This window comes from Pinus tabuliformis, chromosome 2_2 (assembly GCF_031772625.1).
Source record: "Pinus tabuliformis cultivar Carrire ecotype Pingquan chromosome 2_2, CPIR1, whole genome shotgun sequence".
NCBI lineage: Eukaryota > Viridiplantae > Streptophyta > Pinopsida > Pinales > Pinaceae > Pinus > Pinus tabuliformis.
In genome coordinates, this window is record NC_142300.1 from 886,577,070 (window position 1) to 886,649,158 (window position 72,089).

At 37.1% G+C, this 72,089-nt stretch overlaps 1 protein-coding gene across 2 annotated transcripts; it reads left to right on the top strand.

The window, feature by feature from the left end:
• Positions 1 to 19,471: 19,471 nt before the first annotated feature.
• LOC149195867 (uncharacterized) lies at positions 19,472 to 28,337 on the top strand. 2 transcript variants are annotated; one of them, XM_089405436.1, is made up of 3 exons: positions 19,472 to 23,402; positions 25,163 to 27,969; positions 28,117 to 28,337. In XM_089405436.1, the coding sequence occupies exons 1-2, from the start codon at positions 19,665 to 19,667 to the stop codon at positions 27,956 to 27,958; spliced, it is 6,534 nt and encodes a 2,177-aa protein (XP_089261562.1). In that variant the 5' UTR covers positions 19,472 to 19,664; the 3' UTR covers positions 27,959 to 27,969; positions 28,117 to 28,337. The 2 variants fall into 2 exon arrangements, with proteins under 2 accessions (XP_089261562.1, XP_089261561.1); XM_089405435.1 differs by having other exon boundaries at positions 25,163 to 28,337.
• The last annotated feature ends 43,752 nt before the right edge of the window (positions 28,338 to 72,089 follow it).

Consider the following 72,089-nt stretch of genomic DNA (forward strand, 5'->3'; position numbering starts at 1 on the left):
TGTCGCAGCTGTCACTTGGTCAGCTGGCACAAGTCCGCTAGGGCTCAAGCCAACTTCTATATGTTCTCAGAAGAAGCTTTTTTAAATGATGAACGAAGGCTATCTCAAAGGAAATTAACCTACTTTGCAAGAATGAACTGAAAGTCAACCAAACATGGAAACCCTAGTAAACCCTAATCTGACTAGCTTAATCTTTATGATGCAATGGTGGGAATGCAACTTCTAGAAATGATGCCATTACTTCTAGTGAGATGAGATGCATGAATTTAAACTACTTTCATTGAAGAGAACACATTTTTGTATTTTTGCTCAAGTGGGTGGAGTTATTATGATTGTGCTTCTTACTGGGTATTGACTGTGCAGGGGTAGTTCGAAGGGAAGGAAGGCTTTGGAACGGTTAGGAGGGCTCTGAGAGGTTCCAGGGGATCCTTCACATCATTCCATAGAAGTCCACAACGTTCAGGTGCTCGGCAACCGTGTTTGCAGGCTTCTACAGGATGTCTGCAGGGGATCCTACAGGAAACTCAGGATTTCTACAGGATGTCTGCTAACTTCTACAGGATGTCCTACAGTTGGAGTTTTGGGTGATGGAGGAGTGAAGGAACTGTATGGATGGATGGGTAAGATGGAAGAGGAGCTTGAGATGACTTATGGACAGAGAGATGAGATGGGGAGAGCGTGGATAGAGCTGGTTGGTCGATAGAAGGGTAGAGTAGTGGAAGGTCAAAAAGATTGAGCAACGTGGACAGTAGAAGGTTTGGAAGGCAAATGAGCTAAACAGAGGATGAGTAGGTGGCTTAGGCATGGTTCAGAAGGATAAGAACACGATGAAGTGGTGCTGCGCAGTGTAAATGAAACAAATCACCCTTATCTTGCATGTAAACGAAAGTTCACCAACCTATTCTAACTGTTTTATTAGGAATCAAAGAACAACAACGTAAGTTGAAAGGAATTCGTGCATGATGCTGAACCAAAGAGTCATTACTCAAGATATAATCGCATGAACAATTCTCCAATCGAAAACATTACATCAATACTTGCATGCATATGTTAAAACAATGTTTTTGGCAGTTGGCACGGTCTACACTTCCGGTCCCCAAACAGAGGTGAAAGTGAGCATGCATTCAGCCTTTTTTGAACTCAAAGCAACTTCAATCTCCCTATGCTAATTCTGAACTACTGAAACAACTGCATTCATGAAACTAACCTACATAACCAAACCGAAACAGTCAACTCAGCAAACTGTATTTTTCAAGTGCAAGTAAAGGAAAGAAATGCAATGATAAAAAAAGACAAGTAACAATACAAAGGAAAGGAGGTCTATTGCTCTCAGGTTGGGCCCTAACCTGAGAGCTATAGCTCCCCTAAGAACTCATAATCGAATCCAAATCTGACTGCCTTTATTGAAATATCATGATCATGAGTCTAACAACATGCCAAAATTGGCTTACAAAGAGAAAAAACAGAGCTACAGCTCGTAATCCAAAATCTATAACAAAAGTTCAAGAGTCTCATCGAAGGCAACAACCTTAATATTTATACATGATGAGGGCCAAGCTGGCCTCCTCAATTAGTTGAGCTTGGCTGTCCAACTGAAATTGAACTGTTGTTCCTGTAGAATCCGTTGGCTGCCTTCTAGCTCGGTGGTGCTAGCTGTTGGAGCTCAGAGTTGGGGTGGAGATCACGAGGGAAGTCATTCAAGGCTGTGGACAACCTCCCTATAAACCCGCAATGCCACCTTGGCTGTCTCCTTGTCTCCATTTGCGTGGTCTTTGCTCCATTTAATGCCAAAAAAACCTGAAATCATCATGTATTAGCCACATAGGCATAATGACTGCCCTTCTTCCTACAAATAACACGAATATACTAAGAAATGATGCATAAGTGATAAAAAATGAAGGGTTGAGCAAGGTAAGTAGGCCAAATGAGCCCAAATTGTTACCAAAATTTGGGGCTCATCAGAATGAATGCTCAGATTGACTCTCTATTGGATGGGATCCAGACTCTATTAGAGGATCATCATTTGATTGATATACCCATGTCCCGTCTAAAACCCACTTGGAGAAATTGAAGGACTGGTGATGCTACACTAACTAGAAGATTGGATCGTTTTCTGGTTAAGGAGACCTTGTTGGAACAATTGCCCCTATATCACCAATGGGTGGGATTAGGGGGATTGTCAGATCATATGCCCATCTACCTTGAGATTGCAGGTGAAGAACGTAAGCCCAAGGCACCATTTAAGTTTAATTCTACTTGGCTTAAAGATGATAGTTATATACAGATGGTCACTAAGCATTGGAAGACCTGTATTGCACAACATGGACAATCAACCTCTGCTGATTTTGCATATAAAATGCTAACCCTGAAACAAAAATCAATTGATTGGGCAAAGGACAAGAGGATAAAAGATGAGCAGATCCTGAGGGACACGAAACTGGAAATTGAACTCTTGGGTGGTGAAGAAAGTTGAGGTTTTGTTTCTACTGATGCTAAAGAAAGATTTGTCAGACTTGAGATTGAGCGGAATAGGATCTTGAAAGATCGGGAGGAAACATGGAAACTCTGTAGCAGGGCTACTTGGTTAAAGGAGGGAGATGAGAACACCAAGTATTATCATCGTGTTGCTAATGGGAGACGAGCTATCAACACCATCTGGCAACTTGCATATGATGATGGCACTCATGTTAAGACCTTCCATCAATTGGCCAACCTTGGTATTACTCATTTTGGAAGACTATTCAGAGCTCCTCCGGAGGCTAACCTTGCTGAGATCATCAGGGTCGTAGGACACTTCCCCAGATTTGTGGACCAAGAAACAGGAGATGGTTTACTCATTCCAGTAACCATGGGGGAATTAGAGGCCACTATAAAGTGGTTCAAGAGGGACAAGAGCCCTGGACTAGATGGATGGTCGATTGAATTCTGCATAGCCTTTTTTGACATTATTGGGCACGAGCTCCTCCATATCGTTGAAGAGTGCCATACTAGTGGGCGGATGTATGACGCTTTCAACTCTACATTTATTGCTCTTATACCCAAGATTGATGACCCTCAAACCTTCGATGATTACAAATCCATATCCCTCTGCAATTGTATATACAAGATTATAGCCAAGATTATTTCAAATTGCCTTAAGCCCATATTATCTGAACATATTTCATTGGAGAAATTTGCATTCCTTGATCATTGTCAAATTCATGAAGCAGTGGGCACAACACAAGAAGCCCTCCATTCCATCAAATCCAAGAACCTCAAAGGCATGATTCTCAAGATTGACTTGGCAAAAGCCTTTGACCAAACTAGCTGGCTCTATATTCGAATGTTATTTACCCATCTTGGATTTCCTCTATCATTCATACAATGGATTATGTGTTGCATATCCAATGTATCCTATAGTGTGTTGATCAATGGATCAACATCATCCTTTTTCCATGTAGAAAGAGGTCTGAGACAAGGATGCCCCCTCTCTCCCCTTCTATTTCTATTAATCATGGAAGGTCTGAGCAGACTCATCTCGGCAGATAGATTGCAGGGAATACAGATGGGTATCAAGATCATAAACAATTGCACTCTCACCCACTTTCTATTCGTGGATGACATTCTCATATTTCTGAATGGAACATTGGGGGATTCCACTACTTTTGCAGCCGCCTTTTGATTATTCTGTTACGCTACTGGTATGCAATGCAACAACCATAAATCCACTCTATCATCCTTTGGTTGTAATCCATATGAGATTCATATGGCACTACAGTACTTCCCATTTATCACTTTACATATTGAGGAGGGCCTCAAATATCTGGGCTACAGGTTAAAACCATCCAACTACCAGATTGCAGACTGGGTATGGTTGGTAGCCAAAATTGAAAGAAGATTAAATATATGGCATCACAGGTGGTTGTCCAAGGCGGGGAGACTGATACTCATCAAATCAGTCCTAGAGACCACCCCGATTTACTGGATGTCATTGGCCTGGATCCCGAAGGGTATTATTAGAAGAATACAACAACTATGTTGTAGATTTCTTTGGAGGGGCAAACAAGAAGGTCACATATTTGTCTGGGCTAGTTGGGATAAAATCACAATTCATAAGAAATGGGGGGGATGGGGATTGAAAAATCTAGATTCCTTTGCATGTGCTCTGGAAACAAAGATGGGATGGAATGTTCTATCATCAAAGAATCTTTGGGCAGATGTTATTTATCAGAAATACATCTCTCCCCTACAACTACTTGACTGGATCAGGCTTCCTACATGGGACATGACCAACATATCAACAGTCTGGAGGGCGGTCCTCAATACATTGGACTACGTCAGGGATGGATTGACCTGGAAGATTGGCAATGGAAGTTCAGTCAGGATAGGAATTGACCCTTGCATAGTATGTGGGAATGCTCACCTACTACCACAAGGGTTGATACAACATCTTTCAGATACAGGCTACACCAATTTGGCACAAATCGCAGACCGGAACACACTGATATGTTCCGGTAGACATGAAAAAGTTCTAATACATTGGGCATTCCCCCACATTGGCTGGACAATTGGCAGAACTATATTATAGCATTGAAGGAATCACATGTTCGGGTAACTGAGATGGATTATGAACTAAATTGGTCATACTCACCAAATGGGAAATACTCTCCCAAATACGGATACCTCCATATTACTGCAGATCACAGACCCTTCGCTTTGGAATGGTGGTGGTTTGTACTATGGAAGCTGAAGGTCGCACCCTGAGCAAATCTGTTTATGTGGTGCATCCTCCGAAATAAGGTTCCTACTATAGAGAATTTACAAAAATAGAGCTTTCATGGCCCATCATGGTGCGTTTTATGCAAAGAGGAATTGGAAACATGTGAGAATCTATTCTTAAATTGCACTACCACTATTTCCATCTAGGTCGAGTTCACTGCACAACTTTAGATATAGAACAATTGGCAGGGTCCAATATTCAGGTAGCATAGCACCAATGGTGGACAAATGCTCACACTCACAGGTGTCGGAACATGCTTGTTATGGTTAGTTGGTGTATCTGGCTATAGCGGAACAAGATAATATTCATAGACACTGCACCATGTTGGGCTCATGCCATTTCTCACCTCATCACAACATACCATTGTTTATTGGAGGAAACCCGAGAACCACTTGCTCACAACATCTTTGTAGAAAACATAGATTATGACATCCCTTAGGCTTATTTTGATGGTTCGGCACAACAACATGGTTGTGGAGGAGGCATACTCCTTCATATCACACACTCCCACATTTTCAAGATTCAAATGGGATTGGGGGGAGGGACAAATAACTTTGCAGAATTAATATCCCTCTGCCACTTATTATACTTTGCTCTTGTCAAAGGATGTAGCAAATTGCAGATATTTGGTGACTTGCATATCATTATTAAATGGCTTAATCAACAAACTGTTTGTCACGCACACACACTCTGTCACATACTGGATGATGCATTGAGATTGAGAACACATTTTGACACTATTTCTTGGCATCATATATATAGGGAGCGCAACTATGTTTCCGACATGCTATCCAAGGAGGCCTCACACCAACCAAAGGGGGTATGGTGTTGGCATTATGATGCATGTGTTGTACTTGATGGCAACCAACTTGTAGAAGATCAACTCACTTATATATATCTAGATGAATCTATGGAAGAGATATCAGATGTGACATAATACATAGGATGCAGGATGGCTCAAAGGAATCAGATGACAAATCTCAGTATGACAAGTTAGCTTTGCCATCAAGTCCAAAGGGGGAGATTGTTGGCATTATGAGACATATGTTGTGTAGGAATTTACAGGGTAAGTTCCTCAGAAAGAATACCAAGAGGACACCGCTCACAACCAGATCTCAAATCAATACACCAGTATTTTTGACGTGGTTAAAACCCTCAGAGTGCAAGGAGGGAAACAGTCCACGGCCTGTCCCAACGTGGGTACAGACAATTTATTAATCAAAGAATGAAAATTTACATAAACTTCTCTCATGCACGGATTACCCGAACAATGACCCTCCATGCGCTTTAAATAGAACTCATGGACCAATCGGGTGTCAAGCCACGGATCAAGTGTCGGTAATACCGAGGTGAGAGTGAACCGTCGGATCACTACATATCGTGACCGTCGGATTGTAAGTTACAAAATGTACAACGGTAAAGAAACACACTTTACCTAACTCTAACCTAACTCTATACTAGACCAAGTTGAACTTAACTATATCCTATGTGTCGGAATATCCTAACATCCCCCCTTAAGAACAACTTGGGATAGGATTGAAGGATTTACAAATATGACACAATAGGAGAAGGAAGGAGGCACTAGAGCCTATCCCCCCTTAGTGACAACTTCCTGGACTCCAAGCATATATCGAAGTTTAGTGAACTTCGCCTCTGTGAGAGCCTTTGTGAAGATGTCTGCAACCTGATCATCTGTTGGACAATATTGCACTTCAAGAACATGGTCATGAATGAGCTTTCTGATGAAGTGCATGTGTAGTTCAATGTGTTTGCTGCGCTGATGCTGGACTGGATCTTTGCATAGCTGAATGGCACTTTGATTATCACACCAAAGTGTGGTTAGATGCTGCTGCTCAAAGCCAAACTCTGATAGGATCTGACGAAGCCACAAGGCTTCCTTACTAGCTTCCACGGCACCACGATACTCTGCTTCTGCTGATGAAAGAGAAATGGCAGCCTGTTTCTTACAAGCCCATGTAATAGGTCCTGAACCAAGAGTGAAGACATAACCGGCAGTAGACTTCCGATCATCAAGGTCACCAGCCCAATCAGAATCAGTGAAACCAACTAACAGAGGAGCTGCTTTGGCACTGTAATGAATCCCAAACTGTACTGTACCTCGAACATAACGAAGTATTCTTTTAGCTGCTTTCCAATGACTTTCACGGGGGTTTTGCATAAAACGAGCAACAAGGCCAACAGCAAAGGAAAGATCAAGGTGTAAGAGTTTTTCTTGTTCTCTTATTAAGGAATCACAAAAGGAGTCAAAGGAAGGGGGCTTGTAGTCTTTGCCTTGACAAATGAAAGCTTCCCTGGTAGAATGGAAAGTGGAAACAAATACAGAGTAGGCTGGTCCCAACTTAGTAAGGATGGAATAAATAAGGTTACCATCTTCTTTCTTAACTTTAACACCTTCCAAGAGATATCTAAGGGTCTTGAATTTGGACAAGAAATCTTCAATGCAAGAAAAATTATTTGGATCCAAAGTAAGCAACTCATTCTCAAGTTGATGGGCTCTAATTTCATTTTTAATCCCAAAAACTTTAGCAAGTTTTTCTAATGCTTCATGAGGAGTTTCAATTTCTGCAATGTGGAATCTAAGATCAGGAGAAACAGACATTCCTATCAAACCACGTGCTTGATCTTGTCGATTTTCCCATTTTTCGGCCTTGTCTTCATCTTTGGGTTTCTTCTCTTGGTCTGTGGCTATTCTGAAGAGACCTTTACTTCTAAGTAAATCTCCCATGTAGGCTACCCATTGAAAGTAGTTAGTGCTGTCAAGAATGACTTGGCATGGACTTTCCATTTTTTGAAAAACAACTGAAGCTGAAGATGCTGAAAGTAAGTGGTCCAATGGATAGATCTCGAAAAAATAGGCGGTTTTAAAAAAAACGGCTCTGAAAAAGGCTTCCGGATGAAGAAGTTATGGCTTTTTAAAAAAAAATTGTTGACGTTGCCGGCAAAGTGCGCGAATGTGCGGGAATGAAAAAATCCGCCCCCACAAAATGGAGACTTGAACCCAAGACCTCTACTCTCTTAAAAGGTCTTTGAACCAATTGATCTATACAAAATATTTGAGAGAGAGAGAGAGAGAGAGAGAGAGAGAGGGGGGGGCCTCGATTTGCGTGCTTGCCTTGGGAAGACTCTTTTCCCCTACAAAACACAAAACACAAAACCCAACACGAATATCCAAAGAAAAACGAACCTTACGGCTCGAAGTTAGCTTTAGCCAAAGAACTAGAAATTTAAAAAAAAATCTCAAAGTTAGCTTTTAGCCGAAAAACTAAATATTTTTCTCAATGTTTCTGATTTTCCGAGATCACACTAAGGTGCAGGGAAAAGAGCATACGCATGAGAAAAATCCTTTCTTTCTGTTTCTGATTTGCCCAGATCGCACAGAGTCGCAGGGCAAAGAGCATACGCAGAAATGAAAGGTATAGATCCGAGAAAAAAAAAGGCTAAATAAACCGAAACCGAAATAAGCAGAGAGAAAATGACAGTAAACTGCAAAAAAAAACACTGTATACCTCCCGATCTGAAAAATGACGCAGCTAGGGCTACCGGAAACCTTTTCGCATGAAACGAAAGGGGTTCCTCACTGAAACAGATGCTCCGAACGCAACAGAGCAGTCCTCTCGGCCCGAAAGCAGTCAGAAACAGCAGATCTAGGAAACGACAGCCGCATGCAGTTCTACCGGCTTCAGATTTGGATCACCAACGGACGCGGCCCTCAAATAGCTCTGATACCATGTAGGAATTTACAGGGTAAGTTCCTCAGAAAGAATACCAAGAGGACACCGCTCACAACCAGATCTCAAATCAATACACCAGTATTTTTGACGTGGTTAAAACCCTCAGAGTGCAAGGAGGGAAACAGTCCACGGCCTGTCCCAACGTGGGTACAGACAATTTATTAATCAAAGAATGAAAATTTACATAAACTTCTCTCATGCACGGATTACCCGAACAATGACCCTCCATGCGCTTTAAATAGAACTCATGGACCAATCGGGTGTCAAGCCACGGATCAAGTGTCGGTAATACCGAGGTGAGAGTGAACCGTCGGATCACTACATATCGTGACCGTCGGATTGTAAGTTACAAAATGTACAACGGTAAAGAAACACACTTTACCTAACTCTAACCTAACTCTATACTAGACCAAGTTGAACTTAACTATATCCTATGTGTCGGAATATCCTAACATGTTGTACTTGATGGCAACCCACTCATCTCAGATGATAAACTATAGTGCAACAAAGTTCACGCACTTTCATGAAGATAAAAGTTTCTTTCATGTAGAGAAAAGTTCACGCACTTTCATGCAGAGAAAAGTTTCTTTCATGTAGAGAAAAATTCATGCACTTTCATGCAGAGAAAAGTTCCCTTCATGCAAGAGAAAAGTTTACGCACTTTCATGATTGGTTCATGGTATTAGTCCAACAGTTTTTGATCCTATGGTTTTGCTCCGTGGTATTGCATCCAAAAGTGTTGATCTCACACACTTTCATGGTTGGTTCATGGTATTAGTCCGATATTTTTTGATCCTATGGTTTTGGTCCGTGGTATTGCATCCAAAAGTGTTGATCCCAAGTATTGGGTCCGTGGTATTGTGTTATTATGGTTTTGGACTGTGGTATTGTGAAAGGCCTAAGACTATAAAAGAGGAAGGAGATCATTCGGCAAAGCATCATCTGAATTATTGAATATCTGATAAAGTGCTAGATCTGGAATACTGTGATTGGGTTATGGTGCAGATCTGGATCTGAGCTAAAGAGAGATCTCACCGGTTGATGGAGAACAAGATCTAAGGATAGATCGGGATCAAATGGCTTGAAATGAACTATCTCTATATAGTTGATTATGCTTATTCTAGATCTGTATACTAACGCTTGTAATGATCTGAACTGGGTATAACTTAAGTTTGAAATTGTTGCAAGTCGTGATTGAATATTTATAGATCTGTACGCAGGTTGGCTTTGGTGAAAGCGCGTATCTACGCAGGTTTGGTTCATTGTAGTAGCGTATACCATTTGAGCTATGATGTTTAAAGTTACAGGTGGTTCAGGTTGTTGATGTGTTCTGATGACTATTTAATGGTGTCAGTATTCTACATATTCAGTTTGATTGATTGTGTTGATGGATGAGATCTAATAATGGATCAGGATCATAATGACTCATATTTATGTGATCTAATGGACTAGAACGGGTTGCTAACACACATATTATCCTTGTATATGTATTGATTTGTTGATTGGGTGATTAAGAAGATTGATTGATTATGTACTTCAATGATATTAATGGGTCCAGTATGAAAATTGGATGAAATGTGGCCTTTCAAATTATGTGTTGTGCTTCAGGTGTATCCAGTCTGAAAATGTATGAAACGTGGTACCTGGAGGAGAGAAGATTGTAGGCCGGTGCCTACGTACTAGTATATTAGCTAGTACAAGAGCTAAGGGGGTGGTAGCTCCCTTCCAGTAGCAGTTGAAAACTTTGGAGCATTGTATCAGGTAGCAGCCTGCGTACCAGTAAATGGATCGGCTAGTACAAGAACTATGGGGGTTGTAGCTCCCTTCCAGGAGAGTCTGGAGAACGAGAGAAGGTTGCAGCCTTCTGCAGGTAGAAGCCTGTGTACTGGTATAAGTCTGCACTAGTACAAAACTATTGTAAAAGGTATTTATTATTAAAGAAGATTGAGACGACTTATAGCAGGTGGTTTTCACCCACATTGGGTTTCCACCTTACATCATGGTGTTCATGTGTGCTTCTTGTGTGTGATGATCTGTTCTATTTTACTGCTTTGGTTTACTGCTCATATGGTCAATAATGTTCTGATGCACTCATTAGAGATCAACTAACTGAATCATATGTTTACTGGATATATACTTGTTGCATCACATATGAATCTTAATATGGAAAGTGAAAAGTTATATTGATCTGATAATACTGATTCACCCCCCCAGTATTATTTCCAACAATTGGGATCAGAGCAGGTCCTTTTGTAGAAGCTTGATCGCTTGAAGGAGATCCGTGGAACAATGGGAAAGAAGCTTAAGAAGAAAGTGCCTAAGCAGAAGAATACATCTCAGAAGAACTATGACAGTGGGTGAATCGATTGGGGATTATGTGGAAGAAGCACTTCAGATTCAGAATCATTTCAGAATGAAGATGAACTATCAGGTATGAATTTGTTATACTCTGATGTTCCAGCTATCTATCCACTTGGAAAAGATGAAAGTGATAGCGAAACAACTGAATTTGATTTTATGTGTGAGCAAGAAAGATATCAAATAGAGGCAAAGTTTAAAAGGCTTACAGAAAAAATTAGAGATCAACAAGATCTATTGAACAAAAGGGAATGTGTCTTCAAAGAAGAAGCTGCCAAACTAAAAGCTCAACTAGAGGAAGGAAACAAGGTAAGGAAGTTATTCAAGGACAAATATCAAAAGTTGCAGGATGAAGTAACATCACTAAGAGATGAAGTCAATGAAAGAAGCACAACCATCAAGAAACTCAGAGATAGATCCAGTTACTATGAAAGTCTTGAAGCCACGATCCGCTTGCTAAAAGAAGATCTTGAAGAATCAAAGAAGCAGAATAAAGAACTACTCCAAGCTCATGAAAATGAAGTTCTTGAACTAAGACGTCAGTTGGAAGAAGAAAGAAATGCTGAAGAAAATGTGAAGAAGCAATATCTTGAAAAGGAAGAGCAACATCAAGTTGAGGTAAATATTCTAAAAGATAAATTAGAAGAAAAGGATAAACTGTTACGATTTCAAGATAGTACTAAAGTCTTGGATGATATTCTTAATAGTCAAAGGTCTCCTGCTATCAAAACTGGTCTTGGTTTTCATGAATCTATTGAAGGTGAATCTAGTTCACAAAGTAAGACAAGGGACTCTACTGCAAAATCTGAAATGCTCAATAAGGAGATGAAAGGTCAATCTCATCATCAACCAAGGAAAGAAATTCTTCAAAGAAAATCTTTTACTCCTCCTATGAATAATGTTGAATGTTATGTATGTCATAATCTTGGACATGTTGCAGCCAGATGTAGAAGAAGAAGGTTTCAAGACCATCATGCAGAAAGATCATCACATTTAAGGTACTTTAATGGATATTGCTTTGCTTGCAATATGTTTGGTCACAGAGTTGTTGATTGCTATAGAAGAAATATGAGATGTTACACATGTAACAAGCTTGGACATATAGCTAAGGAATGCAGGAACAAAGTATGGGCACCATACCAAAAGGAGAAAACATCATCATCACACTTGAAGATGTGGAAGAAGAAAGAAGTACAGTCAGAAAGAGGCGGCACAACACAACATACAGACATAACAAAATCAGAGGGAGCTGGAAGTGTAAAACTTCAGTGTCCTAAATCTCATACACAAGTTTCTTAAAGAGAAGTCACGTATATACGCGAGTTGGTTATGGCATAGTCACGTATATGATTGTTTGAGGAAAGGCAGTAGGGACAGGTTCAGGAAAAGGATCAGTTATGATTCGGTTTATTATTTGCGCTGTTTGATAATGGTTACAATTTGCTGATGATATGTGGAAATGACTTGATGGTTAGAAGTGTTTTGTTTCTAACTTGATAATGATGATGTCTTGATACTTCTTGCTGATATGCATGATCAGATCTAATAGTAAACAAGATGGCACAGGTTTAGGGGGAGCATATGCTTTTAATGCATTGTTGGCATTATGGTTAATAGTCCTTGGTGATGATGCTTATATGGATAAATGATTCATCTTGCTATGATATGGTTATGAGTTGTTCAGATGATTCTTGGGGTTACATAGTTGATATTTAGATAAGATTTGTGGTTGATTCTCTAATGGTGCTTACATGGTGATCTTCATAAGGATAAGGAGAAGTACATAGCTTGAATTCACATCTTCTTTACTTGATGATGAGTCACTCATATGTTGTTGTCATCATATGCATAAAGATCATATTTTACAGTTATGATGCCGGATTCCTATTGTTCTTGGCACATATATGGATGAGGATTGTTGGCTGGATACATGGATGATTATTCAAAGTTGCATTGTCGAAGACATGATGATGATGAGTTCTTACCTATATGATGATAGGTTGTTTAGTACATATGTTGATTGATGCAGATATTCCTAATTGATAATACTTGGTTCATGCAGATCTAGATGGCTATGGTGTTTCTCACATATGATAGAATGTGAATGATTCTATATATACAGAATTCTGTTCAAAAGGATGAGTTGATACAAACATACCTTGATGATTCATGCACTAATACAAGTTGTTGGTCTAGTTGCTGTTGACAGATGCTATGGAGAAGATCATACAGTGTTGTTGTTGATGCTTATCATGATCTTATTTAGGTGTTTGGTCTCTGTTATAAATGTCATGTATATCATTCGATGTAAAGGTCATATCAAGACTCATGATGTAATAATGTGTCTCTATCTATTGTAGTCATTTGATGAGATCTCTTCAGGTCATGTAACGGCCTATGTTGGTTTCCCCACTATGTCTGGGATGAATGATGTTATTCTCTTATGTTATCATATGTAAACTTTTGGTATATCACCATTGTGATGGGAGATAGATGTATGAGTCTTTGGTGATAGGAAGGTCATTTATGATGTATAGAGTCATGTTCTTCTTGTAGAACATCTTTTTTTGCAGACCTTGCTTACAGTCAGGGGGAGCATGAACAACATATTTCAGCAGAGCAGAGATTTCAGCATGTTCTTAGAAAGAGCATGGATAGATTGGTGCACCATGGCATATACAAAGGGGAAGCTCATTCAGAGATTTCAACAGGTACTCAGGGGGAGTATGGACAACAAAGGAAGAAGATATCTTGGTATTGTTGCCATCAAGTCCAAAGGGGGAGATTATTGGCATTATGATGCATGTGTTGTACTTGATGGCAACCAACTCGTAGAAGATCAACTAACTTATATATATCTAGATGAATCTACGGAAGAGATATCAGATGTGACAGAATACATAGGATGCAGGATGGCTCAAAGGAATCAGATGACAAATCTCAGTATGACAAGTTAGCTTTGCCATCAAGTCCAAAGGGGGAGATTGTTGGCATTATGAGACATATGTTGTACTTGATGGCAACCCACTCATCTCAGATGATAAATTATAGTGCAACAAAGTTCACGCACTTTCATGAAGATAAAAGTTTCTTTCATGTAGAGAAAAGTTCACGCACTTTCATGAAGATAAAGGTTTCTTTCATGTAGAGAAAAGTTCACGCACTTTCATGCAGAGAAAAGTTTCTTTCATGTAGAGAAAAGTTCACGCACTTTCATGCATAGAAAAGTTCCCTTCATGCAAGAGAAAAGTTCACGCACTTTCATGATTGGTTCATGGTATTAGTCCAACAGTTTTTGATCCTATGGTTTTGGTTCGTGGTATTGCATCCAAAAGTGTTGATCTCACGCACTTTCATGGTTGGTTCATGGTATTAGTCCGACAGTTTTCGATCCTATGGTTTTGGTCCGTGGTATTAAATCCAAAAGTGTTGATCCCAAGTATTGGGTCTGTGGTATTGTGTTATTATGTTTTTGGACCGTGGTATTGTGAAAGGCCTAAGACTATAAAAGAGGAAGGAGATCATTCGGCAAAGCATCATCTGAATTATAGAATATCTGATAAAGTGCTAGATCTGGAACACTGTGATTGGGTTATGGTGCAGATCTGGATCTGAGCTAAAGAGGGATCTCACCGGTTGATGGAGAACAAGATCTAAGGATAGATCAGGATCAAATGGCTTGAAATGAACTATCTCTATATAGTTGATTATGCTTATTCTAGATCTGTATACTAACGCTTGTAATGATCTGAATTGGGTATAACTTAAGTTTGAAATCGCTGCAAGTCATGATTGAATATTTATAGATCTGTATGCGGGTTGGCTTTGGTGAAAGTGCGTATGTACGCAGGTTTGGTTCATTGTAGTAGCGTATACCATTTGAGCTATGATGTTTAAAGTTACAGGTGGTTCAGGTTGTTGATGTCTTCTGATGACTGTTTAATGGTGTCAGTATTCTACATATTCAGTTTGATTGATTGTGTTGATGGATGAGATCTAATAATGGATCAGGATCATAATGACTCATATTTATGTGATCTAATGGACTATATCGGGTTGCTAACACACATATTATCCTTGTATATGTATTGATCTGGTGATTGGGTGATTAAGAAGCTTGATTGATTATGTACTTCAATGATATTAATGGGTCCAGTATGAAAATTGGATGAAACGTGGCCTTTCAGATTATGTGTTGTGCTTCAGGTGTATCCAGTCTAAAAATGTATGAAACGTGGTACCTGGAGGAGAGAAGATTGTAGGCCGGCACCTATGTACTAGTATATTAGCTAGTACAAGAGCTAAGGGGGTGGTAGCTCCCTTCCAGTAGCAGTTGAAAACTTTGGAGCATTGTATCAGGTAGCAGCCTGCATACTAGTAAATGGATCGGCTAGTACAAGAACTATGGCGGTTGTAGCTCCCTTCCAAGAGAGTCTGGAGAACGAGAGAAGGTTGTAGCCTTCTGCAGGTAGAAGCCTGTGTACTGGTATAAGTCTGCACCAATACAGAACTATTGTAAAAGGTATTTATTATTAAAGAAGATTGAGACGACTTGCAGCAGGTGGTTTTCACCCACATTGGGTTTCCACCTTACATCATGGTATGTGTGCTTCTTGTGTGTGATGATCTGTTCTATTTTACTGCTCCGGTTTACTGCTCATATGGTTAATAATGTTCTGATGCACTCATTAGAGATCAACTAACTGAATCATATGTTTACTGGATATATACTTGTTGCATCACATATGAATCTTAATATGGAAAGTGAAAAGTTATATTGATCTGATAATACTGATTCACCCCCCCCTCTCAGTATTATTTCCAACATATGGTTGATCCAAGAAGAGCAGGATTTGGACAATTATAGCTACTACCATCGCCCATTCATGGATGAGCAATATTGACAGGGCCAGGGGCCCTAATTTATGAGTATTTTTTGGCACAATTTTGATGTAAATTTTTGAATTATAGCATATGCTTATGTCTACATATCACTGAACTTTTCATATGTAAATATTTATAACTGTCTCCCTTAGATGGTATTGACACATTTTTTGAGACAAAATAGCACAGATAGTGGCCAGACCACTGATACGTCATATGCTATCAACCATTTTCAGCATGTAATTTTCTAATTTAATGAAAAATATGATTTTTCCATGGGAAAAAAATTGTAAAAATTGTTTATTTAATGTTTTAAATTAACAAATAAGTAAATATTTATAATTAAAATATAATTAATGGAACATACTCGGATGGGGTGGATAAGCGTGGTGGTATGGATGAGGTTGGGATCGGTCCTGATCGTCCCACGTGTTCATAACTTGACATATGGTACACATAACATGCAAGTGGCATAAGGTGCGTGGAAAGTTTAAGAGACATAGTGTGGGGTTTATAGTTTGTATGGTGGTTTGACTTTGGCAATGGTTATCTGTGGTTATGGGCGATAGTGAGGGTGGAAAAGGTAACGTCGAGTATGCACAGGTCACAAACATGTGCATGCTTACCAAACTAGTCTTTTCTGAGTGCAAGGACATTGCAAGTTGGAGGGATTTGTGTTGTGGTTGCTAAGGGTGCAAATTCGTAGGGTTTGGGATCTTGGTGAGCAGAAGGTTGGTGAATTTCCCTGCTATTGGTTAGGAGCTGAGAGGAAGAGCATTCTTTTGCATTGTGTCATTGCGAAAATCAAGAGGGGTTGGAGTTTTTCTTCTGATAGTCTGGTAAGCTCTCTGGTCCGACTTCTTTGACTTTGGTAGTTTAAATGTGGTGAGTGTCTGTTCTTTTTATGTTTGTTCCTTTGCGCGTCGTGCATAATTCAATGGGGCTCTTTTTGTTCATCATCGAATCTATAGTGTAATTTTGTCTCTAGGTTGCCTCAGGGCCGGGGGAGAGGTCATTTGTCGTTGTTCCAGGGCGCTTAGACCTTTGGTTGTTGGGGGTTCTATTCCTAAGGAATGCCCTTGGGCTTTAGGGTATGTTCTTTTGGTGACCTTGGCGGAGGTGTGCATGGTGCTTGGTGGCTTTGATATTGTTGAACTTAGAAGTGGGGCTTTATTGTCGGTTCACGACTCTTAGATTGGTGTGCATAGCTAATATTGGCGGTTTGCGTTGCTCGGAAAAATGTTAATGCAACGGGGGGCCTTGTGGGCATTTGGTGGGACGTGGAGGCCATGTGGGGAGATGAAGGGTGATGGAGGTGACGAGGTTGCGTTTGAGGGAGAGTTGGTCCATGATCGTGTTCTGCCATCCAGTCATGTAGTCGTGCCACCTTCCCTGGACTCTTTGGACATGTAGATTTAGAATGTGAATGCACTCCTAGTGGAAATGGGGCAACAAAGGCATGAAGACTAAAATGAAGTAATAACGTTCCTTAATGATTTGTAACACAATCAATGGGAAATCCTTGACTAACCAACCTCACTTAAATGGAGCCAAAGACGAACTGATGAACGACTAGATCAGATTGAGGGCCGGATTGATTACCTGGAGTTCCATGTTCACAGGGATCCTCAACCCCTAGACATTCCTAGAGCTGGCAAGACACTAATACCTCCTCAAAATTTGTGATGGCAGTGCACAACATTTGTATTCTCCTTATGTTTTGGGTGCTTTTTGCATTTTATTTTAGGGTTCGATGTAAATTTTGGAATTTTGCTATAATTTTTTGTATCTCTCTCCTGGCCAACAAATTCGGTAGGAGTGAGGTCGAGAGAGAGGTGGAATTCAAGCAAATTTGTTGTAACATTTTGAAAAGTTAATAAAATTCATTTGGTCGACAAATTTTTTTTAATGAAACATAATTAATGTAAAATTTAAATATGAATGTATTACTATACTTCCCTGTCTTGGGCAAGGATTAGTAAAATTTGTGGAAACTCAAACCAACCTAGATTCATCTTAATTTACCAAGCATAGAGAGGGATCAAATCTCTTTTCACATCTCAAGAGATTTGATCTCTCTCTAGGCTTGGTAGATAAAGAGTTAAGATGAATCTAAACTAGTTTAATTTCCCTCTTTAAACATACTATATTCCACAGTAATACCATGGGTCAATGTCATGGGTTCTCATAAACTTAGAGCTCAAAAGCCACTAGTAACTTGACCAAGTCAAGTTTACCTAACTACTCAACAAAAAATAATTAAAATAATAATAACATAAAAAATAATTAAAATAATAATAACATAAAAAATAATTAAAATAATAATAACATAAAGTTATTTTTATTTATTTTAACATGAAATTATTTTTATTATACGACATGGTAGTTTCAATTTTGCCTTTGACTACATGTTAGTTTTCCTTTGAGCAAAAATTTAGGTTGTTTATCCATAGTTTAACATTAGAAATTCAATTTTCCTTATTTTTTATTATTATTTAAATTTATTTATTTGTAAGGTGATTGGTTGATGTTTTATTATAGGTTGTTTAGTAACTTCCATTTTTTTTAGTTACTAATTTTTTTTTATTTAACTTTATTATTTTTATTTTTTTTTGTATTATTTCCATTTCCATGAATTATAATTTTTTCTCCATATTTTCAATTTATAGTGACTTATTACTATATTAAAAACATATTTTAATAAATTTAATTATAAAAAATATATATTAATAAGAAATAAAAACGCATACACATATATAATAAACATATATATTAAAGTGTATATATGTTAATATAAACAATATTAATTAATCATATTTCTTAAATTTTATTAGTTGTTTTATTTTTGTGTTTATTGTTTTTTAGAATAATTAAACTATATTTAAACTAAGCAGCAGGTACTAGTTGCTATGTAACCCCTGTTTTATTTAATCAAAATAGATGGATTACCTCTCAACACAATTAAATAACTATTTGATATAATCAAATAAATATCATAAAAAAAACTAAATTTTATTACATACTTATATAAACAACTTAATTATATGAGATACCTAGAGTTAAAATCATATTAGAAAAACTTTAAAACTTCAATAACTTTCACAAGCGGATCCTTGCTCTTCTACTAAAGTCTTTCTTAAAAGAAATTCTTTTCCGGCCCACACTTAAATTCCAAAGAAAGAACGCTGCAAGGAACCATCTTTCTTAAAAGAAATTCTTTTCCGGCCCACACTTAAATTCCAAAGAAAGAACGCTGCAAGGAACCAAAGATATGACTTTGGGCAATTAGGTTAGAATTTCACTTTATTGGTTAAATATATGTTTGAATTTTTGAGAAATTTAATTTTAAGGACGTTTAAATTTGTTTATAGTCGAAATAGATTTAATATATTTTTTAATACAAATTACGGGACAATAACTAAAATTTCCATATTTTTCTACTAATTCTCTTAATCATACTAAATTTTTCCCAAAATCATAACGTCATTACAGCGAATTTTTTTTTTCCAAAATTATAGCCTCATTACAGCCAAAAATACACTGGACAAAATCATTAAAGCGTTGTCAAACGAGTCCACAATTTTATCCTAGTAACAAAAAATCACCAAAAATCACCACCATTTTTTCCATAATTTCCCGGCCAAAAACGATGCCTCGTTGGAGTCATTAAAGTAATAGAGGTGATATGCGGTACGCGAAAAATTCCCAAACGCTTCACAGTACCGAAGTTCAATGGACCGCTGGATGCGTAACTCTGTAACTAAAGCTGCTTTATGTTATACCGAACAGTAACGTTGTTCGTCGTCCGCGCTGGGTGTGGTTGAGGTTTTGGTACGTTCGAATCGCTGTATCAAGTCTTGCTTCCTCCTGAAGGCTGAGGATTGTATGAACTGAAGGTCTTGTTAGGAATTATGGAAGAAGGAATGGTTTCTGTTGCTTCAACGTCTGGGTCTAACATTCCAACTGTTTTCAAGGTAATGTGTGTTGCTTCTGACAAACAAGAGGTTAGCTTTGTTGAGAAGGTCCAACTTCCACAGGACCAGATTTTACTTCTTTGCAATGAGCTTGTTCCCAATTCTGCAGTAACCACCGGTGCTCAATTTACCCAAATGCACATAAATTTCAATGCACTAAATCAGCGATGCTTGCCTGTGGTTGCATTCTACGGGAACAAGCAAATGATGGCAGAGTCTTTCAAGAAGCAGGGTTTATTAGGAGAAGAAGAGGTACTTGATCAGTTGGAACCAGGACTGTATGCAATAGTTCGAGAATCCGCCATTTTTGTTTTCTACTGGCATGAAGGTCAAGATCTCAAAGAAGCTTCGAGGAAGGACGTTTCTTGCAACTTCATTCGATATCTCGTAGAGCTCTCCGACTATCTGTATGTTTGTGTTCAGGGCTACTATCCCTTCGAAACTTCAGGTTCTTCGGTCAGAACTGTTTCTTTTAAAGGGAGACGCACCAAGAAGCTTCAAATAAGCCATGTGAAAAACTCTGAGAACGATGTCAGGCTTTCTGATGGATTTAATGTTGCCATTGATAGGCAATTCAAGAAAACGGCTTCGGCGCCTCCCGTAGCTCCAAGTAATGTTGTATTCTGTGATGGTTATAATCGATGTGCTTTCTTGATTGTAGATTACAGGCCTTCAAGAGTTTCTACAAGGCCCGAGTGGAAAACTCTGAAAGGAACTCATCAACTTCGTGGTCAAATCGACAGCTGGTTGAAGGACGGTGATTTGAGCTTCTGCAAAATGAGCAATAAGGATTTCGTCTCTTTGCTGCAGCATGGTAAATTTCCAAGACATGATGAATACTGCAATTTGATGAAAACTCTCAACGCTTCCATGGCGGAAGCCCGAGTAGGCGCTTCTGCCGAGTTCTCTATGGGAGCAATTCAGGAGAGTGTCGTTGCCTGCTTTCTGAAAATTCTACCAGAATACTTTAATGGAGCACAATTTTTTGACCCCCTTGGGACTGCGTCCTCCCAACATCATGAAGAATTACGTGGCTCTGGTTCCATTGATAGGTTTGATCAACTGCACAGCGAGTTGAGTAAGATCTTAGCAGGCAAGGATTGTGATAAGAAGCTCGTCTTTTTTGGATCGGAGGTTAAATTTACTGGTGATTATCATGCTGGTCATATTTATAAGATTGAAGGGCCCCAGAATGAAAGTGGGCCTGTTAGATATGGAAGAGAACTAATTTTGAAATGTTCACATCCAAAGGAGACATTGAAGGTCACGCTACTGCAATTCAACGAAGGAACAACTGTGGCGTCATTTTCATTTTCAGGTGACCGGGTAAAATTGAGTACTAAAGCTACTAAAGGGAGCGTAGAGGGAACCGTTGAAGTTGTCAATGACAGTTCCATCGTTATTCAAAATTGGGTGAAGTCTCTGATTCCTAAGAAATTGCAGTGTTTGGGTAGAAACATCGGTTTTGTAGCATTCCTGGTTACCAAAGAAGCTAGTGACGAACATATGCCTTCAGTTGAAAAGCCTCTCATTGAAAATATTTTGACAACAGAGAACTTAAAGAGTGTTGAGCACGAACTACCAGATGGGATTTGCAAGCTTTTCAAACAATTCGTGTCAACAGTTGGAGCTCCTCTTGATCAAGCGACGTGGGTGACACTCCGATCTCATAAACAGGCCGGAACAGTAATTTCACATCTTTATAAGACATCCAGAGAAGAATTCGTAAAAAACATTGAAGCCATGGTTTGGAAAGAGTTGCGGAGTACTCTTCAAAAGAAGTTCGAATCTGAAGGCAACGAAACTGTGAATCTGCTACAGGAAAACCTGCATAGGGAGGAAGACGCATTCCTCTCAGAAATGAAGCGGGACATGTCGGTGATCACAGGCAAACCTGTTTGCAGGTCCATCGAGGGTTGTGAAATTCAGAGTGTCTGGTATACTTACTATGAACAGGTTGTTCTGAAGGTTTCAATTGAAAGACTTGAGAAACCGAGCACTGCATGGAAGATTTCTGAGCTGATGCCAAGGAAAAATGATTTGGAAGAGTTAAGCCGAAATGCCGAGTATCGGATCACTCCTACGTGCACTAATCAATTTGAGTTAGTTACCCTTGACCCTGAGATAGAACGAATACTACAATTGGTGGCCCTCAAGTCCGGGCACTTGTTGGCGTTCATTAAGAATTTGGCTGATCCATGTCTGTATGTTTATAGCTGCTCGCGCATGGGTTCAAGGTTAGATGGCATAAATCCTATTCGAAGATTCAGGAGGGGTTACGATTTATTGTCTTTTGATGAAGGCACTCGATTTGTAGCCTTATATGATAAGCTAACCTCTAAGGTTGCAGTACACAAGTTTGATGATTCTTTCCGCAAACTAGATTGGACAGGGGTAGATGTGGATCTCCATAAATTTTCTGGCATGGGAATCTTAACGTGGATGCATCTGATACCAGGTAAAAGGGAATTGATCCTGATTGATGATACAAACAGGGTCAGGGTGGTGGAACTCCATCAGCAGCCGATGATGAAACCTAGGCTACTAATTCTTCCTTCACCTGTTTCAGTAGCTCTTGTTTCTGTGGATGGATCATTTTTATTTGTCTTTAGCAAGTCAGACAACAATGACGAAGTAGTAGAAGCTATTGACTTTTCTGTCGTGGTGGAGATATATGTCTTGGCTGATGTCATGAGCTACTTGAGGACCATTCCCCTAAACAAAAGAATCAGAGATTTGGGAGAGCTTCAAGTGAAGATTGTAAATTTTGGATCACAGAGTCATCTTGTTTTCTTCAGTGCATCAGTTCCTCATAGCATTTCTTCCCACATATTGAAAACTATTTCAGCAAAGGAAGTTGTCCAATTGCAAGCAATAGAAAGTACAGAAAACAAGGTAGTTCAAGTGCCCGAAGAAAGAAGAATTTCTGGATCTTGTCCCCAATTAGAGTATATATACCATATTTTCGATAAGTTTGCAACCAGTCCCGCTCTCTTCGGTGAAGTTAAGAAGACTGTTTTTATCAATGTAATATTAAGCACCAAAGACATTGATACAAAATGTAATGAAGATGACTGTAAAAATGCCTTGAAAACTCTTCTTCAAAAACTGGAGAAGGAAAAAGGTAAAGATTTCTCAAATACAGAGATTCGAATTGATGTGAAAAGATTTGAACCATGGATATCTGGGGGTTCAGTTGATCTAACGGACTTGGTAACCAAGGCTATGGGAACATGGATTCGCAGGCTTGCGTGCCTTGTTCCTATCCAAATAGCCCGAGCAGAAAACAATGGACTGCTTGCTCTCAAGGATGGGTTTCAGATGCCACCGGAACTGAGTTATACAGACAGTTTATCTCTGACAAATTTGATAACTTTTGGCATTTATGACACAGTTCTTAGTAACTGGGAGGGCGAGATTATGGTCATATCATCCATGGGAAAACAAAGCAGCGGGAAATCTTATTTGTTAAACCACTTGTCAGGGTCTCTTTTGGATGTTGCAGGTGGAAGGTGTACCGATGGAGTGTGGATGACTGTGAGAGCAGCAGAGAAACGCATTTATGTCATGCTGGACTTTGAAGGACTGGGTAGCTTTGAGCGGACAGAACAAGAAGATATGCTACTATCTGTTCTTAATGCAGCCATAAGCAATTTAACAATCTTCAACAAGAAGGTAGGTTCTTAAATTCTTTTGAAGTGTTTTTGATTAAAAAAAAATTACAAATGGAAGCATATGTATAAAAGTAAAATATGGTGTAATAGATTATTTCCGTTTCATTGAGATAATCGCTGCAATATAATTGAAATCTGTTTCCCTTCTTTAATTAATAAACTGTTTGGTCAGGTACCGTATTTGATTAGACTTTTTAAGAAGATGACACTAAGACCATTTACAAAGAAATTTACAGTGTAATTTTCAAATTAAAAGAATAGTAACAATTAAATTTTAATGTTATCATTCATAAGTCAAGAGAATAAAAATTTGATGTTATCATCTATAAGTCAAGAGAATAAGTTTCTTATTGAATATGGAATATGAGGTTACACTGTAATCGGGATTAACATCTGGCTTTATGTATGGGACCATTACTTGTAAGTACTTGCGTCAAAATATAAAGCCTTAGAGGTGATTATGGTGGCATAATGGTTTACTTGTAAATGCTGTTTGGGTTGTAATCCTCATTTTCCTCAAAGAGTATACATTTTATACATTTTGAGTGGGAGACAACCTAAAAACATCTGGCAAGGGTGGAAACTTGCTCATTCAACCTGCATTGATAGGTTTTTCAAGTCAGACTATGATGCACTATTTCATTAGAGAAATATATAACCAAAAGATGTTGAGAATGTTGTCCAAAGCCATTCTGTCTGAGTAACATCTGAATTTTTACTGACAGTAAAAAAATAAAAAACAAGAGAGTAAGTTGATGCCCGTCATCAAGATGGGCTTTGGTGAATGCAAATGCAAAATTCTAGTGAATTGTATCATAATATTGATTAGGAAACTGACATTTCAAAATATATATTTGATAGTCATCAATTTGAATCGTAGGGCATTTATCATTGGTGAATCTACTCTTTGTGAACTAAGTTTTTGGAGGTGGTATTTGATGCAAAATCAATCACATATGATTTGTATAAAATCTTGTGAGACCAAACTTTGTTTAGTTTGGCAACCCATTTAAACTCTGTATTTGAAGAAGACCATAGCTTGGCAACCCATTTAAACATTTGAAGAAGACCACTGAACACGGTGGGAGTCAATACTGTGTGCAGGAGGAGATAGAGGTTCTTGCTAGGTATATCATAAGTCCATCTGCATTCTTTCCATGTTGAATCCTGAATCCTGAAGACAATTGTTTAATTTGTGGTGATCTTCAATGGAGATAGGATTTTGCAACTCTTTAATGTTAATTCTGTGTAAGGTCAAAAAGGCTTTTTGTGTGGATGAGTTTTCCATTTTAGCTATGTTATGTTTTCTATATTGTATAGTTCGCTCCAATAAAACACATTTTTGCTTAATCTTCTTGTTTAAAAGGTAGGATTTCAATAGTACGTATTTGTAGTTCTCTAATACCAAATAGATTTAAAAGGAAAGTCTCAACTTCTTCCAGATCTCCCAATTGCTTTGTATTATCGAAGAGTCTTGGATTTAGAAGATAGGAAGTTGAAATGATATGAGAAACATATAAATTTATGAAGCTCACCCATATCTTTTCCTTCTAAAATCATGTCTCTGAATTGGGATAATAAAAAGGGATTTCTGTGAATGCAAAAATAAATCAATTGGCTGCTAATATCTTAAATAATATATCTGAAATTTGAATTGTTGGGCTCAATGATCTCCACTTAATCCCTCCTGGTTGAAATTGAATTTTGTTGGAGTTGTTTTCGAATGCTTTTAAAAACTCGCATAATACTCCTATGTAACAGGACTTCCATTTGGACAAAGAGACAGAAGTAGTCTTTGACCGCTTCCAGAATGGGATCAGCCTTGTTAAGCAGGACAAGGACAAAAAGCTCTTCAAGGGAATTTTCTATATTGCCATCAAGGACGTGGACAGTTCGGATGTGGACGATTTGAAACATGAATTCGAAGAAAAAATTTCCAAAATATGTTCCAAAACTCATGAAAACTTTCTCTCAAAAATGTATGGCGGAAAGGTTGAAATAGCTGCAATGCCTCCATATAATCGACCTGAGTACCAGGAAAGTTTAAGGGAGATCGCATGTACAGTAGAAGAGATGAATTCATGCTATCACAACAGTATCGCTTTCTTGAATGATGTGAAGCTAGTAATTGCTCAGATTGCAGCTAAAGACTGGACTTCTGTAGATAGTAAACGTGTAGCCCTCAGGGTGGACATACTAAGGAGAAATCTAAAGTCTGTTATAGATAGAGGATGCCTTTTTACTACAGGGGCAATTCAAATGCTAGTTAATTTGGATACGCAGCAAGAAGTTTCAGATTTTCCAGTTGCTGTTGAGGAGTTCACATTAAATGATTTCCCTGATACTGGCTTAGAATTGGCACCTTCACAAGAACCGACGGCCGTTACTGGAAACATTTTATCTGAGCTCAGGTCAAGATTAGAAACTGTTGTGCCGAGAAAAGGAAATGATGGTGAATGGTGGCACTCCGTTTTCGAAAGATTTTTGGGTGCAGTGGCAGATCGAAGGCGAAAGCGAGTTGACCAATGGTTGACGTCAAACACAGTGGAATTTCTCGGTTCGGATGAGGTGCAAAAATTACAGTTAGAGGCTGCTGCGGGTATTGCAGAAATGAAGCAAAGGCTGTCTGTTTGCGGATGTAAATGCTCCAAATGCTTTTGGAGATGTGTGCATGAAAAAGGTCATGTCTGCTCTCATTCTTGCATGGGTAGCCATGTATGTTCAGAAAAATGTACCTTCTGCACCATGGAGGAAGCAGGGAATTCAGTTGAGGAATGCAAAGATTTGGCAGGCCATGAAGGCCCCCATGACTGTAAAATGAGAAACCACACCTGTGGGCAAGTTTGTGACTTGTTTCAGAAGTCATCCAGCTGTAATAAATCTTGTTCTATTAAGCTTGGGCATGAGGGTCGACACAAGTGCAATTCTCCTCAACACATGTGCAAGAAAAAATGTTCTCTTCCCAGTTGCGAAAATCAGTGTGTTGTCCCAATTGAGTTTGGGGATCATGATAAGCATGCTTGCCATGAAAGATACTGTCAAGCCCCATGCCTCATGAAAGGATGTACGAGGACATGTGGTCACAAGGACCATTTTCATGAGCTCAATCGTGATGCAGAACATCTGTGTGGGAATGAGCATGTGTGCCTTGATAAATGCGAGGTGCCTGGAATATGTGAGATTTTTACTGAATTAGTTCACCAAACAAGGCAGTTCCAAGGCTGCAGAGGGTCTTTCGAGTATGAGCATGTATCAGAGCAGAATGGTCTACGAAAGGATTGTTGTGTCCCAATACCAGCCTTTAAGAGGAGCCATGAAGGACCCCATGTTCATACAACTAAGGAGGATGCTATACATTATTGTGAGACAAGATGCCATAGTTGTGGCTATTTTTGCCAACTTCCAATCGATCACCCTGGTTTGCATAACACAGTGCATGGTAATATGAGAAATGCCAAATTTATTTCAGAAACAGAGGAGATTGATATTGATGACAGAAAATATGCATGGGGAGAAACAGGGCTGGCAGAAATGTGCAATATGCATTGTAAAAAACAAGGCAGGGGCCACATTCACTTGGTCCCATGCCCACAAAACTGCACCAGCAAGCTCTACGATGGCTCCAGGCATGAGACTAGGAAATATGGTCCTGACCTGGATGTACCCAAGGATGAGATGAGCCATGAAACATATTGGAAGTATATTAGATTCGTTGATCCCTGCACAGAGGAAGAGCAGACTGAGTTTGGCCTCTGCAATCACTATTGCAGATCAGAGGAGCATGAAGATCTTCAAGACAAAAAGTCTGGTGCAGCTCAGAAATCTTATTGCACTGAGAAACTTTGGCATTCTCCCATCAAAAGAACTGGATTTAGTGTCAGTTCTGCAGGCTATATAACAGATGATGGGCACCATTTTGGCTGTGATCATTCCAAGAATGTTCCTCATCATGTCATTTTTGTCATTGATAAATCGGGGTCCATGGGTAGTCTAGATATTAAGCCAACAATGTCCATGTTTTCTCCTTTGCATGATTGTAGGCTTGGTTGTGTATATGAGGCAATAATAAGGTTTATAAGAACTCGTCTGAGGACAGTATCTGATGATTCAGTATCAGTGATTCTCTTCGACTGCAGTGCATTTATTGCTGTAGAGATGAAAGAGATGAGGGAGGAAGTTGTTCATTTGCTTCTTCCTTATGATGCAGATGGAGGAACTACTTATTCATCTGGGTTGGAATTGGCTGAAAGGGTGATGATTAAAGCCTCAAAAGATCCTACAACTGATCACAAAAGACCAATGATTGTGTTTTTGAGTGATGGAGATAATGGTGGGGGAGGGGATCCTCTATATTATGTCAACAGAATGAAACAACAAGAGCCGAGGATGATTCTTCATACCATAATGTTTGGAACTGAAGCTACGACCAATATCCTCATCGAAATGGCTAATATTGGCAATGGAACATTTCAACATAGTCTCGATGAAGTGCAATTAGCAAGAAGCTTTGAAGACCTAGCCACAAGTCTTAAGCCCAATGTTGCAGCCTTAATGTAGGGATGGGGCAGGTATTTTAGACTAATCTTTGGTTATAAAAATTCTACTGCACATACAGACTAGGTTAGACATCTGGATTTTTGTTATGAAAAATCTATGTCTTTATGAATCAGTTCTTATGTTTTATTTGAGTAACGTAATGTGGTATGGCAATACAGAACCCACGGCAACTTATGAGGAGGCTTCTGCATGATGTAGCCAGATCTGAAGTTCACGAAAGTACACATATTTGAATAATGTAATGCAATGTCGTAGCTCCATATTTGTGGATGAATATACAAGCTACAGAAGCTAATATGAGATAGGTTAACTATGTGAATATTGTAAGCCATATCTGAAATTCAAAAGATACACATGTTTGCTTTAATGAGGTATCCATTAAAAAATATCATGATTTTTGCAGTTTTAGGCTTCAATGAACGTCATTTTATGATTTTTTTGGCACATTTTCCAGTTGTGAGCTCCTCTTGTCCGTTAAAGTTGCATTTGTTACTAATAGTTAACATATTATTTGAAATCTGTAAATATGCACTACATGTTGCAGAATGAACTGTTTAGTTATATTTGTTGGAATACTGAAACATGTGTTGATTTTCTTTTGCGGTTATCTCTCAATTGTGACTATAAGCTGGTTAGTAGTCAATGTGCTCTGTTTTCCTCCGCTTTCTCCACCTATCTAACCATGATTCACTCTCAACAGTGCCCCACTCATGCACTCTGAATGTCCACGTCCAATATTTCAGTCTCTCCATATGTTGTTCATCTCCATCAAGCAATGTTGGGCTATCTTAATCCACTTGGGATGATCTATCCAGTACATGAAGTGCTATGGCATTTACTTTTGATTCCAAAACTGTGTTCACCTCAGCAACTGAACTCCTTCATATGAAGTTAAATCTCACCATACCTAACTAAAGTTTCACCTTGGTTTCTATGACAATCTTCTTTGTGATGGTCCCTTGTTCAGTATTGTTGTGAATGATGTCTCCTTCTTCCATATCCAAGAGAGATCTCATTCCCCGCTTCTCCTAAGCATTTCTTTTCTTCAACCTGCAAATCAGCCTTATCTGAAGCAATTTTATCCTCTCTGATCTTCTCATTTAAGAGGTCTTTAGTTGCAAGCTTATTCTCTTCTCCAGTGCTCATCACCAAATTTTCCACAAACTTTTCTAGGATGCAATTTGCAACATCATTCTTCCCCTCACATTTATCTACATGCTCAAATTCTCTTAGCCTCTTCTTACATGCTGGAAAAAACATAGACATTCTTAGTATTTATGCACTCTTCCTCGAGTGTTCACATTCTTTCAAGCTGCAAAGCACCTGCACAACTAAGACCGCCCCTGAAATCTCCCTCGTTTCAATTCATTGTCTTTCTTTCTTCTCTAAAGCCCTTATTTTTCTTTTCATGACTTGGATCTCCACTTTTCTTTGTTTTCTTTCCTCACACTCTTTGATTAGTTGCATAATAGCATGTATCTCTTCGATGATCCACTTCTTCTCTTCTTGGTTTACCTGCTTCTTCTTCACTGTTTTTAACTTTCGGAAGCAAACACGGAACACATCACCAATCGTTCCTCTCCATATGGATTTCTTTGGCCGACTTGATTTTCTTAGATGCTTGTATGCACCTTAGTGCATTTTAATGCTCTTAAAGACATTGCAAGGATTAGTGAAGCAAATGAATTCTTGCTTTGCAATTTAAATTTATCTCAATAATCTCTTGTTGGCTTCTCAACAGATCACTCTCTTAAAGATGTTTAAAATGCACTAATAGACCCAAGGCCATGTTTCCCTCTTTGGTTTCTCTTGAACTAACTCCGTTTCCCTCTTTGGTTTTTCTCTTGAACTAACTCATTTTTGGCGGCCAAGCTTTTAGTTGTAAATTTGTTGCAATTGCTCTCCTCTCTAGGCCATCTTCTTCTCTAAAGATCAAGTTGCTTTAATACCAAAATGATGGAGATGGAAGGGTAGCATGTTTGAATTTGAAACATAGATATAGCGTTACATGGGAATGATCCTAGCTATATGATTGACATCCTTAAGATCTCAATTAAACAAGTAAATATCTGAATTTAATTAATCTTGAAATTAAAATTTAGATCAAAGCATAAAATCACACAATCGTTGGGAATTAAATAGCGGTTGTATATAATCAATTTCACACATACCCATGTAATTTCTCCTCCAAAATCAACTTTTCATTCTTTCAAAAAATGTACAAACAAACTTCCACATGCTGTCAAAAAAAATGGTTGCAGGGTTACCCTAATAATCTTGCACTGAGTGAAAGAACGTTCCTAATAAGGAAGGTTTGTTGTACCGTGGTGACAATAATTGTGTGGATTGTCTAGACGACTATATAGTCCTATACATCTATGATTGTATGGACTTTCATACAACATGATGTACAAAGCTACTTGCTGTTTAGATTCATATCTACTTGAATCCTTGTTCTATCTTTCTCAATTTCAAAATTTTCACTTTTTAATAAAGTAAATTGCAAAATAGAATTACTTTTTGAAAATAGAAATATTTCAAGCTACTTTTTGCATGTTCTCACAAAATCTATGTGGAGGTCCTTGTCCGAGCTATATTTCTCAGCACTCGCTTTTAGTTGGGAAAGACTTTTGCACCAATCCAAGTCTATCTCTAAATGCCACAGTTTTACCCTTTGCCAAGGGCATGGTCAAAATATTAGCAACTTGTTGATTAAGGGAAATATACTAGAGCTTCATTGTTTCCTTCTAAAACCCCGTCATATAAAGTTATATCCGATCTCTATATTCTTGGACATATCATGAAACATAGGATATTTAGTGAGTTTGATACAATTTTGATTATCACATTAAATGATTACAGTTTCCAACCTCTAATGAAACTAACCTATAAGTATCTTGCAAAGCGAGATAGCCTTACAACAAGTAGTACCGATCGACATGTACTCTACCTCTGTTAAGCTTAGTGTCATGGAATTTTGCTTCCTATTGAAGCTAAAGCAGTACCATGATGTGCTCTTCTTGTCTATTGCATTGTTTTCCAAATTTGAGTTTGAATGCCCTTGTTGTTGAGAAACCAAGATGCTAGTAGATAATGATTGATTTCTCTTACTTGATAATTACTTGTGAATGTTTGTTGGATTCTTATTAAATTTGTATTCTCTTCATCAAGAAATTACCAAAACATAAAGATCACAAAGAGACAAATAACACGAGAAACTAGGCTCCAAGCCAGGAAAAGACCTCACAAGAGGAAAAACCCAAAAATCCATTTATTATAGAATCAGATCAAAGTGCGATATCCAAGACCCAAAACCATGACCAACATTGTCACAAAATTCCCAAGTCAGCCCTCTTCCAAGTCACCTCCAATCAAGTCGAAGTTAATAGAGTCAATGTTGGTCAAATATTTGAAATTCTTGGTCAAACCACAAAAACTTCACTCTTGCAATAAAGGCAGAATTTCAGCCTTGTAACAACCTTTGAAAAACTGTGGAAAACTTACATGTGTGGACAAATTTAGGGAAGAAACAACTCGTCTTCACTCTCCTTTGACTTTACTCTCTCCACTTTGACTTTCATTGATTTTTCTTCTTCTTCTTGCACATAAATCGATGTGATGATTGGTATTCCAAATGGTCAAGTTGACTTTTATATATAAATGTCTAGGAGGGTTGAATCACTGCCTCTAAGGTCAACTTGTCCAAGGACGACCAACTTGGTTTTGTGGATGACATTTTGGCTCTTTGACTCAAAATAAAAATAATTTTCCTTTTTTAAAAGAAGTTCAAATGGGATTTGATTCAATTACATTTCTTTTGACTCCCAATAAATTCTCTTTGGACTCGATAGGCCCTGTAAGCATGAAGATCATGATTTGACTAAAAGAAAATAATAATGATGAATATAATAAATACATCAATGGTACATTTGAATTACATTATGAAAACTGACAGTGGTTATATTTCCAACACTCCTTAACTAGGGAGATATTCATAATGACACAATAGGACACTCTCAAGTTAAAATATTTTCATAAGAAATGATTTCAAATTGATAAGCATCAACGATGATTCACAACATCATAGCTAGCATTGTCAAAATAGCAAGGCCTTGACTAACAAGCTTTATCTCTCCACTAGATCATAGCACAATGTTGGGAGGCATATATTTGGATACCACTATCTCTCAGGCACATACCCCATCTAGATGTTCACTAGGTGTTATAGACATATTTGGGCACTGCAACCCCAATCACATATGTCCATAAACCAAGGGCTTCTAAACCCCTAAAAGTGTTGTTTCATACCCTAAAGGAACAAGGTCAGCTGATTACATCATCTCCCAGAAGTTCTCCCTGAAAAACTACGCAGCACTGGTCAAAACTGGACCATACAGACCGCTCCATGCATAGGGTGCGATGCATCTCACCTATTACACACGGGGGGTGCAATGCATACTGGAAAGCCCTTCTGTAGGGTGCGATGAGCGAGCACAGACAAATGGCAGAAGCAATTTGCTAGGTGGAAATTCAGAATCTTCTAGAAACTGCTCATATGACACTTGCCTCTCTGAATTCGCCCAGGATGAGTAAGAGATCATGAAATCTCCAAGTGGAACCAAGAACTATCAGTGAAATGACACTAATCAAAATCTCAGAAGCTGACTCACTCTCTTGTAAACATCTATATATGGATCCCTCATCCTAGAGATCTAGAGGTTGGAATTTTGTAATTTGCAAGGAAGTGTTGTTGGTTTCTCTTTGAAGACATTGTTGGGTGATCTTGCTTTGTATGAGGTGAAGAGGGCTTTCATGCTGGGAGGATGACGCTGGATCAGACAGCTTGGTTGTAATCCTCTCTTCTACTACTTCTATCAATAAAGCTATTTGAATTTTCTTCCATATGCTTGTATATCTCTGAATCTTGTATTTGTATATGCATTTATATGGCTAATGTACATTTGATCCTACATTGTTTATGGTTATAGATCTCTATGTTTTAATGGTATTTCACTGCTTTGATTCTACAGGTGTTCTTTGAAGCGGGACAAGTGAGAAGGGAGTGTTGTTTGTTTCCTCTCTCCTTTGATAGAGCTTTCGCCGCTTCTTTCTCACTTGTCCCGCTTCAAAGAACACCTGTAGAGTCAAAGCAACAAAATACCATCAAAGCATAGAGATCTATAACCATAAACAATGTAGGATCAGATGTACATTAGCCATATAAATGCATATACAAATACAAGATTCAAAGATATACAAGCATATGGAGGAAAACTCAAATAGCTTTATTGATAGAAGTAGTAGAAGAGAGGATTACAACCAAGCTGTCTGATCTAGCATCATCCTCCCAACATGAAAGCCCTCTTCACCTCATACAAAGCAAGATCACCCAAAAATGTCTTCAAAGAGAAACCAACAACACTTCTTTGCAAATTACAAAATTCCGGCCTCTGGATCTCTAGGATGAGGGATCCATATATAGATGTTTACAGGAGTGAGTCAGCGTCTGGGATTTTGATTAGTGTCATTTCACTGATAGTTCTTGGTTCCACTTGGAGATTTCATGATCTCTTACTCATCCCTGGGCGAATTCAGAGAGGCAAGTGTCATATGAGCAGTTTCTAGAAGATTCTTTGAGTTTCCACCTAGTAAACTGCTTCTGCCATTTGTCTGCTCTTGCTCATCACACCCTACAGAAGGGATTTCCAGTATGCATCGCACCCCCCGTGTGTAATAGGTGAGATGCATCGCACCCTATGCATGGAGCAGTCTGTATGGTTCAGTTTTGACCAGTTCTGAGTAGTTTTTCAGGGAGAACTTCTGGGAGATGATGTAATCAGCTAACTTTGTTCTTTTAGGGTATGAAACAACACTTTTAGGGGTTTAGAAGCCCTTGGTTTATGGACATATGTGATTGGGGTTGCAGTGCCCAAATATGTCTATAACACTAGGGATGTCCTCATCCAAGACTATTTCCTTAATCCATTGTCACAATATTTGACACTAGTAAATATTGATCCTCAAGTCTATTCTTATCTTGGATACAAACCCTCAAAGAATATTGGTCCCAAAAGCTTATCCCATCGATCATTCTCCTTACTGATGCCTTTACTAGGCTTACGACTATCAGTTTTGGCCATAGTACATGGCACATGGAGAATACGGTGTCCACCCTCACTCCTTCTCAACCACGGAGGAGATCCTCACTCCCTGTCAACAGAGATAAATAACCACAAGCCTAATTTTGTCAAAAAAAACTCATCAATGCATCGGCCACTTGTTCTTCCATGGAGATCTATTGTAGCTACTTGGCTCTTATCTGCATCACATTATAATGAGCTTCGACCTTCTCGGTTCTATGATAGCTTTGAATCCAACATGTCATCAAGTAGTTCATCAAACACCTTATGGAGTCAAAATTCTTCACAGTTGATTGCACAAGCTTTCATATCTTCTTCCTTCGTAACAAAATTATGCTTTCACATTTTTCCAAGAAATTAGATCAGCTTCTAATAATCAGTGGTATCTCTATCAGCGTCGGTATTGTCAATTAATGTGTTCCTAGATTGAACAAATCAGTTGTCGAAACAACGATATCATAACTCAACTTCTTGCAACAAGATATTGCCCTAGATCAATAATTTTCTCTTTTTTTCACAAGTTTCGTTGGGTTTTCTGTCGAACTTCAATTAATATTTTTTCTATCCAAGATCTTACAAATCACTCTTTCCAGTTGAGGTAAGTGAACTTCTTGTCGTCTAATCGACTTCTTTGATGCATACTTTAGACTACTTACTCCTTCAATTACGTTTATTAGAATTTAGAGAAGACTTTGTGCTTTGTGGAGTTCTTCCAATTATTTCATCTGTTAGTGAAGTTTAGATAGTTCTTGTCTTGACCTGCAATCTTTATTAGAAGACCATGAATGAACAAAAGGCAAAGTACAAAGACAATATCATTAGTAGTAATCAAGGAGATGTAGAGTACAGTGTTTTGAGAATGGTTAGCTCCCTCTTAATATTGGACTTGTTCACAAACCTTGTTCTCACATGATGTCATTACCATCAAGGGTTAGATCTACCTCTCACAACGGAAATGATTAGATAGGGTTTTGTTCCTAGGGTTCTTATTAATCCAAACTATGCTAGGGTTTACAAACCCTGATGCCAAAGTCTTCAAGATCTGTGATTCAAAAATTGCAAATTCTACAAGCATAATAGAGAGTTAGATGCAAAACCCTAGTGATATTGTTGACAAGCCTTTTATACATGAGATTTCATTTCTCGATCATAAAATCTAGTTTACATATGCAAGGAGATACTTCAAATTCTACCATGTCAATGATCTCTACAAAGGCATTTTTATGATTCATTGCTATCTTACAAGAGATCATTAGAATATTAGGTTATTATATTATATGCACTATAAATAAACAAGGTTTATACATACCTTCTTTAGTCTTACCTTATCCTTGCAGAGACAGGTCGACTTTATCATTCAGTGTTACCTTATCTTTATATATAGGTCGACTTTATTGAAATAGATCGTCCTTGTTTTGTGTATAGCAGAGTAGCATAACAACTTTCCATACTTGTGTCACTGACTTCCTATACCTTCACAACCCTCCTTACAAAGAGATATGACACTATTTCTTAAATGGATAAGTTTGCTCCTCAGTAATTTGAATTACAAATCCTCGGCCTATAGCTTCAAAGATCATTCAATTCCTCGAGTTCCCAAGTATATTCATTTCTCAAGGCTTTGCATATAGCATGAAGAGAAATTCACATCACAGAGACTCTTGAACCTTCTAGTATTGCATATAGTAGGAGTCTCGAAATCCTTGTTTTACCATAGAGATATAACTTTACAACTCTCACTTTTCATATATATTGTTTTGGATGGACCTTCTATCATTGAAAATATGTTGCTACAGTAGGATTCAGATGTCTTAGAACTTCGCTTGCATAAGTTGCTGGACAAACTTAATTCTTTTATAAAGATGACTTTCATAAACTTGACCTTCAATCTTGAGCAAGGGCGAGCTAGAATAGATGGTTAAAAGGCTTCAAATTTCACTAGGTACTCTTCATCTTCCTCCACAAATCATAGAGAATATTGTAAACTTGTTGTAGAAGGCTCATATATCATGTATAGTAAGTGTACTTTCTTGGTATCATCATGAATTCTTGTTGATGTAGCTCACATTACAACATTTTTGTCTTCTTGTAACTCACATCATAATGTCTTTCTTGTGGCTTGCATCATTGCCTTCCTTGAATGATTTCTATACTTTTGAAATTTGTATATTGTTCTTGTCCTGATTCAAAGATGTATATTCAATGAATTGTTAATTTCCTTAGAAGTATGTTGTTGAGCTTCAATTCAGACGTGTGATTTCTTTCATGAGTGTACTTCTATACATATGTATCTCAAAGATTCAAATTTCATAATTTTGCTTGAAACAAACTTTCAAAGGTTTAACATTACCTAGATTATGATATTAGAGAGTATTGCTTCATATGTCATCGTCTTGATCTCGTAACTTCATCATAAAATTTTCTGATAAAGACATATTTGCTTTTTGATAACAATAGTCTTAGATTTATCCTTTTGGTCTCGGTCTAGACTCTTTTAGGATTCAACCTAGTTGTCATTCTCATAGACCTCTTGATGTAACTTTGAACTTTAAAGAACAGATAAAGGTTTCAGACCTCTTGGACAGAGGCTTCAGATCATAGTCTCAAACTTGGATATAGACTTTAGACTGCAGACATAGAGTATAGAGGAGTACTTACTTGTAAAAGGAGAAACTATCAAGAATATTGATTTGGCTTCCAAGGATGTCCTTGAGTGATGGTTGCTACAATGATGTCTATAGAAATGTTGATGTGAGGACAAGAGTGTTTATGAGAGAGTGTGAACTTGATGATGTTTCCAAGAGCCTTCAATGATGTTTTCAAAAGAAAGATTGCATACTATGAGGAGAACTTCAATTATGTGATCTTCAAGCTTCTTTTGATAGAGGGAGAGATAATTATTGTAATAGAGTTTTCAAGCTGCCAACAATTTGTGATCTCCAAGGTACCTTCCCTTTTATCTTAGCTTTGATTCCATGTTGAGAAACCAAGATGATAGTAGATAATGATTGCTTTCTCTTGATAATTCCTTGTGAATGTTTGTTGGCTTCTTATTAAATGTATATTCTCTTCATCAAGCAATTACCAAAATGTAAAGATCACAAAGAGACAAAGAACACAAGAAATTAGGCTCCAAGATAGGGCAAAACCCCATAAGGGGAAAACCCAAAAATCTTCTTCTTATATTATCATATCAAAGTGAGATATCCAAGACCCAAAACCAAGACAAAGACTATCACAAAGTTCCCAAGTTAGGTCTCTTCCAAGTCGCCTCCAATCAAGTCAAAGTTAACAAAGTCAACATTGGTCAAATATATGAAGTTCTTGGTCAAACCATAGAAACTTCGCTCCTACAATAGAGGATGATTTTCGGCCTTGTAACAGCCTTTGAAAAATCACAAAAAACTCACATGTGTGGACAGATTTAGGGTAGAAACAACTCGTCTTCTCTCTCTGACTTCGCTCTCTTTCCTTTGACTTTCACTGATTTTTCTTCTCCTTCTTGCACAGAAATCGATGTGATGATTGGTCTTTCAAATGGTCGAGTTGACTTTTTGAGCCGAAAGGCTCATTCTACAACCCAGTATGAGGGGGGTGCGTGAGTTCATCCGTGCTCAATGTGGAATTGACAAGTGTCCCTCTTAAAATAAACGTAAAATACATTCTAAATAGAAAAATAATGTCGGCTATAAAAAAAATGAATATGCTATGCATGTAAGGTAATTTCATGTAAATTAATTAGAAGTAAACAAAAATGGGTGAGTAAAATGTTTAAACCTTATACTTTTCAAAAATATTTCAACACGAGATTTAAATAAACTATTTGAATATCTATGTTAATTAATTTATGTCAATATCAACTTCATATATATCTATATATATATAAATTATTAAAACGAAATATTTTAATGTTGTATATAATAAAATATTCAATGTGGATTATCATTAAAATATTTTAATACAAATTATTTTTGACGTATGCTTAAAAATATAATAATAATAAAAAAATCATTTTAATTTGCACTAATAAAATGTCTCCTTGTACATGTTATGTAAAATATTTTAATGTCCATTATGTATATATTATATATTGTTTTAAAAAAAACTATGTATATATCATGAAAAAAAAATTATGGTCAAAATGTTAGAAGTGGTCTCAATATTTTCTACTTTGATCTTTTATATACTCTATATAGCACTCAAAATACAATTTAAACAATGAAAAATTACACATTGTATTTTGCATTTTAAATAAGGTTGCACGTGAAGAAATTTGATCCCTCTCAGCTCATGTTAGATCCGTTTTTAAGATGGATCTATACTGGTATATATACATGTCCAGCAGGGTCGAATAGCTGCCTCTAAGGTTGACTTGTCCAAGGAGGGGCGACTTGGTTTTGTGGATGGAATTTTGATTTTTTGATTAAAAATAAAAATAAAAATTTCTTTTCTTATAAGAATTCCAAATGGGACTTGACTCAATTACATTTCTTTTGACTCCCAATAAATTCTCTTTTGACTCAATAGACTCTATAAGTGATGAGCCTCAATATTGCAACAAGAACGCTGCAACTCTCAAGCCTACCAACTTAAATTATCAACCTGGGGTTCGTAAAAACATAAGAGGTGTTGGCACTATATGTGCAGCATGCAATGTTTCCTCCTTTCGTTGATTTGATGCAATGAAGTGAATATCATGAAATCAAACACTAGCCTAATTGCAGGATGTAAAAGTTAAATTGTAAAGGAAACCTAGTCTATGTAATGGAAATAATAGTGCTTGAAATAGAAACCCTAGCTTAAGAATAAAGAAAGTAAACTAATCTAAAATGCATGAAGGAAATAGAATATAGTCAATCAATGCATTCCAGAGAGGTTAGATCCATTGACAAAACTCATTAGATACTTCATGTGGGAATCAAGGAAATCATTATTGTGCTATCCAATTCATAACTCTGTCCATTAACCCAAATTGTTGAGATGTGTTACAGGGGTAAAAAGGCAAGTCCTAAGTGGTCTTTGGTATTCCTCAATCATCTATTTAGATTCTAGGTGTCATTATTCAAGCCTAAGAGACAAAAAACAAGCTTTTGGAGCAGATTTGGTCAAGTTTACACATGCTATAGGAGTGCTACAAGACTGCTACAGGAGTAGCAGGATTGTTGCATGAGTGAGATAACTTGTCGAATGAAAAAGTAAATCAAATGAAAATGAGATGATATTTTTTTATTTATTAAGTATGTTGTTCTAAGACTCTGTTCCAAGTGGAATCACTCCAAAATACCCATGTTAACACGTGTCAAAAAATAACAAAAAATTACTACTCTAAAAACTGGAAATTCAAGAAATAGTGAGCTAGTTAATCCAACATAATCAAGTGAAAATTATATGGGGCAAATTTTGTTATTAAATTGAATGTTTTTATGACCGAATACAAGTGGAATAAACTCAAATGAAGCTCATTAACACGTTCTAAAAAATCGCAGAAAATTACTACTATTTTGCTACAAGAGACTTCCAGAAATTCTAGATTTGTGAAATAGTAAACCAATCTAAGTAGCTCAATGATTAATGACTTTTCAAAGCTGTTCTAAGGATGCACCATGATTATGACGTTGTAAATAACATGCAAAACAACTCACTTCAATCATTTAACCAATATAACTTACAACAAAATAAACATGAATAGTAAATGTAGAAATAAGAGATGCAAGTGAAAAAGACATTCAAAGGAAATAAAGAAATTGTACAAGAAGGCTATGAGGCTCCTGGGATGGCCAATCCCAAGAAAAATCAGAGTCCTATGAAGGAAAGTAGACTTTAGAAGCTAAAAATGACACCAAACTTCATTATTTGAATCAATCCAAGTACATCTCTGCTAGAAACGAAAGTGGAGCTGTTAAATAACAAGTTTTCTCCACAAGAGGGCTGAGCAATACATGCCCCTAGAGGAAAATTTGAATTGACACTTATAAAAATTGATGGGGAAACATCATACTTAAAAGTATGCAACTTTCCCCTCCAAAATCCCTCAAAAAGTGGATCTAGTTCCCAACACTAGGAATTTGCATTAAATGGCAGGGAGCACATTCCTAGATTTTCTCAATAATTGGAGCTCCAGAATCCGTTCAATAATTTCATCATATCCTGTTCATTTATTATCCAATCTTGGTCCTTCCTGTAGCAGGGAGCAAGTCCCTGGATTATCTCATCCTCCAAGTCTCCTTAATCTGCAAATAATATTAGGCACATAATATGCAATTATCTCTAACCTTCCTAGTGAACATAATAAAGCTAAAAATATGTCATCTAATGCAAAAATAAAGGTTTAATGTGCTTAAGGATGGTCATATGGGCCTTAATTTATGTCTAATTTGGAGGCCCATTGTACTCCCCTACTGAAAGTGTTACTCATCTTTTGAGAAACTTAGTGACCTATATGTGCCTCATTCATGGTCCTGGTGACCTCCTTCATCTGTCTTGTAGTTGTCCAACACTTTCCTGTAGCAATGTTCTGTCTTCCTATAGCATCTGTGTTTCTCCTGTAGAAGCTCTGTTTCTCTTGTAGCACATCACATAATCTATCAATTCTTGACTAGAATTGCACCTCATACCTAATTTTTTTCTCTTACCTTTCTATAACATTTTCTAGGCTTTGGACACAAGCTAAAAGAGATCAGGGACCTCTTAGAAATCCAATTTTCATCACTATGGTTTGAGTTCTATTTTGATGGTGAATGCCTTCTTTCTTTTTGTTGCATTATTTTTATCTTTTTTGGCTTAGGTGATTGCCCAATGGGCTTCGGAGTTATCCATTCTTCTAGTTGTCTCACAACAAGTTTGATTAGGTATTTCTTAGGCACTGTTGTTTTAGTGTTTAACACAGTTTGTGCTTCTACTTCTCCTTCTTCCTCGACTCTTTTTTATTGTCTTATCTCTCTATTCTCCATCCTCTACTTCTTCTTTATTAGCTTCTTCTTCTCCTTCTTGGTTGTGGGCTTAGTTTTCAAAGAAACTTAGAGTTTCAGAGCATAGATAAAAGGAATAGTTCTCTTTTGTTGATTAGGGGAAGAAAAGTTGCATGCCCAACTCAAAACAAATTCATTCTCCTACTATCATGCTTATCTTACAAGAAAAGTATAGACCTTCAATTTCTTTTTACTTTTAGGAGTTTGCCGCAGGATGCTTTTGTGGACAAAATCTAAACAATTCCACATTGTTTTTGTGCATAGGAGGTGAGGATAATTGGTTACTTACCCTTCCCTTGGAGGCTCCTTCAAAATTCTAGGGTTTTGTGGCCAATAATGCTCAAGACAGGGCCCCATTTTGCCTCTTGAAACAATCCTGTAACAGACAGACTGTAGAAATAAGAGATGCAAGTAAAAAAAACATTCAAAGGAAATAAAGAAATTGTACAAGAGGGCTATGAGGCTCCTAGAATGGCCAATCCCAAGAAAAATCAGAGTCCTACGAAGGAAACCAAACTTTAGAAGCTAAAAATGACATCAAACTTCATTATTTGAATCAATCCAAGTACATCCCTGCTAGAAACGAAAGTGGATCTGTTAAATAACAAGTTTTCTCCACAAGAGGACTAAGCAATACATGCCCCTAGAGGAAAATTCGAATTGACACTTATAAAAATTGATGGGGAAACATCATACTTTAAAGTATGCAACTTTCCCCTCTAAAATCCCTCAAAAAATGGATCTAGTTCCCAACACTAGGAATTTGCATTAAATGACAGGGAGCACATTCCTAGATTTTCTCAATAATTGGAGCTCCAGAATCCGTTCAATAATTTCATCATATCCTGTTCATTTATTATCCAATCTTGGTCCTTCCTGTAGCAGGGAGCAAGTCCCTGGATTATCTCATCCTCCAAGTCTCCTTAATCTGCAAATAATATTAGGCACATAATATGCAATTATCTCTAACCTTCCTAATGAACATATTAAAGCTAAAAATATGTCATCTAATGCAAAAATAAAGGTTTAATGTGCTTAAGGATGGTCATGTGGGCCTTAATTTATGTCTAATTTGGAGACCCATTGTACTCCCCTACTGAAAGTGTTGCTCATCTTTTGAGCAACTTAGTGACCTATATGTGCCTCATTCATGGTCCTGGTGACCTCCTTCATCTGTCTTCTAGTTGTCCAACACTTTCCTGTAGCAATGTTCTGTCTTCCTGTAGCATCTGTTTGTCTTCTGTAGAATCTCTGTTTCTCTTGTAGCACATCAAATAATCTATCAGTTCTTGACTAGAATTGCACCTCATACCTCATTTTTTTCTCTTACCTTTCTATAACATTTTCTAGGCTTTGGACACAAGCTAAAAGAGATCAGGGACCTCTTAGAAAGCCAATTTTCATCACTATGGTTTGAATTCTATTTTGATCGTGAATGCCTTCTTTCCTTTTGTTGCATTATTTTTCTCCTTTTTGGCTTAGATGATTGGCTTATTTTTCTTCAGAGTTATCCATTCTTCTATTTGTGTCACAACAAGTTTGATTAGGTCTTTCTTAGGCACTGTTGTTTTAGTGTTTAACACAGTTTGTGCTTCTACTTCTCCTTCTTCCTCAACTCTTTTTTATTGTCTTATCTCCCTATTCTCCATCCTCTACTTCTTCTTTATTAGCTTCTTCTTCTCCTTCTTGGTTGTGGGCTTAGTTTTTAGAGAAACTTAGAGTTTCAGAGCATAGATAAAAGGAATAGTTCTCTTTTGTTTATTAGGGGAAGAAAAGTTGCATGCCCAACTCAAAACAAAGTCATTCTCCTACTATCATGCTTATCTTACAAGAAAAATATAGACCTTCAATTTCTATGTACTTTTAGGAGTTTGCCGCAGGATGCTTTTGTGGACAAAATCTAAACAATTCCACATTCTTTTTGTGCATAGGAGCTGAGGATAATTGGTTACTTGCCCTTCCCTTGGAGGCTCCTTCAAAATTCTAGGGTTTTGTGGCCAATAATGCTCAAGACAGGGCCCCTTTTTGCCTCTTGGGACTATCCTGTAACAGACAGACTGTAGAAATAAGATATGCAAGTGAAAAAGACATTCAAAGGAAATAAAGAAATTGTACAGGAGGGCTATGAGGCTCCTGGAATGGCCAATCCCAAGAAAAATCAGAGTCCTACGAAGGAAACCAAACTTTAGAAGCTAAAAATGACACCAAACTTCATTATTTGAATTAATCCAAGTACATCCCTGCTAGAAACGAAAGTGGAGCTGCTAAATAACAAGTTTTCTCCACAAGAGGACTAAGCAATACATGCCCCTAGAGGAAAATTCGAATTGACACTTATAAAAATTGATGGGGAAACATCATACTTAAAATTATGCAACTTTCCCCTCCAAAATCCCTCAAAAAGTGGATCTAGTTCCCAACACTAGGAATTTGCATTAAATGGCAGGGAGCACATTCCTAGATTTTCTCAATAATTGGAGCTCCAGAATCCGTTCAATAATTTCATCATATCATGCTTATTTATTATCCAATATTGGTCCTTCCTGTAGCAGGGAGCAAGTCCTTGGATTATCTCATCCTCCAAGTCTCCTTAATCTGCAAATAATATTAGGCACATAATATGCAATTATCTCTAACCTTCCTAATGAACATATTAAAGCTAAAAATATGTCATCTAATGCAAAAATAAAGGTTTAATGTGCTTAAGGATGGTCATATGGGCCTTAATTTATGTCTAATTTGGAGGCCCATTGTACTCCCCTACTGAAAGTGTTGCTCATCTTTTGAGCAACTTGGTGACCTATATGTGCCTCATTCATGGTCCTGGTGACCTCCTTCATCTATCTTGTAGTTGTCCAACACTTTCCAGTAGCAATGTTCTGTCTTCCTGTAGCATCTGTGTTTCTCTTGTACAAGCTCTGTTTCTCTTGTACAAGCTCTGTTTCTCTTGTAGCACATCATATAATATATCAGTTCTTGACTAGAATTGCACCTCATACCTAATTGTTTTCTCTTACCCTTCTATAACATTTTCTAGGCTTTGGACACAAGCTAAAAGAGATCAGGGGCCTCTTAGAAAGCCAATTTTCATCACTATGGTTTGAGCTCTATTTTGATGGTGAATGCCTTCTTTCCTTTTGTTGCATTATTTTTCTCTTTTTTGGCTTAGATGATTGCCCAATGGGCTTCAGAGTTATCCATTCTTCTAGTTGTGTCACAAGAAGTTTGATTAGGTCTTTCTTATGCACTGTTGTTTTAGTGTTTAACACAGTTTGTGCTTCTACTTCTCCTTCTTCCTCGACTCTTTTTTATTGTCTTATCTCCCTATTCTCCATCCTCTACTTCTTCTTTATTAGCTTCTTCTTCTCCTTCTTGGTTGTGGGCTTAGTTTTCAGAGAAACTTAGAGTTTCAGAGCATAGATAAAAGGAATAGTTCTCTTTTGTTGATTAGGGGAAGAAAAGTTGCATGCCCAACTCAAAACAAAGTCATTCTCCTACTATCATGCTTATCTTACAAGAAAAATATAGACCTTCAATTTCTTTGTACTTTTAGGAGTTTGCAGCGGTATGCTTTTGTGGACAAAATCTAAACAATTCCACATTTTTTTTGTGCATAGGAGGTGAGGATAATTGGTTACTTACCCTTCCCTTGGAGGCTCCTTCAAAATTCTATGGTTTTGTGGCCAATAATGCTCAAGACAGGGCCCCTTTTTGCCTCTTGGGACAATCCTGTAACAGACAGACTGTAGAAATAAGAGATGCAAGTGAAAAAGACATTCAAAGGAAATAAAGAAATTGTACAAGAGGGCTATGAGGCTCCTGGAATGGCCAATCCCAAGAAAAACCAGAGTCCTATGAAGGAAACCAAACTTTAGAAGCTAAAAATGACACCAAACTTCTTTATTTGAATCAATCCAAGTACATCCTTGCTAGAAACGAAAGTGGAGCTGCTAAATAACAAGTTTTCTCCACAAGAAGACTAAGCAATACATGCCCCTAGAGGAAAATTCGAAATGACACTTATAAAAATTGATGGGGAAACATCATACTTAAAAGTATGCAACTTTCCCCTCCAAAATCCCTCAAAAAGTGGATCTAGTTCCCAACACTAGGAATTTGCATTAAATGGTAGGGAGCACATTCCTAGATTTTCTCAATAATTGGAGCTCCAAAATCCGTTCAATAATTTCATCATATCCTGTTCATCTATTATCCAGTCTTGGTCCTTCCTTTAGCAGGGAGCAAGTCCCTGGATTATCTCATCCTCCAAGTCTCCTTAATCTGCAAATAATATTAGGCACATAATATGCAATTATCTCTAACCTTCCTAATGAGCATATTAAAGCTAAAAATATGTCATCTAATGCAAACATAAAGGTTTAATGTGCTTAAGGATGGTCATATGGGCCTTAATTTATGTCTAATTTGGAGGCCCATTGTACTCCCCTACTGAAAGTGTTGCTCATCTTTTGAGCAACTTAGTGACCTATATGTGCCTCATTCATGGTCCTGGTGACCTCTTTCATCTGTCCTGTAGTTGTCCAACACTTTCCTGTAGCAATGTTTTGTCTTCCTGTAGCAGCTTTCCGTCTTCCTATAGCATCTATTTTTCTTCTGTAGAATCTCTGTTTCTCTTGTAGCACATCAAATAATCTATCAATTCTTGACCAGAATTGCACCTCATACCTCATTTTTTTCTCTTACCTTTCTATAACATTTTCTAGGCTTTGGACACAAGCTAAAAGAGATCAGGGGCCTCTTCGAAAGCCAATTTTCATCACTATGGTTTGAGTTCTATTTTGATGGTGAATGCATTCTTTCCTTTTGTTGCATTATTTTTCTCTTTTTTGGCTTAGATGATTGCCCAATGGGCTTCAGAGTTATCCATTCTTCTATTTCTATCACAACAAGTTTGATTAGGTCTTTCTTAGGCACTGTTGTTTTAGTGTTTAACACAGTTTGTGCTTCTACTTCTCCTTCTTCCTCGACTCTTTTTTATTGTCTTATCTCCCTATTATCCATCCTCTACTTCTTCTTTATTAGCTTCTTCTTCTCCTTCTTGGTTGTGGGATTAGTTTTCAGAGAAACTTAGAGTTTCAGAGCATAGATAAAAGGAATAGTTCTCTTTTGTTGATTAGGGGAAGAAAAGTTGCATGCCCAACTCAAAACAAAGTCATTCTCCTACTATCATGCTTATCTTACAAGAAAAATATAGACCTTCAATTTCTTTGTACTTTTAGGAGTTTGCCGCAGGATGCTTTTGTGGACAAAATCTAAACAATTCCACATTGTTTTTGTGCATAGGAGGTGAGGATAATTGGTTACTTACCCTTCCCTTGGAGGCTCCTTCAAAATTCTAGGGTCTTGTGGCCAATAATGCTCAACACAGGGCCCCTTTTTGCCTCTTGGGACAATTCTGTAACAGAGAGATTGTAGAAATAAGAGATGCAAGTGAAAAAGACATTCAAAGGAAATAAAGAAATTGTACAAGAGGGCTATGAGTTTCCTGGAATGGCCAATCCCAAGAAAAATCAGAGTCCTACGAAGGAAACCAAACTTTAGAAGCTAAAAATGACACCAAACTTCATTATTTGAATCAATCCAAGTACATCCCTGCTAGAAACGAAAGTGGAGGTGCTAAATAACATGTTTTCTCCATAAGAGGACTAAGCAATACATGCCCCTAGAGGAAAATTCGAATTGACACTTATAAAAATTGATGGGGAAACACCATACTTAAAAGTATGCAACTTTCCCCTCCAAAATCCCTCAAAAAGTGGATCTAGTTCCCAACACTAGGAATTTGCATTAAATGGCAGGGAGCACATTCCTAGATTTTCTCAATAATTGGAGCTCCAGAATCCGTTCAATAATTTCATCATATCCTATTCATTTATTATCCAATCTTGGTCCTTCCTGTAGCATGGAGCAAGTCCCTGGATTATCTCATCCTCCAAGTCTCCTTAATCTGCAAATAACATATGGCACATAATATGCAATTATCTCTAACCTTCCTAATGAACATATTAAAGCTAAAAATATGTCATCTAATGCAAAAATAAAGTTTTAATGTGCTTAAGGATGGTCATATGGGCCTTAATTTATGTCTAATTTGGAGGCCCATTGTACAACCCTACTGAAAGTGTTGCTCATCTTTTGAGCAACTTAGTGACCTATATGTGCCTCATTCATGGTCCTGGTGACCTCTTTCATGTGTCATGTAGTTGTGCAACACTTTCCTGTAGCAATGTTATGTCTTCCTGTAGCATTTGTGTTTCTCCTGTAGAAGCTCTGTTTCTCTTGTAGCACATCACATAATCTATCAGTTCTTGACTAGAATTGCACCTCATACCTAATTTTTTTCTCTTACCTTTCTATAACATTTTCTAGGCTTTGGACACAAGCTAAAAGAGATCAGGGACCTCTTAGAAAGCCAATTTTCATCACTATGGTTTGAGTTCTATTTTGATGGTGAATGCCTTCTTTCCTTTTGTTGCATTATTTTTCTCTTTTTTGGCTTAGATGATTGCCCAATGGGCTTCAGAGTTATCCATTCTTCTATTTGTGTCACAACAAGTTTGATTAGGTCTTTCTTAGGCACTGTTGTTTTAGTGTTTAACATATTTTGTGCTTCTACTTCTCCTTCTCCCTTGACTCCTTTTTATTGTCTTATCTCCCTCCATCCTCTACTTCTTCTTTATTAGCTTCTTCTTCTCCTTCTTGGTTGTGGGCTTAGTTTTCAGAGAAACTTAGATTTTCAGAGCATAGATAAAAGGAATAGTTCTCTTTTGTTGATTAGGGGAAGAAAAGTTGCATGCCCAACTCAAAACAAAGTCCTTCTCCTACTATCATGCTTATCTTACAAGAAAAATATAGACCTTCAATTTCTTTGTACTTTTAGGAGTTTTCTGCAGGATGCTTTTGTGGACAAAATCTAAACAATTCCACATTCTTTTTGTGCATAGGAGGTGAGGATAATTGGTTACTTACCCTTCCCTTGAAGGCTCCTTCAAAATTCTAGGGTTTTGTGGCCAATAATGCTCAAGGTAGGGCCCCGTTTTGCCTCTTGGGACAATCCTGTAACAGACAGACTATCTCCTGTAGCACTTACTCTGTCTCTTGTAGCAGCTAGTTCCGATATTGTAACACTTCCTTTTCAACCTTCCAGTGCCTCTATAGTATCCTAGGGAACCCCTGATGGTGACTAGCTTAACTCTCAATGATGTAGTGAGCCTCTTACCATTTGGGAATGAAATCGTGGTACAAATGAAATTTCAACTTGTCCTTTTATTCTTCTTGTGGTAGTGGGCTTAGTGTGCTGAGTGAGCTAGCCCCCACATACCACCTATGTATTCCCCTTATGGATCTGTTGGTCCACTCCTCGTAATTATCACCTTTTTTTTCATTTTCCACGTTGCATGAGTGAGGGAGTTAACTACACTTAACTATTCAAGGGTGGTCACGACTTTTGGCCACCTTCAGCATACAAAACCTTCTCTCTTGTGCATTGACAACAAATTACTAACCATAATACGCTCAAGAGAAGAGGTGAAGACTATTGCATACCTATGCTTACCTGATGGTCTCTGGTTGCCTTGATGTCTACATGCTGCTCCAGAAATGTTGGTTGATCTGCTGAATGTTTGGAGGTGCCATTTTCCATGCTAGCTGCTTCATGCTCTGGCCTTGCTTTATATGTTTCTGACTGAGTGAAGTATGGTGATGAAGGTTCTTCAAATAGTGGATTGATATGTTGTTGTTAGAGATGAAAAATGACCCTATAGAAGTTCTTCAATAGTTGTATGGTTGCCCAAGATCACAAATATGGTCCCTAAATGCTTCAGGATGGCTAAATCTTCACTTTGGTGTTGTCAAGTGTCTCCAATTGTGGTTCTATAGGGTTTGTGCAGGCTGCTACAAGACTGGATTCTTTCCTATAGCAGTCACACATACCCCTCCAAAATCACAATAATATTCATGCAATGCATTCAAAATATTTGATAATGCATGGTGAGCTCATGGGTTGGGACTAGAAGTTTCAGTGGTGGTGAAAATTGTGGAAGAAGATGTGAAAATGGGCTTTTTTTCATGAACATAGATGAATTTTTGGATGGAAAAATGAAAAATGGAGTGAAATATAAAGGAAAAAATAGTTACTTGGTTTTATAATAATAAGTGTTCTATGAAGAGTTTTACTAATTTTAGTAATATACAACATGAGGCTTCATATTTAAGACATGCCATATTTGTCTTTTTCTATTTTTTTTTAATTATATTGGACTTTTTCTTTGTTATAAATATTTTTTTTTTCACATTGTAGCATAATATGTTTCCCTTTTTCTATTTTTCTTTTAATTTAGGTGCAATTTTAATTTCCATTGCCATATTTAACATATATCATTTTGATTCTTCAACTCTAATAAGTGAGTTTTTGTATGTCTAGTTCAAAGAAAGAGTTATTGTCTGATTTTGCATATATTAGATGAAACATTAAAATATACTTCCTATCATGTAATTTAAATAAATCTCCAAAAATCTTGCAAGATAAAGTTTCTGATATCAACTGAATATTTACTTATATCAATACCAATTGTATTTTTCATATTAGTTAAGCATTTGATTTTATTACACTCTTGAATTTCGTGACCAAATATTGCATTATAAATTACACACATTTACTAGACTGTGACTCTAAATTGATTACGATGAAATCTCAATGGATCTTTATAATCATAACAACATTGTGATGAGAAAAAGTAATGACCAACTATATCAAAGACTTCAAATAGCTAGAGACCCACATGCCATGATAAATGGGTGTTGAAAAGTTACTCTTGACTCATTTTGTGCTAGATAGATGAAGACCTACATTCTATGATGAGGAAATCCAATTTGATGGACCCATACAAAAGGGTCTTCTCTTTGGTTTTGGAATGTGAACCTATTAAAGAATAAGTGAAAATGTTTAAAAGAAACCTTGAATTTGAATCCTATCATGTTCTATTAGGGATACTCATCTTATGGTCAACAATTCCTTTTACATATGTCGTGCAATATTATCATGTTGTTTGAGCATGATAACCCTTTAGCTTGGATGTAATACCTATGATATCGTAGTCTTGCTCCTTTCATTACCTCTCTTGAACTATGATAATGAAGGCTGACTTGACCATTGACTATTTTTCACCTAAATACATTGCTAGTTAATCCATTATCGACTTCTTTTTGGTCCCAAGTATTGTGGCCTCAATCTTTCCATATGTCTTTCTTCTTTTGCCTATATCCCATTTAGCATATTTATCACATTGATATTTTTCTTTTCTTTTTACTCTTTTTTTTTCTTCTTCTGGCTACAACACACTTCTTGAAAATGTGCAAATGGATATTTTTATGTTTCTTAATGCATTGATAATTTCTTGAGATAAACATTGAAGCCTAAGGTTACATACTTCAACATTTTTAGAACACATAAAAGGGATCTATGTGAATATCATTAGAGATGGCGTATTTACAGAGTGAAAATTATATAAACAATTATGTAAAATATCAGTGTAATGCTTCATGTAAAATTAACATTATAAAGTTAAACTTAGCTACATGTTTTCCATCAAGACAATGTTGTTGCTTGTCTAATCATATTTAGTTGCGTAGATGCCACAACATGCTTCTTAGTCACCCTCAAATTCAACCAGACTTCAATCATTGCTTAATATTGAAAAAAATATGCACAATGCTAGAAAATGATAGAATATGGACTATGGTTTTGTTCATGTCATCACCAAGTTAATATTTCCTTCCTCAATCATTGTTCCTTGAGCCAGTGAAATCCATATAGTTTATCTTTTCAATGTCTTAGTTTAGAAATTGAATAAATGTTAACTCTCTTTTTTGTAATTCTTAATTTCTATATAGCGACCCTTTTATCAACATGCCTTTGCACTTCTAAGGGAAATTGCTAGTATTATCATTTTGTATAGATTTGCTACATATTTAACATAGACACTAAGTAGATCATATAATATACAATGGACATATTTTTAATTGAAATATAGTGTCTTTGTGACGATGTATTTTCCTCGCATCAACTAACTAATTGTTTTCACCTTGATCACTTTTAGTAACTTCCACATGAATTCAAATTTATTAGTGATAGGATTTCATTTAGCATATCTATCAAATAAGGTTACCACTAGAAATTATTGTCCTCAATTGTCATTTTTGGAGATTTTTTTTTAAGAAATAGGTAAAGAAGATTATATTAATAAAGATGGGATCCAACCCATAACCATTAAAAATCTTCCGAGAACAAGAAGTACCAAAATTCCTTGAAGATTTGGGTTAGAACATGCAGGATCAACCCAAATCCTTACAAGAGAACTCCTCGATACAACAAAATTGTTCCCATTCCAACTGAAAACTTTCCAAAAGACCCTTAAAATCTATATATTTTTGCAACCCATTCTCATCTTAGAATATTTTTAGCTTTGGAATGGCTTCTCGATATCCTTGGAGAATTGCTTTTCATCTTTTTCCCCACTTGGGTCCAACCCAAGTTTTCTGCAACATCTAGCATACCACCATTCTTTTAGTGACCTCTACTGGCAATTTCATTCTTTTGACCCGAAGAAGGATCTTCCACTTTTTCCTGATCAACCTAAGAAGGAGCCTTTTCGATTTTGATTTCTAGAGAAGCACACCCAGAGGTTTTGAAATTTGATGTAATGTTCTTGTCAATGTCCAAAATTGGTTGATCAACCCCAATTTTTTTTTCAAGAGAATTATCTAGAGAAACATTTGAATTACAAGATTTTACTGTGGAGTCAGAAACCTCCACACTGTTGCTTATCTTTATTTGTTGTACTATTGAAACTCCTTGATCTTTTAGAGGATCAATATTGGGCTCTGATTTTTTTTTTTGTCTTTAGTCAAATTGACCTCATTACGAATAACTGGAGGAGGTTCCTCCTTAAAGATTGTATAATGATTAGAATTGGTGTCCTCACACCATCTTAGTTTTTGATTGATTTTCTTTGATTTATTCTTCCCAACTTTGGGACAACCTTTGAGGGAATTCTCGGTATCATAGCAAGCTCTACACCAAAAAGAAAGGTTTTCGTAATCTAATTTTTGCACCCATAAATAACCAAAACTTGTTAACTTAATTTTAGCAAGAAATCCTTTACTGAAGTCCATTCCACACAAATGTGAGCATATGTGGGCTTCAGGTAATATTTTGTATCTTCACTTTGACAATAGAATCTACTTAAGACATTACCAATTGCAGTCAAAGAAGAAAGATTCCACATATGCAAAGGAAGGATGGGGAACCTTACCCAAACCCGAGAAGTTGAGACTGATGTCGTAATAGGGTTGAAGGAGGGGAACCAAGGGTACAAAGAGAGCCTTGCACTACCCGAGATACATGGACCAAAATCAGAAATTAGAGCTCGGTTTTCAACTTTGTCGAATATTGTGATAAAGAAACCTCTTGCTAAAAGGAAGATATTCAAATCATTAGAGGTTAGGGGCTTCCACTGCTCAAAAATATAAGAATGGAGGTCTACGAGCCTCAACCATAAACCATTGGACCTACAAATCAATCCAACTTATGAGAAAAATATTTCCTCACTTAGATCCTCAACCACTAAAGGGACCTCAATGGAAGGAGCTTCAAGAACGGGAATCCCAGAGGAATGGGAACCAAAGATAGGGTTCACAATATCGCTATAAGAGGAAGGAAATGACCCCGAGGGAAGACTCCCAAAAGTATATTTCATTATGTCGCAAAAGGATAGAGGGGGCATCGCCTGATGAGAGCCCTCTTGGTTTGAGGGAGGAATGACACTCTTATCACCAGAAATTGATACAGAGGGCATAACTAAACCATCTGATAAAGGTGCAGAGGACACAAAACCCTTAGCAATGCTAGAATCTGAGGCCAGGGACAACAAGGAGCCAACTGCTATGAAGAAAGGCAGAATCTTCCTCGAAACTGAAAGAAAATATTTGAATCTAGTTGTTGAGGAGGGAAAGACTGAGTGTTGAAGCAAAGTAATGGGTGGGGACGCAGGAGATCTCGAGGTTCTAGGAGCCATGAGTTCCAAAAAAAACTGAATCTGCAAAACACTGAGAGAGAAGGAAGAAGCGACAAGCTAGTGTCGAACCTTAGTTTCCGCAAAAAATGAGAATTGCAGTGCCATGAAAGTCTTGTAGATACATATTGCATCATTAATTTTTGGAGATTATTACCCTCTAAAGGTTTCCCCTTATATCCCATGCTTTATATTGGATAAAATCAAATGATCAAATAATATTAATGTTAAATGTAGTTGCATAAGAATGAAGCACATGGACATTTTGTAAGTGAAAAAGGTTAACTTATAAACTAGATGAATTGTGGAAGATATTTTGTCATGCATTTATTGGTACAAAATCTAAGAGAAGGAGAAGTGGAATATTTTAATAATTGTGTTGTGAGTAGATAGTATTGTTAGTGGTAAGTCAGTAAGTAATTAACTATATATATATTAAAATGATAATGAAGGCATGCTCAAATGACATGCCTATTCAATATGCATGTATAGAGAAGGCTATTCTATGTAAAAGATATCATATTTTAACAATCATATAGTAATATTTTTAATAGTTCAACTACTATAATGTTTCAATCTATATCCATTAATCGTCAAAGTGGCTTTCTAATTCACCATTGGCTTATGGCAATATTTTTTTTTTTGTGAAATAATGAGATTATCTTATGGCCAAACTTTTATCATATACTATCAATACTATGGAAATAAACAAAAAAGCACAAATAATTATATTAAAGCAGTTGCAGTTGATATATTGTTAGACATAAATTGCTAAAATTGATGAGGATGTGGGAAAAAAACCCTTATGAAGTGCTTTTCTAGCAACTCCAATGGACGAATAATAATTGACCAAAGGGGCCTAAGGATCATTGATTACATGCATGACAAAAATGACAATGTCTCATACACTCAAGGAAAGAGAAGTTGTAAGCATTGTCCAAGTTGTTTTTGCCAAGGCCTTCAGCTTGGAGATCGTGTTTTGTAGTAGAGGAAACTATATGGAACAATTCAATGAAGATTTATACATAAGAAAGTGAGAGAAGAAACCATTTTGAAGAATGTTGATAATGAATAGGGTCCTACAATGAGAAATTTTATTTTCATTTTTTTCCTTAATTTCACACTCTAATTAGAAGCCATTTTTTATGTAAGAAGTTGTACCTAATGTAGGATAACTCAATATTTTCTTAATTTAGTTCCACACTTGAAGTAGAAACCTTACTATGTGTAATAAAACTCATGTATTCATTTGTAAATTAGGGTGTAGAACCATGACACCTTAAGATTTCACAACCTCTATAGATCTACTCCCTTAATGTCTAGCCTTTGCAACCACACAATATTGTTTCAAGGCTTCAATAACCTTCTTCATTTTGATGAGTTATTATATTCAACCAGTACAAGAAGAGACAATATTTCTTAACAAATAGACAACCCATAGTCACATTCCTACTGCTACAACGTATCCCTTAAAGCAAGAGACCAATGTGAGGATACTATTGAATTAAAATAAGAGGAAATTGTTGGGGCCTTCGTTTTGAATTTTGAAAGCTTTGAAGGTATTAAGACGGAAAATAGGTGGCAGGAGCAACGATCAAGTTGCGGAGAGGACGACTGGGAAAGGAAGCAAGACCATGCAGTCGAGGGACAGTTGCGAGAAGGTGTCGAGAGCAAGCAGAAACAACCGAGTGGATAAGGAGGACAGGAAGCAACCGAGGGAAAAGACAGCCGAATGGAACTAGCAATACGAGAAGCGAAGGAGTAGATAAAAGGAGAAAACAACATGAAGAAGGGGTTGGTATCTAGTAGGAGCCAAAAGCACAAAGGAATGTGATCCGAGGACCAGAGAAGTTGCGGAGAGGTCAGAGCTAGGATTAGCCTGAGGTCTAAGGCATCCTGTGGCCACGATATTTTATGTATCTGATCAAGACTTAATGCCAAATATATGTTGTAATGAACCTTCCTTTGAATTAATATGAACAAGTGAATGAAGCAGTTGTATGCCATTGTGTTTAAGTGTATCGCTTTGATTTATAGACCTCCTCAATTTATTTATTTTATATTAATGGTCTTTCTTCGGATAAATATGATAACTGTAGCAATATGATGTTGTGATGAATGTATTCTTTAAGATGTGTATGGGTAATGTCTGGTTCGTCCTCGATATCCTTCTAAATCCTTCTTAGTTTCTGTCACGGCACGCCTTGGGTGAGACTCCTTACCCTTTGGGGTAAGGTGAAAATGTCGGTGTTGTCCTAGATTACAACGAACCCTTGTTGGCCCCTTGCACCTGAACCCAGGGTCTTTCCCTAATGACATTGTTGTGCCAACAAATGGTTCCATTTCCGGGACCTGAAATCACAAGAAGTGGTTTGGAATATGGTATCAAGGATATTTAAGAAGGAGATTCGGGACTAGTGGGATAACCGAGTAGATCGATTTGTGTCAGAGCGGGCTACTCGTCAAAGCCAACCTATCGCTAAGGTGAACGAATAAATTTTGAAATCAGAGGCTGCGAGTGATCATTATGAGATCTTCTGGTGTAAGTTCCCGGAAGACTTGTATAACTGGTTGAGGAGGTTAAAAGTGAAGAGCTGGCCAGAAGGAACTACGCCAGCTCATCACGACTAGGTTCCCGCAGACCTCGCAACACTCCAACACTTGAATAGTGAATTGACGAGAGCAGTAGATTTCTGGGTACAAATTACCGTACAGGGGTACATAGTTGAGTTCGCCGTAGAGAATATTCAGTCCTTCTCGAAAGCGGATGCGGTGTTCAGATCAGGGTTGAGGGGGAAGTCAGTGAATGAAGTGCCCTTGTGGATTAAGATGTTGATGGTGGAGGAATGATTGTTAACTTTACCCAGAGAAAATATGGTAGCGTAAAATCCCAGTACTGGGGGAAGGACCTAAGGGGAGAATGCTATTGTTTGGGGAAATGTAGATGTTTATGAAGGAATGGATATAGAAGGATCGTGGAGAGCTAGAGATATCTGGGCGCAAAGGAGAGCACTACTAGCAGAAAAGTGGAAGGAAAGAGCAGTACAAGAGTTGCAGAAGAGATGTATGGGACCCCACCAAGCAGGAGCGGTGTCAGGGAGCCCGAAAGAGGGAAATAAAATGGAAAAGGGCGCAGAACAAGAGAGGGATGTCGACTAGACAAGTACGAGCCAGGGGAATGACAGGGACTCTCCCTCACAGGTTGTGGGTAGGATGTCGAAAGGAAGCACTCACGACAATTACGAAGAGGAGATGGAAGGTGAGATGTACGATGTGATGAGAAGATTGTTGGCCAAGGAGGATACGTCAGATAAAGTTCAGCAGCAAAATCCCCAAGGTTCTGGTAGTGTTCACCCCGACCTTCCCCTGGTGCTTTAGAAAAACCATAATAAAATTGTTGCTAAGTTGATTAAAGTGATACAAGTACACAGTGTGCATGAAAAATATAAGACGAGCTTTAATACATCTAATAGCAGTGGGCCTAGCAGTGTTAGTAACCTAGGATTACAAGGATCTCAGCAACTCGGAAACCAAGGATTCGTGCTCTTAGCACACGCTTGAACCAACATGGGAGGATCCTTTATTAGATATCTGGAGTTCGCTAGTAGAGGGAATGAAGATGTGGAACAACATTAGAACCTATGTGAAGCTATATGGAGAGCCCGCCAAACACCGGATAACGTAAAATCGATTGAGTTCCAGACTACATTAAGAGAAAGAGCTCTAAGGTGGTTTATCAAATGGGCAGACCAGAATCAGAATCCTTCTGTGGATGACATCAAGAGAGGCTTCGTTCAAGAGTTCAAGGTACCGCAAACAGATCAGTAAGGACTATCTGAACTATGAGAGATCAAGCAAAAGGAAGGAGAGACTGCTTGGATATTGATGCAAAGGTTTAAAGATGCTACTAGGAATCTAAGCTATACCATAGATCCTAATCACCAGAGGGATTGGTTCATTAAAGCGCTCCTACCCCTTACAAGGACACCGTTGACGCAACAGAAGATTGGAACTCTTATGGAGCGAAGTTTTGCTGAGAGAATCGAACAAGTGATCTGTTGTTGTGAGGGGTAGTTCAGCACGAGGCCGAGAATACATAGCAGAGAGGCAGAGATAGTGCCAGAGAGACAACGCAGAGCCTCGAGAGGCTTCCGCAGAGGTAGTTGAGTGCTACACAGAGGCAGCTGGGAGCTACAGAGAGGCTGAAGAGGCCAGCATGGGTGATGCAAAGGGTCTGAGAGCTGACGCAGAGGCTTCAGTAGCTGCACAGAGGCTAGCAGAGCTAACGCAGGGCCAAGAGGCAGCGCCGAAAGAATTTTCGTGGGACAGACTGAGTGCTGGTGAGCCGGGAAGGGTGACGCAGTCCCTGCAGAGTGATGCAGAGCAGTGGAAGCTGCCATAGTTATTGTTGGATTGTTCATCCTGTGATTGATCAGTCAAAATATCTGTCTCCGAGGAGAGTTACTAATGTCAAGGGAATTCTCTGTTGGGTGAGCCATTTCTAGCACCCTAGTTGTATTCAGAAACTGCATAATAATAAAACCCTCATATCTGCTACACTAGTTTTCCCGCATTGGGTTTTTTCGGGGACGATTGTCCAAAAATAATGGTGTCCCTTGTGTGTTTGTCTCAATTATTTCAGTTTTTTATTTGTATATGAGTTAAGGCTGCATTTGTGTTTATTTCAATATTTATATTTATAAATAACTTGTTAACGGAATAAACAAGTAGGAGAAATTAAACCAGATAATGCAGTATGGATTTCTAACGTGTCAGACTTAGAAATTTCAACAAAGACCATCTTCCTATGTTCCTACATAAAAAAGGTCATTCTATATAAAACATATTGCATTTTAATAATAACATAATAACTTTTCTTATTGTTTAACTACTATGTTGTTCCATTCCACATCACTTATAGAGATTTTTAATTTCATATATAAAATATAAGTATTAACCTATAGCCATGAGAATTTAAGAGTGCTCATGTTTTGAGTGGATGCTATGAGGTTCCTTAAATTATCTCCATGGTGTGTATTTTTAAAGAATTTGCACCTACTTTGTGATTTATGCCAAAATTCCCTTAAAGGCATCAAACTTTAAGCATTATATAGCTTTATGATTTTTTGTTTGGAACCTTATATCATCAACTTTCTACTTGCATTTGTGACAAATATATATAGTGCTTAAGGTGTGCTTTCAAAGGTTTCATGGTTTGAACATTAATTGAATAAAAAGAATGATGTTAATACAAATATCAATGTCAAAATCATGTCCAAAAATTGCAATTAGCCAATTGCTCATGTTTTTGAGATATTAATATTATCAAAAGCTAAGTTAGAGTGTCTCCAAGTAGTCATATCACTTTAGTTCTCATCTATCGATATATTATTCTTTAATTTCAATTGCTTTAAATATCTCTCTAAGCTATCTTTGCATTGAATTCACCTAGTCAAATCGAATTAAAATCTATTTTCTTGCACGAAGATCTATAAGAATATATGTATATGGGCTATTAATTTTTTTGTTTACTGAGAGTGACTATGGTATTTTCTATCATCTTAAGGAAACTTTATTTAGATTCAAGAAATTTTCTAGGGGTTGTTATGAAAAGATGGTCTAACTCATTTTGAACTCAAACTTTTCTACATGTCACTCTAACCCAAATGTTCATATCAAGTGAATAGGTGACCATCATTTGTTGGAAATTGGATAAACCAACGCTCCCCGTGTGTTTCACCACATGGACTAACCGCCTCTCGTGGATCCTTATCTTTGGCAATGCGATCAATGACTAACACTTGCGAGTTTTGGTCTAACGAAAATCATGATTCCCAATAATTGGTATCATAGCGTAGGTCAAGAGTTCAATACACACCTGTATCACGTTGGGGGGGTGATTGTTGGACATTGGATAAACCAATGCTCCCCGTGTGTTTCGTGACATGGACTAACCACCTCTCGTGGATCCTTATCTCTGGTGATGTGATTGTTGAATAACACCTGTGGGTTTTGGTCTAACGACAATCGTGATTCCAAACATCATATCATACTTATACTGCATGCTGATGCATAATCACTTATATCAACTCCAAATGTGTAAAACCCATGCTTAGAAGAAACTTGACACAATAGACATATGGTCCTTGCGTTATTTTCTTGGCATCCAAGTTTTGCGAACATAGTAAGAAATTTATTTTTACCAAAGTATGCTTGTGATATTATTTGTGGCTTTCACATGGATGATTGTAAACAAGTACCATCTTCGCCCCTCGCCCTCCCCCTCCCCCCATTTGGAGTTAAACTTGTTTCCATCTACATCTCACCCAAAGTCGATTCCAATTTATAAAGACAATAAGTTGGTGTCATTTTGTATTTAACTCATACTAGTGTTAATATTTTCTTTGTTATTGGTCTTCTTGCCTAGTACATCAAAGAACCCATGAAAGCAATTAGAAAGTGGCAAAGAGAATACCTCAAAACATTTAGGGTACAATTTAGTTTTGTACATGGTGTAGTTCATGACGATCCCCTATGTTGGTTGGTTTTAGATATTCCAACTAGTGCGGTAACCTTGATGATTATAGTCTACAATAGGTTGTATTTTCAACTTGATGTTGGGCATGTTATTTGAGCTAACAATAAAAAATATGCCCTTTTTTCTTTCTTTAACAGAAATAAAGAATCAAGCATTGTGCATGCAAGTCAAGAAACACTTTGGCTTAGAAAAATCATTTTAGAGCTTGGATTCTCATAGCAACATCTAACCACTTTATGATGCAATAATCAAAATTTCGTTGAAATCTCCAAGGAATCAATATAACATTAACACAAGTACATTGAGTCAAATAGGACTTCATTCCAAATCTTCTTCGGGATCACATCCTTGAAGTTCTCTATTACCATACTATAAAGAATCAAGTCGCTACATTTCCATGAAGCACTTGATAAAAACCATGTTATTAAAATTTCAGTCTATGTTAGGAGTTCATGAAGTTGGTATTCAGGGGGATAAGCTTTAGTGTGTCCTCTCTTCTCCTTTTGTCACGTTTCCTATCTCAAGTTATAACAATGTAAATTTTGAAACGGGAACTATAAACTCAAAACGGGAACTCTGGCCAAAAAACTCCGTAAAAACATCAAAAATAGTGCTAAAAACGAAAAGTGTTGATGTTGGAATAACACCTTTTTTTTTCTAGGGTAAATTTTCAACATGTTTTAAAAATGGCGGTGAAAACCATTTTTTTGTGCAAAAATTGTCCAAAAAACACCCTCAAAACGAGAAGTGTTGACGTTGAGATAACATTTTTTTTTTCAAGGGTCAAATTTCAACATTTCGAAATAATGGCGTAAAATATTTTATCATGACCCCGAAAAACATTAAAATTTAAAAAAAAATAATGAAAACATAAAATAAAATAAAAAAATTAAAAATTAAAACAATGAAAAACACACAAAAAAAAAATAAAAAATAAAAAATTCAAATATATAAAAAAAGACAAAAAAAATCAAACCGTAAAAAAAAATAAAATTATAAACAAATAAATAGTAAAAAAAACATATTTAAAAAAAAATGGAAATATATATATATATCTTGTAAACCATAAAAAAAAAAAAAAAAAAAAAAAAAAAAAAAAAAACAAAAAAAAAAAAACAAAAACAAAAATATGGTAAAAAAAAAAAAAAAAAAAAAAACAACAACAAAAAAAATATAAAATAAAATTAAGTAGGTAAAAATAGAAAAAAATTTAAAAACATTAACAAAAAAATAAAAATTAACTATATTTAAAAAAATTAACAAAAAAAAATAAAAACTACTAAAATTAAGATTAAAATGTTGATTACTTAAAAATAGATATATAAATATATTTAAAAAAAAGACAAAAAATAAAAAAAATAAAAAAATAAAATTATCTCATAAACCATAAAAAAAATAAAAAAAAAAAAAAATTAAGCAATTTTTTTTTTTAACAATTTTTTGCTTTGTTGTTGTTGTTTTTTTTTGTTAAATCATTAAGAAGAAGAAGAAGAAGTAAACAAATTCAATTTTTTTTATTTAAAATTAAAAAAAGATCAAAAGAATTATTTAAAAAATCAGATTTTTTTTCAACGTTTTTTTTTTTTTTTTTTTTTAAATCGTGGCCCCTCCGCTCGCCCGCGCCCTGGTGGCGTGGCCCCGGGATAGATCGTTCCTCTGCGTGCAGGCCCTCCGCCCGGGCCACGCCACCACGGGCGAGCCAAGGGGCCACGAGTTTTTTTTCTAAAAAAAAAAACAAAAAAAAATTTGATTTTTTAAAATAATTTTTTAATTTGATTTTTTTTTTTTTTTAAAGAAGAAGAAGAGGAGAAGTAGTTTTAAAAAATGTGTTTATATATATATATATATATTAAATTTAATCTTTAATTTTTTTGTTTTTAAATAAAAAATGTAAACTTAATAAAAAAAATTTTTTTTTTTTTTTTTTTAATGTGAAAAGAAAATATATTTTTAAAATTTTAATATATATATATATATATATATATATATTTTAGTTTGAGTTTTTTTTTAAATGTTTTTAATATTAATTTTACTAGTTTTTTATTTTTTTTTGTTAATTTTCTATTTTTTTTTTTTAAATTTTATATATATATTTTTTAAATTTTTTTTTTCTTGCAAATTCTTTTATGGTTTATGAGATAATTATTTATTTTGTTTTTTGTCTTTTTTTATATATATTTTTATATTTGTTTTTTTAAAGAAATCGACATTTAAAAAAAAAAAAAAACAACTTAAAAATTCGTTAAGTTATTAAAAAAAATAAAATAAAAATTGGACATAATAAATTTTAAAGTGTGAAAGATAAGTCCTCTAAAAAACAGGTATGTTGCATCAACACGTTGCATCAGCACGTTCCAAAATCGGCATGAAAATCACTAACATTTAAAAAAAAATATTTATATTTGATACATAAGAAAATTTAAAGTGTCAAAAATATGCTCCAAAAAAAAGAATTGTATTCTGCATTACCACTTTTCAAAATCGGGTCATGTTTTTACTACCCCTACGAAACGGATAATCGTATCGGTTATTTAAAGTGCCAAAAACTATGCTCTAAAAAAAATATGTGTGTTCTGCATCGCCCCTTTTCAAAATCGGGTCAATTTTTTGCTATCTCTACGAAACGGGTAACAGTATCAGTTCCCGTTTCAAAGTTTACGTTGTTTTATTTTGAAGGGGGGATGTTAGGATATTTAATAGGAGCTAGTTTAAGTTCAACTTGGTAATGTTTCTTTACGTTTATGCTCTTGTACTTTATTATAGTGATAATCAAAAAACAATATCACATGTGATTTAATATTGCTCTTCTCCATATTAATTACACTTATTTATTATTTAACATAAGATTGTTCCATTGGTGGAAATTCTCCCAAAACCATAGTTCCATGTGATTGGTAACAACTTCAATCATGGAGCTTTGTTCCTAAAGGTTTTGGCTCTTTTTATATTGAAAATACTATAAAAAGTATGCAAACAAAGTGAGGGAGTCTTGGATTTCAACAATTGGAATGTCTAATAGTGCAAACAGTCTTGTCGAGCTCTCTGGTTCTTGTCCATCTTTTCCATCAGGCTCTAGTTAAATTGAACTTGTGTACATGTCCTTTTGTAACATTATCAATTACTCATGGTTTTAATCACAACTATAAAAGTACATATAAGACCTCCATTATATAACAATGGAGGAGGCCCAATTTTGTTTAAACATAACTATGAAAACTGGGCAGATAAAAATCCCTACATGATCTTACAACTCACTATAAATCACATGGGAAAAGAAGCGTTGGATAAGACTAACTCTAACACCCCCGCCCCCCCCCCCCCTTAAGAGAAACATAGTGCCTAAACATAAAAAAAAAAATGGGTTCTGACAACTAGGCCTAAAAAGGTACCCAAGTACAAATTCTAATAAGTGAAGAAAAGAGAAAACCTCGTAGGAAAAAAACTCCTCTCAAAAAGAGAGAAATATATTAGTCCTCGGATAAGCATGGAGTTGAAACTGTGTATCTCACAATGACCCACTAAATGGAAAGAACATAGGCTCACTTCAATCAATAAGTACAAAAAGATGAAGTACCAAAATTGTGAAGATGAAAGCCATGAAACCTCAATGAGGTTGGTTGATATTTGAAGTATAAAATATTGTAGAGGCACAAGAGAAGCAAACATTGTCAACTTCCCCATAAATGCTTCAGAGAAAATAGGCACTAGTAAAGAACCAAGACAAAGGCTTCAAACAGAAGCAACACCATCAACCAACAAACGAATAATGAGGTCTGTAAGTATGGCAAACTCAAATTGAACACGGTATAACTACACTCATGAAGATGTCTGAACATCGTCACCATCACAAAGAAGAAAACACTAGAAATGTAGTTAACATAGCAACAAGGCAATGACAACAATATATGTCATCATCTAACTTCCCGCCCTGAACCTAAATTGAGGGACTGACAACAATTAACAACAAATAATAGGAACATTGTATGACTGCATAGTTGATGAGACACAATGGTATGAAATCTATAAAAATATGTTCAAATGACTCCATGACCATCCATTGATCTAACCACAATTGATTATGATGGTCAAAATTGGTCCACGGTTCATCCTTTCATGTCTCTTTTGCAGTGACCTAAATGCAAGGATGCTATGTGACCAAGAATGCTGATTCCTGGGTGATTTTCTTTAATCCTTATGAGTATGTTAATATGGATTAATTTTTGGTTCTCCAGACTCAAAGTTGGGTCCAACAACATTTTCATCAAGAATGACGTTAGCAGCCACGTCATCAATCTATTTATCATAATTAGCAAGAGCATGTTCTTCCAACACCTCAATTTGAATTCCTCCTACAAAAAAGACAACTATCTGGCCTTAATTGAGTTGGATGTAGGTACTGAGGCAGTAACATGATCATATCCAAGACTTTCTCCTGATGTTTGCACTACAAGGTGAATAGGAACAATGATGCATTGTCCATTATTGCCAAGTCCTCCTTTGGTATATCCCATTTTGCTTAGCAATCGAGACCCAATATTGATGGTGTATTTTTCAAAGATAGGTTAAACAAAAGCACCATTATCAGCATCAACAAGTGAGGTTGACAACTCAATAATAACATTCAGAGTTTGATATTGATCCAAAAATATATTGTTCTTTGCTTGAAGAGGGATTACTTTTTCAAGCAACAAGAAATTCTCAATTTGAGTTTGCCTTGATTAAATTGCAAAAATTCAAATTTCCACATTAGCAAGCAACTTGGAAGATGTTAACTTGTGTGACATGGCTTGTGTCACCCAATTTACTGAGTAAATTTGAGTTGGAGGAGTTAGAGTTCAGTTCTGGATGTGTGATTGCTAATTTGTAGCAATCAAGGCCAATTATCTCAAGTTGTTTTCAGTTAAACTAGTTCCAACTTTTGGAGGAACTAGTGGAAGGTCAGTTAAGCAGTGGAACTTCAGTCAAACTCAGTGGTCATCTAGTTAACTAATCAATCAACCCAAAATAGCTAGTGCATGCATAGAATTCGAGTTACCCGGTTGAGGTGGAGATTCCAAGGCAATGTAACATCATTTGTAGACTAGTCTTGAGTGTATAGGTGTTGCATGTAGTCAGATGGCCAAGCTAAGGAATTGCAATATTCAATTAGAGGAATTTCTTAAATAATAGGGGCTAATTCCTCAAGGAACAACACAAGGAAATAAGAGCTCAAGACGAGGCAAAATTTGACTAAGTCTGGGTCAGAGGCCTTTAGTGAGTAGAGAGATAGGTTGTGCACTTGCAAGGTGAGCTCAGGTGAGCAAAGCAATTGCACTACATCTCTATTCATTTGATTAATGCAAGCAGACATTGGGGTTTTTAGTAGATTTCTTTCCCCAGATAAAAATGCTTGTTGCATGTGTGTTATTTCTTCTTGCATGTCTAAGATTTTTTTCTAAACTGTGAATTAATGTTCGTAGAGCAGTAGTGTAGGATTTTGTCTTGTGATTTTGATTAAAAATTCATAATCAGTTGCAAATATATAAGCTAATTTCTACATGGTATCAGAGTTGGATTCATATTAGAGCAAGAAATTCGAAGTTGTTTCTAAGAGGTTCGAATTTGAAGATTAGTGTAGCAGGATTTCTTCAGAGCTGAGAAGATGGCCTTCAATGGACTAAGGATAGAGAATTCCTTTGAAGGAACCTTTAATTTTGTTGCATGGAAGGATCGCATGGAGGCATTATTGGATGAAAACGGGTTGTTATAATACATCAAGTATGATGTTGCAAAACCACAAGCATGTGAAGCCCAAAACCTTGTTCAGTGGAAGAAAGATGTAGCCAAGGCAAAGAGAATAATCTTGAAGGGAGTACGGGATCATATTGTCTTGAATCTCCACGGAAAAGAATCTTTGTTCGCAATGTGGAAAGTAAAGACAAAATTGTTCGAGAATAGTAGTGACCACAAGAAGATGGCACTTAAGGATAAACTTTGAAGTATCAAGATGCAGAAGAATGACACAATTTCACAGTATCTGAGCAAGTTTAAACAATGTCGTGATGAACTTGGAGGGGTTCATGTTAATGTCCTATAAAATACTTGGTAACCCTAGCCCCTTTGGGCCTTCCCAAGAGCTAGCATAGCTATCAAGATTCGGTAAATGGGAGGGAGAAACTACCGAGTTGGGAGCGCTTATGCTTTGATTTGGTATAGGATGAAATAAGGCGGAATACCAAAGATGGGACTTCATCCAAGGGAGAGGATGAAGAAAAAATTACTTTGGCTGGAAAGGAAAAGAAGGGAAAAGGGAAGGAATCCCAATCCAAACCAGAATTCGGTCAAGGGAGCAAGAAGAAAGATTTGTCAAAAATTAAATGCTTCCATTGTCATGAATTCGAGCACTATGCCAAAAAGTCTCCACACAAGAATACAAGCAAGAAGACCTCAGGAGGAGGAGTAGGTGAAGCCTTGGCTTCATATTTTGAGCTTGAATTTACCCTCATTTCATGCATGGCCAACACAATGATGGGGAGCGTGTGGTACCTAGACTCAGGTGCATTGCTCCACATGACATGCAATAGAGATTTTTTTAGTGACCTGGAAAAAAAAAATGTAGATGCACATCAATATGGGGGACGACGGAAGGTATAGCGCGACCAGGATTGGTATAGTCACCTTTCAGAGGGAGTCAGGCTCCCCCCTCAGGCTTAAGGATGTCATGTTTGTTTCGAGCCTAAAGAAAAATATTGTCTTTGTTGTAGTTTTGGAAGACCGTGGTTATGATGTGATCTTCAACAAAGGAAATGCATTCCTGATACACATAGCCACGGGACAAGTGAAGCAGATCAGTGTTCTTGTGAAGACCCTGTACAAGCTAGATGTGGAGGATTGTGTTGCATTGAGCAAAAAGGCAAAGAAGATGCAGAGCCGCGACGTCGGTGAAATTTGGCATAGGAGACTTGGCCATTTGCATCATGGCACTTTGAAGATCATGCAGTAGATAACCACATGCCTCCCCAAAGGAGAACTTGAGTAGTAGGATGTATGTAAAGGATGTACCTAGGGGAAGTACAAAAAATCCACATTCCATGATCCGAAAAATAAAGCACATGCAGTCCTTAAAAGGATCCACTCTGATGTCTGTGGACCTTTCTTGATAACCTCCACTACTAGACAAAAATATTTTGTAATTTTTATTGATGAATTCTCATGGAAGTGTTGGATCTTCTTCATGCGGAAGAAGGATGAGACATTCTCCAAGTTCGTAGAATTCAAGGCACTAGTTGAGAAAGAAACAGGAAAGAAGGTGAAGGCTCTCATGAGCGATAATGGAGGTGAGTATGTGTTGAATGAATTTAAAAATTTATGTGCAAAAGAAGGCATTCAACAAGTGTTGACAGCACCCCAAAACCCACAACAGAATGGGGTGGTTGAGAGAAACAACTATAGCATGGTGGGAGCAACGAGGGTGATGTTGCATGATCAAGGCCTACCTCTGCATTTGTGGGTCGAGGCATGCAACACAATAGTCTATTTGTAGAACCAAAGTCCTAATCAAAGTCTGGGGATGATTACACCGGAGGAGGCTTTCTTGGGGAGAAAGCCATATGTCACACACTTCAGGATTTTTAGAGCTTTTGTTTACTACCATGTCTCCAAGGAATCAAGGAAGAAGTTAGAGTTGACAATAGAATCAGGGGTATTTGTGGGTTACACAAAAATTCCCCACAACTACCATGTGTACTTGCCATCCCTCATAATGACAGTTGTGCAAAGGGATGCAAAATTTGATGAAGATAAAGCCATGTAATGCTCTCTTGAGAGGGAGGTTCAAATTCCACCAGAAGAGGAGCTTTTAGCTCCAAAGGAGGAACCACAAGAAGTTGTGGAGCAGCCACAAGTTGAGGAGCAAAGAGTGGAGATAGCCACTCAAGCAGAACCATCCAGAGAAGGCAGGAAAAGGAGGAGGGAAGATGAGAGACTTGTGCAGAATGTGAGGGAGAATGTGGGTGCTCCTTCAAATCAACGCAAGAAGAGAAGGTCACCAGATCAGTACACTGGCTACATGGCTCTAATGACTGAGCTTGTAGAGACTGAGCCATCCTCTTTTGAGGAATCAATAGAGAAACCTGTATGGGCTGATGCAATGGTGGAGGAATACAAATCCATTGTAAAGAACAGTGTTTGGGAAGTGGTCCCAAGATTAGCAGACAAATCAGTTGTGGGTTCAAGATGGATCTTCAAGGTAAAGCATGCAGCAGACGAAAGAATAGAAAAGTAGAAGGCCATATTTGTGGCCAAGGGGTGCTCTCAAGTTGAGGGGATTAGCTATGATCATACCTTTTCTCCTGTAGCAAGGTACTCATCCATTAGATCAATTCTTGCTCTAGCTGCACAGATGGGGTGGAAGATACACCAAATGGATGTGAAACCAACATTCCTCAATGGAGTTATTGAGGAGGAGGTGTACATCAAGCAACCAGAAGGCTTCGAGACTTTTGATTGGCAGTCTCATGTGTGCAGACTTAAGTGATCATTGTACAGTCTCAAGCAAGAACCCCATGCTTGGTATGCCAGGATCAGTAGCTATCTCACTAGTTTGGGCTTCACCAAAAGTGAAGTGGATGCAAACCTCTATCATATCTTGGTAGAAGGTAATTTTTTTTATTGTATTATATGTTGATGAATTGATTTTAACTAGTGATGAGCAGCTGATCAGATCTTGCAAGGAGGACCTTGCAAGAGAGTTTGAAATGAAGGACATGGGTCTCATGCATTACTTCCTCGGATTGGAAATATAGCAAGGTGATGGGGAACTATTTGTCTCTCAGGGAAAGTATGCCAACGAGATACTTCATAGGTTCTGCATGGACATTTCCAAACCCTTGGAGACACCTCTAGAAACCAAATGGAGGAAAGAGGATGCCACTTCATATGAGGAAGTGGGTGCTAATGTTTACTAACAGTTGGTGGGTTCACTAATGTATCTTGTGAACACACGACCAGATATGTGCTATGCAGTCAACCAACTGAGCCAAGCTATGGTTAGGATAACCAAATTATTTTAGAGGGAGGCTAAGCATGTTCTACGGTACCTCAGAGGCACTACCCAGTTTGGACTATGGTACATACAGAAAGAGGGAGTGAAGCTTAGTGGCTTCACAAATGTAGATTGGGCGGGGAGTTCATCAGATCGAAATAGTACATTAGGTGGAATTTTCGATGTTGGGTATGCAGTGGTTCTTGGTATAATAGGAAGCAAAGATCTATGGCACTCAGCTCGGAAGAAGCATAATACATGGTTGCCAGTCAAGCATCATGTGAAACGATCTAGGTGATAAATATACTTGTTGGATTGTTTTGTCTACTGTGATAATCAGAGTTGCATCAAGATCTCTGAAAATCTTGTTTTTCATGATCGATCCAAGCATATAGATATCTGGTATCACCATTTATGGGACTGTGTGCAGAGGCGGATAATGTTCCTACAATACATTCCAATAGAGGAACAAGATGTTGATATTTTGACAAAGGCATTGTCAAGAGGGAAGTTCGAGTTCCACAGGTGCAGGATATGGGTGGTTGATATATTACACAGTGATCTTCTGGAAATATATAACAATATGAATCACTATGGAAGTCTCTAATCGCTTAATCCCTTTCTTGTTGAGAGGGAGTGTTGAAAAATGCAGCAATGAATTCTCAATTTGATTTTGCCTTGGATTAAATTGAGAAAATTTGAATCTCCACATCAGCAGACAACTTGGATGATGTTAACTTGTGTGGCATGGCTCGTGTCACCCAATTTACTTAATAAATTCGATTTGGAGGATTTAGAGTTTAGTTTTGCATGTGTGATTGCTAATTTGTAGCAATCAAGGTCAATTATCTCAGGTTGTTTTCAGTTAAACTAGTTCCAACTTTTGAAGAAACTAGTGGAAGGTCAGTTAACCAGTGGGACTTCAGTCAAACTCAGTGATAATCTAGTTAACTAATCAATCAACCCAAAATAACTAGTGCATGCCGAGAATTCGAGTTACCCAGTTGAGGTGGAGATTCCAAGGCAGTGTAACATCAGTTGTAGACTAGTCTTGAGTGTACAAGTGTTTCATGTAGTGATATGATCAGCCTAAGGAATTGCACAATTCAATTAGAGGAATTTTCTGAATAATAGGGACTGATTCCTCAAGGAACAACACAAAGAAATAGGAGCTCAAGCCGAGGCAAAATTTGACTAAGTCTAGGTCAGAGGTCTTCAGTGAGCAAAGAGATAGGTTTTGCACTTACAGGGTGAGCTCAGTTGAGCAAAGAAATTGTAATACATCTCTATTCATTTGATTAATGCAAGCAGGCATTGGGTTTTTTAGCAGATTGCTTTCCCCAAATAAAAATACTTGTTGCATGTGTGTTATTTCTTTTTGCATGTCTGAGATTTTTGTTCTAAATTGTGAATTAATGTCCGCAAAGAAGTAGTGTAGGTTTGTGTGTTGTGATTTTGATTAAAACTTCATGAGTAGTTGCAAATATACAACCTAATTTCTACAAAGGTGTTGCATGAACTCTTGTAAGTTCTGAATGACCTCATCCTTCTCAATGAACTATTGTGACAAGGCATCATAGTCTTGTTTCAAAGTTTGATATTGATCCAACAATATATTGTTCTTTGCTTGAAGAGGGCCTACTTCTTCACGAAGTAGTTCCATTGAGGAAAACCTCCATAATTCGTTTATTATTTTTCTCCCCCAATCTGTAAATTTGCTTCTTCAAAATTGCATTTTCTGAGCCAAACGACTTCCTCCTTCAAATCATTAAGTGATCTGGATTTAAACAGGAACGCAACAAATTACAGATATAACCATAAATACACAGATGTAGCAGAAATAACACTTCATTTCATTAATATCAAATACTGAAATATGCTTACAAACATAATAGAAATAAGACTAGCTCGGGCGATGGTAGCTTATCTCTCAGAAGAGATGTGGTGGCTACATGCCTCTGAACTGAGTTACAATGAGGCTCAAGGGCCTTTTTGTTATTGAACAATAAGAGAAAACCCTAAACAACCAAAACCCTAACCCGAGGAGATGTAACACCAAGAGTTTATGGGCCTCGTTGGAGTTAGTTGGGCAACGAACTTCCCGAGGTCGTAACTTGGTCATATTATCTCCGTTTGACGCGTATGATACCTCGTTGCAAAGAGCTCTCTGAGGACTACAGATGTTGGTGCGATTTCTTTAAAATTGTTGAAGGAATTTTGCCAAAAAAAACGTCATTTAGGGCCTCAAAATGGCTCCAGAAGTTCACGACCCGAAAAACTGCCAAAAATAGTAAACTGTGCTACAATTAAGGAAAAATAAATAAATAAAAAATAGATAAATAAATAAATAAAAAATGGTGAGGGTCCAAGTGGAATAGGTGGGTGGCCACCAATATCCACCTAGATCATTAAGGGGATCAATGTTTTCCTAAAATTGAGTCTGCAATATTCTCGATATACTTGCCCATGGTTGACTCCAGGTTGTCAACCTTCCTGATTTTCCCAGTGAGAGTGTGTTGGAAGAGATTATTAAGTGTGCCATTTTCTTTTTGCAAGACAACAACGACGGACTACAAATGAAGAACCTTTTACAAAGTTGATCAGTTGTCTTTCTCACAAAGTTCTTACAATATTTTACCCATTCGTCTTATTGTATATAAAATAAAGCTTTATCATTTTGTGAAAATAGAACCACGATATGTGAGAAGTGCATGCCAAAAGTTGCGATCAATAAGTAAAACTTTGAATAATGCAAGTATTACACATTTTAACAATATTCACACTGGACCACTTTTGTATAGAATCAAATAATTTTTCATTCTAATTTATGCTTACTACATAAGGATGACAACAAAAATGCAATCCTTTGATTAAGAACAAACTTTAAATACCTTGTCGCTTCCTTCAAATAAACCTAAAAACAAAAAGAGGAAAAATAATTTCAGAATTTTGGAAAAAGAACTCAAAACCAATCTATTACATTGTGAGCATTAAAACATTATAGGGGTTCATTGACCCAATCATTACCAAAATGGGTTGTATGCCTTTTCACCCTGTATTAAAATGTTTGTCATCTCGAGCGCCACTCAATGACATCTTTGAACAACTTATTTGTTGGTTTGTGGGTCAAGGACCATTTTTTTGATCTCCATCGATTTGTCAAATGGGGTCAATGGTCCACACCTCATCATGGGTTCCTATGTAACCTTACCCAACTACCAAACAATATTCCCAATAACTATCCAAAAATCAAAAACCATTAATAAAAACACTAAAAACCTCCAGAGTCGTGGTGACACCATTGGACAAGATCTGATAGCTAGCTAAGGTTTATGGAGTCATTGTTCAAGGAGCATGAAGATCTTTGGCAC

Bases quoted from the DNA above. Each gene is read 5' to 3' on its own strand.
- LOC149195867 (XM_089405435.1), top strand. From the start codon at position 19,665: ATGGAAGAAGGAATGGTTTCTGTTGCTTCAACGTCTGGGTCTAACATT. The intron at 23,403-25,162 runs GTAGGTTCTTAA...CCTATGTAACAG, and splicing joins TAACAATCTTCAACAAGAAG to GACTTCCATTTGGACAAAGA.